This window comes from Mizuhopecten yessoensis, unplaced genomic scaffold, assembly GCF_002113885.1.
Source record: "Mizuhopecten yessoensis strain PY_sf001 unplaced genomic scaffold, ASM211388v2 scaffold716257, whole genome shotgun sequence".
In the NCBI taxonomy this organism is placed as follows: Eukaryota; Metazoa; Mollusca; class Bivalvia; order Pectinida; family Pectinidae; genus Mizuhopecten; species Mizuhopecten yessoensis.
Window position 1 is genome coordinate 102,281 of NW_018480026.1, and position 55,596 is coordinate 157,876.

The window sequence follows — 55,596 nt, forward strand, 5'->3', positions numbered from 1 at the left end:
ATAGTATGATTTTGTATCACAATATATTGCTATTGTTGTAATAAAGTATTCTGAAAACTGTGTTTATTACATTCGTTCAGACGACTTATGAAGTTGGATCCAATAATGGTTCATATTTCCCAATACCAAGGCAACTCGACACTATATGGACTTAGGGTATTGCGTTAATCGTGTCACTTATATTTTCATACAACACGTAAAAATACTCTGTGGAATTGACGCTGAACACATATTTTTCAATCGGTTCAGACGCAACTAGCTGCATGATATCTAAGCCTGTCTGCGAGCTGCCGATCCCAACCGTGATGACGTGAATACCTGTTGATTTGATGTAGTCGGCATCTTCTCTCAAATTTGCCTGGGTCATATCATTTGGATCAAGAAGAACAAGAATCACATCGATTGCTTCCTCTCTGTCGCCTCTTGATTGGTTATATATATCACTGTGAACGTCCAACAGAGCTTGTCCAAGGTAATTCCCCGTCTTATCTGGATAAACTACATTTCCGTTAAGTCCCGATATCATATCTGACTTGCTGAGGTACTGATCAAGATATACTGATATTGTTGTTTTCGCATTGAATGTAGCTACGGCCAGGCGCATATCTAACAGTGTATTAATCAGATATGTTATGCCGTCAAACAAAGCATAAAATTCAGATGATTCCAAAGACCTTGAACCATCGATGAGAACCGTAAGGTCGATCGGTCGAACTGGAAAAGGAACATAAAATGGGATGTTATAAAATAAATAAATTTTCTTCAGCATTTATGTCAGTCTTCATAGGGAATAAATGTATCAATTATAAATATGTAAATCATTATCAACTAGAGTCATATAATAGGGTTTCCAGTAGTTTTTGCCCCTGATGTTTAAGTATTACACAACCAAGTCTTACATATGATGTCTTTCAGTTCAACTAACGAGGAAACTTAATCACGATCATTATGATATGAAGGAAAACAAATAAGGCCAAGTTGTAAATATCCAATAAGAACTAATAAAACGAATAAGTATCTATGTATAATAATCGATTTATGACAAATGATCTGATCCACAAGCTTACAGGCCAAATTTTTACGCCTTTTTTTGTTCTATTTTGATGAATGTAAAAAGATGTCGTCGGAGATTCCCATCACTTTTCTACGGTATACTGATATTGGTATTTTAAATATTGCCTATGTTATACAACTCTGTGCTATTTCCGTTATAGGCATGCAATGACAATTATAAACTGAGTGTTTTATAGAAGTTGAAACAGTTCGAAATTATACCCAGAAATTTTGCCTAAAGAATTAACATAATACACACCATAACAACAGACGCAGTGGTAGACTGTCTGCTTTATAATAAAGAGGTTAAGGGCTTTGATCCCCTTATAGGAAATATTTTTCTTTGATAAACGGAAATAATAAGGAAGTGTTTTTTTTTTTATTAATATGTAGCTCTTAACTGTAGTAAATTGACAAAGAAAAAACCAAATAAGAAAATTGCCGACCAATTTGATCTTTTCTCCCTTGGAGATACACCATAGATCGCTTGGACTTTCTGCCTTCAAATATTGTATAACACTGGTAGTTTTAATATGAAGTTCGCACTTTCAGATAGAAAGCGAAAAAGATAAGCATTTACTATATTGGATGCAAGTAGAAGTCCCACTTGACAGCCTGACACATCGTTCATTCCAGGCACACGGGCGATCTCTGCAAAGGCCAATGTTTTCCTATAAGAAAATATAATGAGAAAAACCATTTTAAAACATCTGTTAAGTCAACATTACGTGTTGTGACACATTATGTGACGAACAAAGATTCAGATGATATAATCATATGCAGAAAACCATTGGTTTTTTTTATTATTTAAGTCATAGAAGAAGTCATCTGGTTTTAATAGATCTTAAACAGTAACATTATCAAGACGCAGAATTTAAAATCCAACATGCAGAACATTTTAAAATGACGAAAATTATAATTTCAAACTTTCTTATGGCTGAAACAAAATCTAAAAAGCAATGATTCATCCCATTTTCGTCAGTTATTTATTTAAATATTCTGTAAAACCAAAAAAAGTGTTTTTAGATTCTTTGGTTTATATATGTGAAAATTGTAAATGCGGTGTATTATTCCATTCAGCGAGAACTTGTAGAGGCAAAATATAAATCATATGAGAGATGCAATGTACATGCCAACACTTGTTTCTGAAACAGGTGTATTCCTATTGGCTTGAATTTGTGTTAATCGATATCATTGGAGGACTGTATTTATGCCAAAATAAGTCACGCTATTTGTCTCAATGCCCTATGCTTTGGTGCCAGACTGCTATGAAATTGATATTGTGTTTTATCACTGAAAGAGCAGATACAGTCTGTGATACCTGCTGTTAAGCTGACTTAGTCAAATATTATGATGTGCATCATCAACAAATATAACACATTTGTTCACAGAAAAGAAATGTGGTTAATTTAAACAACATCTCTTACAATTCTATTCTTAAATGCTATGCATCAAACTGATTTCCCCTTAAACAGAAAAGAGTTCCAAACAGTTCCAGACTAGTTCAGTCTTGAAGGTAACCCATGTAAACAGTAGTATCTACAGAAAACGTGCGTCACGTAAGCTAATACATTAAGTGCATATTTAAACAAAGACGATCCATGTTATCAATACTGAGCGTTTCCCATACAGTGAAATGTCAATGTAGGGCTGTGCGTCAGACACCTTTTAAACTGGCACATCAATAAGATTATACAAAAAACACTAAACACGTCGTTAAGTAGGTTATTTGATCACAAAACAATGACATGACGTCGACATTAAAAGGATTTGAATGACGGCCAAATATATGTTAACTGAAAGTGCATATTTTCCTATTTACATAGATAATTATCCAAGCTTTGTTTTTTTTTCGTTTGGGGTGTGACGTCCTCGCTAAAGCCAAGGACATATGAGAACGGATGCTTAAGGAGACACCTCCGGAACCAAAAAAATAGATAGAAAAAAAGACGACAGGGAAGATAACAAAGAAAAAAAGATCCCTTGTATTGCAATGCGGGCAGCAGATCAATTTTGGTCTCTTCTATATCCCCTTCATAGAAGACACGTAAGAAAATCAACTATTCTTCAAGGAGAGGGCGATACACATGCAGTGGGATGTTGCAGGTCCGTTGTTGATTCCCCCAGGGACCCCTAAATAGAAGACAAGGAAGAAACCACCGCCGGAGGTCACACATCAGTGGCCTCTTACGATTATCGGTTGGACTGTAGGAGGTCACACATCAGTCGCCTCTTACGATTATCGGGTGGACTGCACGAGGTCACACATCAGTGGCCTCTTACGATTATCGGTGGGACTGCAGGAGCTCACACAATGAGTGGCCTCTTACGATTATCGGTGGGACTGCAGGAGGTCACACATCAGTCGCCTCTTACGATTATCGGTCGGACTGCAGGAGGTCACACATCAGTGGCCTCTTACGATTATCGGTGGGACTGCAGGAGGTCATACATCAGTGGCCTCTTACGATTATCGGTGGGACTGCAGGAGGTCACACAACAGTGGCCTCTTACGATTATCGGTGGGACTGCAGGAGCTCACGCATCAGTCGCCTCTTACTATTATCGGTGGGACTGCAGGAGGTCACGCATCAGTCGCCTCTTACGATTATCGGTGGGATACAGCAGGCCTATTTTTTTTAATAAATTGTGTAAGGGTTTACCCAAAGTTGTCTGCAATCAATATGGTCTGAAATGGATAAACAGAGGTTACACAACGAGTAGTTGTTGTACATGGTATTTCTCTTACTCGAGTTAGTTATTTTTCAAAAGTTACAAAAAACACGAGCTTTAGCGAGTGTTTTTTGTAACTTTTGAAAAATAACTAACGAGAGTGAAAGAAATACCACATACAACAACCACGAGTTTGTGTGACCTGTTTCTACCACAATTAAAAAATATTCCGAGGAAATTGGCATGTTCTGTATGCATATGTGTTTTGTTTACGATATCAGATGGGGCGTAAGTATATGACCTGTAGTAAAATGTCGCTTAATAATATGCAAAAATGACAAGTTCAGGAATATGTGGAAATATTATGATATATTACAAATCTTAACAAGTACGTAACAAATTTATTGTCTTCAAAGCAATAAAGTTATAGAAATTTATTATCACAAAAACAATGACGAACTTCTGTGTATCATCATTTCTGCCACCGCATGAAGCGGCTTTCCCGCCAAATTGTCCATTCAAAGGAGTCCCGGTCAAAGTTCACCGTGTCAGCCAATCAAAACGCGTTTAGAGTTTATACCACGTGTGGTAAAAACAATATGTTATACAACAGTTGTAATGATTAATTGATGACTTGGGAGTTGAATAACACCGACCTATTGTGGTAGAATAAACAATAAACGTCTGTTTGACATGACCATTGTTATATTGTGAATACTGATGGATATATTTTTCTTGTTTACATGTACGTTATCACGATCGAAAGGATATAAAAGTCCATTTCTACACATTTGCAAACTCATTAATCGACCGTGGGAACATTCTATCACAACAATAGTTTGTGAATGGTATGTTTGGAACCGAAATGTTAGATCAATCCTAACGAAAGCAAATAGAAAAGCATACAACATTAATCATACGTGGTACCTGACCGTGATAAAATCAATAAATGATATTTTACTACTTGATGTTTTAGCACGTGCTGTTCAAATCAGTTAATCAGTTTACAGGAGACGCGGTAGTCTAGGGTTGCGGGTTTGAGTCAAGGCACGGTATTGTGTTGTATCTTTGGGCAATATACTTTACTCCACTTGTTCCAGTCTACTCGGCTGTAAATGAGTACGTGGCTGGGTAGTGCTAGAATTTTTGAATGCTAACTGTGAGCGCCAAAATGGCAGCACCAGCAGCTGATTGCTCCCCCAGGGAGTTGAGAAAGATATTGGCTGGTTGCAAAGGCCCTATAACCACGGATAAAAATTTGTAAACCACGTTGAGACGACCTACGAACTAAGTTGTGATAAAGCGGTATATAAGAACCTCGAATTATTATTATTATTTGATATATTCCTATATCTTTACTGATGGGGATTCATTTAAGAAATATTACATTACATTAAATGAAGCAAAAACTTTGAAACATTACTTATACGATCTCCAAAGAACATCTATGTAAATTCAGAAAAAGTTTGTCCATCTGCAGTCGACATTTATGACGGAAGTCAAAAAGTTTGAGCAATTTGTTGTTCGATAACGAATATAGGGGAATAGGGGATGTTATTACCGAAAAAGTGACAGTTTACAATTGGAAAGTCGAAATCTTCACGCTTACTTGTACAGCTATATAGGAAAACCGTCCAGTAAGTCACTTATATAAGATCGGAGAAATCAGTACATATTATTAAAGGTGACAGTGCAAATTAAAAAGCTTTCAATTGAGATTTAAAAAAAACACCTGGTTTTGAGATCTTTCCCATCTTTGCCGACTAACGTTTAAATAATCAAATATATATATATATATATCTATGCAATACATCTCCAGCACACACGCATGCATACACAAATAGGGAGATATTAGCTAGGTGGCATAGGATTAGTAGGTATCGACTGATAAGGCAGCTCCTGCGAATTCCTCAAAAAACGTATTGATTAATGTATATGCTTATTGTAGTTATTGTATATTTATGTACTGTAAAGTAGAGTGGCTTATGTTAGCTAGATAGGGCGCTATATCAAATGCAGTATATTGTATTATTATTATTATTATGGCAAATTTTAATTCAATTAAGTTAAGTGTTACATTGTGTGTGTGTGGGAGATAGAGAGAGAGTGGGGGTGGGGGTGTTGGGGCTACATACTTGAAGATATTTAATGCGAGATCGTGGTAGTGATCTTCTCCGACACAGACGAGACTAGTAACGCTGTCCACTATTCATCACACTCAGCTTTTCTAAAGTTCTTCACTTCCCGTGCCACGGTTGCATTCTTCTTAAAAATTCAATTCCTTCTGGGTTTTTCTTTCGTTTCATAAGTGCCGTTTGTATAGGGGAAGATCAGAAACAGGACTCTTCAACATTTAAGATAATGATCTCAGTCTTATTTATTTATCAAAGGAAGGACAAACTTGCTTCAAGGTTTCTCCCGCTTATTCTATACAAAGCTGAAAAGCTGAGAAAATTCCTTCCGGTCATTTCAAAAAAATAATTACAATACAATAAATATATATATATATATTTATCTAAAACTACTACTTTTTGACAAAAAAACACACAATATTGTTTAATACTTACAACATAAACATCATTTTGCGTCATCAATGAAACTACACTGAGTCGTTCTAATTGCATAGTAATTGATATATTTTTTATATAACAACGATCGTAAAAGCGAATTTAAAACTGTTTCCATTACAATAACTGTTTATTTTCTGCAATTTCGTTATGAAATAAATATAAAAAACAACAACTAACAATGAACATCATTGACTAAAAACGACCTGACCTGAATTTTTTTTTTTACATCATTCTGGTCAGGCCACTGTAGAAAACACCGAAGTACTTACCAATGCGTCGTCTGTCCCATTTGGCCGGATGAAGATGTCTGTTTTGACTCCCGTAAATGTTTTGTTATCGGCGTATTCTCCTAGGGAACACTCTAAAGTTTCTCTGTTATAACCAATACTCTGACACTTTGTTATCTTGAAACATTCCTTCTGACAGCCTACAAATCCGATAGAATTCAAATTCTTAAAGACACCATGGGTGATACGATATCCCACGGAATGGTCACTGCTATCTACCGTTCTGCAGTTTGAAGCAAATGTACACTGCATAATAAAACACAAAAGAAAAATATGTATAATCCCCATCTTGCAATATAATCAGAACGGAAATGTTGATAACGAGAATGTTTTCATTGTACCCATGATAAGTATTTTATAATAAAGTATACTGTCAGGGTAGATGAACGTGACAGCAGACACCAACTGATCCAGTGTAAATGTACGCTATTCTAAAGCGCGCAATCAGCCTATACCAAACTGTTCCAGGGCTAGAATCAATTGATAATCCAATACCTCATCAAACGTGTAGAACAATAACTATGAAATGACTGGAAACAATAGACGAGTTATCTATGTTGGTAACCAGACAACACTTAAACTGAGGTATCGCCAGTACAATGGCCTGATTTTTTTCTTCTTTTTATCATAGTCAATGATGTGTGACATGGTAAACAAAAGGAAATAGATACAGTTAGACATTGTATTAGCATTTATGTCAGTTTGGATAATTAATGTTCAGAGACTGAAGCTTGTTTTGTTGCACTATTTAACATCACAAAAAACAACTAAGATTAAAATGTTGTTAAAGGTCATTTTTTCAATGAAATAGAAATTGGAACATTTTAAGTTCACAATTTTTGAAGACGAGATGAATAATAAACCAATATGAAGTATAAGGACTTATATGAGTAATGTAGCAACACATAATGGAATACATAGGCGTGTAAACAATGATATAGCTGTAAAGGCTCTAAGCTAGACAGTGTAATTATAAGGAAGTTAGAAGAGAGGGATGGTGGGTTTTAATTGAGTTGAGAGGAGGCTGAAACAGTGAAATATACAAGCGATGAAAGGGCCTTGTCAGTGTCCAGACCCAAGTAGTGTGCGCCGAGCTGATTGTACCAATCAGCTCGGCGCATACTACTTGGGTCTGGAAGAAAGAAATGCTTGACGCTGATTGGTCAAGCAGATTACTTACCAAAGCTCACATGTAGACCACGCATCCACTAGTCCATAAGGGTCCAGGCATAGTATGAAAAGCACCCTTAGTTCACGTGATAGTTTTAAAATTAGCAATGACTCGATGGTCACTCATGATCTAACTGTTTGGCTACATACCAGGCGTAAAACCTTTAGCTACTAATTAGACCATTGAAAGCTAAGAGCATGTACATATCCATGAAGATACAAACATTGACACAATTATATAATATTTATGGTAATTGCCAACTTACATAAATACATTTATTGTTCCAATAAATTGCATTTGTATCAGCCTGCCATATAGATAACTTTTTTGTTTGTTTTAATAAAACTAGGTTTCACTATAAAATGTCTTCATAAAAGATAATATATATCATATAGGCGTAACAACATGCACATCCTGTAATTATTTGATTTGTATATATAATCCTTCCTATCGTTCTCAATCTTAATATTTATCATTATTAACATTGTATTTAATAATTGTGTGACAAATATCATATTTTAATTATTGTACAAGTGCATACTTTTAAATAGAAAGGTAAATGAGTTGTAAAACCTCGCCTTTTTTTGCTTAAAAATATGTATAAGCAAATAATTAAATTAATGAATTGTAGTTTTACATATGTTAGTCAATGCTGTTGTAGTTCCGGCCTTACATTTGGCATGTATTACCCTCTATAGTTCAAATAAATAAATAAGTTTACAATTTGTTTTCAAAATTCTAATTTTAAGCAGAAAAACCCATTACATAAATGGTCCTGTCAAATTTAATTAGGAACTTTTATTGGTAACTGTGCAAACAAACCTTATCCATTCCATGCAGTGGCTATCGATACGTGTGTCAATCGAGAAAGGGCAACACCTCTTTTCACAATACCTCAACGATTCAATAACGGATATAGTTGAATGACAAAAGCTTCACTTGAATAGCTTGTTATGTTATAAAAAACCACTGGCCAGTGTTTTCATTCCATTGTCAATTCCATTGAGAATTGTTATGCTTTGTTTTAAAATATCAATGACGTAAATAACACAATACACAAGACCTTTAGTCCGTATAAAATCGAATTGCCTCTGAAGGAACCATTGTTGAATTCAGTTCCATTAGTCATCTGTACGAAAGTAATATTATACTGCATCAATATAAACCATATGTTGAGATAAAGAATCAATTTGTTTTTTGTTTGTTTTGTTTTTTAGTTATTTAATTGAATGTATACATTTTCTTTCCTCGAATATAAGTTTCCTATTAAATTAAAAAAGACCCGATGATTTTTCGTTGTTGGTTCTATTTTTTTCAATAATAAACAACCTGCTAGATATATTTTAGGTGGAATTTTCTGTTTCTAACTAGATAAAAACGCCATGCTTAATATAATCTTTCCTTAGCTTTAAGATATGACAAAGAAATCCCCTACCCTAGGAGTGATGTTCTTTGGTTATCTAACCAGAGGCTCTGAGAAGTAGATAGTTTTCTAAGAATAGTATCGGCAGTTGATTGATTTAGAACTGCATTTGATCACATGGAATGGACAGATGAACAACTACAAGGTGCACTTATGCATTCTGGGAAGCAGGAAAACAATATTCTATCAAAATAAAGCAAATTATATAATACGTTTTATTTAGTTGGATGTTGTCTTCATTATTTTTTCATTGCTTCATCCGTTTTCCTCATTTATGAAAGCGGTCTATTGAACTTAAAGCAACAAGAATGTTTTAAAGAATTGATAAGCTTTTACCATCATGTTGATGACTTTTCAAAAGGGTCTCTTACTATTATTGACACACAAACAAATAACCAAGATATAAACGGTTTATATAAGCATTTGAATAGATACATTTCTGAAAAGCAGTCGTGGGCACAATAATATAATAATAATGCAATAAAAAATCTGACGTCTTTCCATGTATCAACATACAGAAAACTGTTTTACTTTTAAAATCTTTTATAAGTCCCGTTTAATGTTTCTTTAAGAAAACAAACTAGATTAGTGAAGCTCCTGTCATTCAACTATAATCTAGTTACATCGTTGATGAAAAGAGGCTTTGCCCTTTTTTGACTGACAAACTTCTCAACAACAACTGCNAAAAATAGATAAGTGAAGCTCCTGTCATTCAACTATAATCTAGTTACATCGTTGATGAAAAGAGGCTTTGCCCTTTTTTGACTGACAAACTTCTCAACAACAACTGCAGTGAATAGATAGTTTTTTTCCAGAGAAACCACTGATCTATTTTAAACAACAATAGAAAGCACCATTTCAATAACATTTTGTTTTCTGCTTAAAATTAGTATTTAAAACGGTTTGAACTTATTCAATTCCTATTACTGGAAATGGAAATGTCCAATAAAGGTCTGCTGCTACGACATTATTGACAGAAATGTTTGTCCAGAGGATCGTTTTGCATTTTTCCGATCGATGTACTGCAATTTAACAAAGTACACACACATTTACAACTTGTTAACTAGGGCTGACGCTGATAATATACCACAGTGCATCATTACTCACAAGTTTATCTACAGCATCAGTATGTCACTCGCAGGTGTTTTTTTCTATCGATTTCCAAGTTCAAGTTCCGTGTATCGATATCACTATTAGAATATGTTTCCATAAACCTTTTCATTCCTGTAACGCACTATTGAAGTTGCCGATATCTGTCTATATAATTGTTTAATTAATAACCGCTCCCCCTGAACATTTTAGAAACAAGTGTAATAAATGTGGGCTATAATCAATTTCGTATCTCGGTCGATATACTCTTTTACATTATGTTATCATTGATTGATGCCAGTAGTTTCTGGGTCGTATCGTATGACAATTACAAGCTGGTCTCCTATTGTGATAATGGCAACGTCCTTACTATGTGTCCCGTAGGATGTATATGATTTGTCTATAGTATAAAAAGCATTGTTATCTCACGCAAGCTTACTATCCTTTTTGTCGTATATGTCTGGTACAGGGTATTGTGATCTCATAATTCTGTCCATCTTCAAATTCATGAATGGATGGTTTATTCTATCATATTGATATCGAATGATGCAACACTATAATGCATGTTGTAATGACGTTGTACGCCAAAAGTGTTATCTTGATATCCAAGTTGTATTTCGAACAATCATGTCTATTCTAGTTTGAAGTACATAGTAGAGATAGAAGAGGAAAGCAAATTGAAGAATAAAACGTCTATCTGTGAAGTGACTTTGGGGCTGACTGACCGTTGTAGTCATTCTGTTACGGTAATAGTCGCTTTCTTTAATCAATATGTGATTACCGCGAATACCGACTGGTTAAAGCGTGTGACCATCTATGATCACTCACTAATCTGGTAAATCCTTTAAATAACTCTAGCTGCCCACACAAACCAAACTAACTTTTTGATAATATGCACAGGAGGGGACATGGATTTTGGAATACCAATTGTGTATGTAACCCTTTTATCCTGAAAACTTTAAACATGTACTTATACAATAATAATTATATAATACACGTTATCAAACAAATGTTAAAAAACAATGTTGATGATGAGTAATATGACAGTAAGAATGATAGGCATGTTGTAATACTTTCTTAATATATGTATGCATTTAAAATGTAATTGTAAAGTACACTTGGTTTTATTTAGCAAAATTAGCACTCTGTCTATATTGCACTTAAAAACAAATGTTTCTTAAATGTCTCAACTGTATCTGTTATACTGCGATGTTCTTATATATCGCTTCATCACAACCTAGTTCGTAGGTCTTTGCAACCAGCCAATACCTTTCTCAAGTCCCTGGGGAGCATACAGCCGGTGCTGCCATTTCGGCGCTCACAGCTAGCATTCTACAATTCTAGCACTGCCCAACCACATACTCATTTACAGTTGAGTAGACTGGAACAAGCGGAGTAAAGTATCGTGTTCAAAGTTACAACACATTGCCGATTCCATTTTCGAACCTGCAACCCTCCGGTCACGAGCCCGGCGTCTTACAACTAGACTACCGTACCTCATTCGATATGCCTTATCAGCAGATCATCTACTAAGGTACTATATCAAGTCGTTCCGTTCTTTTTATCGGCGATACCTCAGTTTAAATGTCGTCCATAAACCATGATAGATTTATCCTATTAGTGTTCCAGTTATTGTATGGTTTCTGTACTTTGCGTCCGATGAATTATTAAATTGAATTATAGATTTATTTTAGCTCTGGGAAGGTTCGTTCAGGTTAATTGCTTGCTTTAGAAAAGCATAACTGTTATTTGATGTATTTGTTTATAGTGTCACGTCCATCGCTCATACTGTACCAGTCTCTGGTCCTTGACAGTTGACTAATGCATTGTTTTGTAAATATTTGTAATGATTTTAATATATTTTAGTTATTAGCATTTCCGATGTGAAAATTGCAAAATGTCGATTACTTATATTTTTCTTTCGTGTTTTGTTTATCGAATATACGTTTGCTTCAAACTGCAAAACGGTAGATATCGGTGACCATTCTGTGGGTTATCGAATAGCTCACGTTGTCTTTAAGACTATAAATCCTATCGAAATTGTTGGCTGTCAGAAAGAATGCGTCAAGATAACAAAGTGTCGGAGTATTGCTTATAATAAAGTTACTTTATAATGTTCCCTAGGACATTACGCCGATAACATAACATTTACGGGAGTCACGACAGACATCTTTATCAAACAAAACGGGACACACGACGTACTTAAAAGTATTTCGGTGTTTTTTAATGATTCGCCGACCAGGATGACGTAAAAATATAAAATAAAGTTCGGAACGATTTACCTTGCTCTTATGGTGTTCAATGTTAGTTGTTACTTATGTAAAGATGTCCAAAAAAAAAATGCAAAGAGAAACACTTTTTCTTTCGATTTAACGATCGGTCTTATATTGAAATAAATAAATTGATTTGACTAAGAAAGACTCAGTAAGGTTCGTGTATCATGGTAATAATTTATGTATGTGGCTTTTATTGATATTTAAATATCTGTTTTCTACAAAAATGTATGGTTTTAAAATCAAATTCGAACTTATTTCATCTGCAAACATTTTTATATGTTTTAAACGTAATTTGTTCAACGTTTCAGTATTTCGGCAGAACAAATGGTTAGAAATAAGAAGAGAAACAGGGAAGCAGTGTAATACCCCTTTTAATAAATACATACTTTAATCATATGTCATGTAACCCACCGATAGGTTGTGAGGCAAACAAAAGGTTAAACTGTCCCTAAACGTTTAAATGTTATGATAGAAATAATATGATATCATAAATAGGACAGAACCATGTTCTTAATTTCTTTGAATCTGTGTGACATTCATGTACATACATTCCCTGTGAATATGAAATGTTAATATTTGGTAGATAAATGAACATTGCAACACATTGTAGATATGATTAACTCTAAATAATCTCCTCGGAGTGTCGGAGTATATATATAGTGAGTGAGGAGAAATTTCGACACATTCAATGGCTCAAGCACAAAATGATCAGTTCCAGAAAGTACCTCGAGGGAGTAGGAATACTTGATGATAGTATTTGTCGGTCCTCCTGTCAGTCCCCCTGTCAGTCCCCATGTCAGTCCCCCTATCGATCCCCCTGTTTTAAAAGATGTAAATCAATAGGAATACTTTATGAAAGTATTTGATAAGATGTAAATCAATAGGAATACTTTATGAGAGTATTTGGTTGAAAAGTACTTGAAACAATGATAGCTCGGAGATGTTGGAATAATATTGCCTTTAAGATGAAAGTTTTTGATAAGATGTAAATCAATAGGAATACTTTATGAACGTATTTGGATGAAAATTACTTGAAACAATGATAGCTCGGAGATGTAGGAATATTTGTACCATGAAGATGAAAGTACTTGATAAGATGCAAGTCAAAACTATCGTACCAGACAATACTCGATATTTGTTATTCATGAGATTACAACAAATTGATATGTGAAACATTCCGTATCTATACTTATATACTGTAGGACACATAGCTATAAAGTAACATACACAGCCACATTCTACTCACTTTTCACTCGCCAAGGGACGACAGTCAATGTGACTTGAAAAAATTCAGCGATCTCTAATACTCCTCCACAAGTTAGTACTACATCGTGATGCAACTCTACATATGGAGCTTAAACTATTTGTGGCGACACATAGAAAAGATATGTATGCTCCTGTTTATGAAAGGGAGCATCATTTGCTTATGAAGATGAGAGAGAAAAGGCAAATGCTTTCTGCTACTATGGTTTTCGAGACATAACATAAGGGACAAGCATTTACGAGGTTGACTGAATAAAAGAGCATATTAGATAAAATTTACAGTGTATGTCTACAATATATTTGAGTATAAATGTCCTAGAAGATAAAACTAATAACATATACTAGCGGAAAAAAGAAACTGTATGCCTAAAATGTGTTATAAAATTAAATGTTTATGACGTAGAACGACAAGGTTTTCAGGGACAATTTATTTGTTATTTATTAACAGTTGCATTCCATTTTCCACGTTATGGAATTAATAAGTTCCGCTCAGGAGTGACGTAAACACAGCAGGGGTCAATACTGAGTTCACAAAGTTAATACCTCGTATGTCCACCGTTTGCCTGAATGCAAGCATGACAACGTCGACGCACGGAGCCTATCAGACGGTTCAAGAATGCTTGTGGGATGGCATTCTATATCTGTACCAACGCTGCAGCCAAATCAGCTAACGTCACCGGTAATGCCCGTAATCTGCGCTTCATTTCATCCCAGACGTGTTCAATGGGCGACATATCAGGGGATACAGCAGGCGAGGGCAACACGTCAACGTTCTGATGGGCCAGAAAGTCCATAGCGACACGAGCTGTGTGTGGCCTGGCGTTGTCCTGCTTTAGCGTAATGTGACGTTGCTTCCCTTGCACTAATGAAACGACGTGGGTCTGGAGTATCTCGTCACGGTAACGTAGCGCGTTCAAATTCCCGTTAACAACCACCAAAGGCTATCTCTCGTTGGCTGTGATGCCACCCCAAATCATAACGCTGCCTCCGCCAAAAGAACGTCGTTGTACCACACACGCGTCACGGAAACGTTCTCCAACGCGACGATACAGTCTGGAACGGCCGTCACTACTATCCATGTGGACTCGCGACTCGTCCGTAAACAAAATGCCTGCCCAATCCCGTCGAGTAAATCGCAGATACCTTCTGCACCAGTCCAGACGTGCTTCACAATGACGTGGCAGAAAAACTGGGCGGATTGCAGGACGTCGCGGACGGATAGCTCGTTCACGCAATCGGTTACGTACAGTTCTCGGGCTTATTGGTAGCAACCCAGGGATTGTCCATGTAGTAAAACTTGCCGTTTGGAAGCGATTTCTCAAATTGATAAGCCGAATATGATTGTCCTGTTGACGTGACGTCACACGTGGACGTCCCGCACGAGGTCGATCGCCGACGTGGCAAAACTGCTGATGTCGTCTCCACAAATCCCGGATTGTGTTTCGATGGACATGAAAACGTGTAGAGACAACGGCTTGGCCCATACCAGCTTGAAGCATACCAATAATCCTGAGGCGGTCACTTTCATTGAGCCTCGGCATAGCATTATTCACAAATTAAAACGTTATAATGCTGTTTTTACTGTTCACTGGTCTCAACAGAGTGACCAAACTATTGAAAAATAAACTTTCATTGTCGAATTGGATGGCTGGACGAGAAAAACGTGCAAACTGGTCAACGCCTATAGAGAGCAAACTGCACGGGGAAAACTATCAATGACACACGGATAATGTGTATGTGTCATACTCGGTCATGTGTGTGAATTTTTATGGATAACAAATCTCCGCATGCACAGTTTCTTTTTTCCGCTAGTATACATAATTTCGGGTTAAGACACATATAATTTGTATTATATTACTAGGATATAAAACCGATGAACCATAGACAATGAGTCTGCCGCGCTGATTGTGTTGCTATTTACATTTTTATTCCTTGCTAGGTGCTAATAGATAACAACAAAAGGATGCATCCGTACCACCGGAACAAAACCCATCCCCAATCACCGGCTTCACTCCAAGATGAATTTGATCAATATATAGCAAGTCAAAATTTCCAGTGAATTAGACGCTCTTGTATACACCGTCATGGTTCAAGTCATTAATATAGGTCGGGTGTTTTTCGTTTTTTTTTATATAAGCTGTAAGTTTCAAACGTTAGAACATTTTCAATGATTGATGCAGCTTATATACAATGCATATTTGACAGATTTTTCCTTTCTTATAAATGTATACAGTTCCTTAGACGAGTTTGGTTAATATTTAGCCATTCATATTATTTGATAGAGTTGTCCCTCATTGACTTTTGTAATTCACATTCATTTCAGTACAAATATGTATTGTAAAGAGCATTGCGTCTCGTTATATCGATGTCCCGTTAGCCTTCTCATTTAAATAGTTATCAAAAACGTTTGATTAAATCTGTCATGAATTCATACGGTGATGTGATATAAAGAGATATATCGTACTTTGCTACTTATCTATGTTTCATCAATATTTTAATTGGTTGTCACGAGGTCGACATCTGTAGATCCGTCATATTTCATAAACTCGTTAGAGCCATATAGAAACGTTACACCGAGTTAAGAAACGAAACTCGTTTTTTTCATAGATAGTGTAGTTGAAGTAAAATACGGTAAAGTTCGTAATCAGATGAAAAGGTTGACGAGACATCGATACTATTGTAAAGTAGAAGTCATTTTTTCAACGTATGATAAGTCGGTGCTGGATCAAACGCAAACATCTGAATATATAGAGAATTGACTAGGAACAAGCGATTTTGTTTTCGCTAAATTTTTATTAATAGTCAATAACATTCATATTGAGAAATAAAACTCCAATTACAGCATTGTAACGTAAGTGAAATGAAAACCCAACAATGGCGTATATCAGTGTTATTTAAAAACATATAATCTAATAGATTTACCAAACTATAGTATATGGTACATGGGGCTGTCTCTCATACTTTTTGGACTTTAAATGATGTCTCTCATACTTCAAATTTAGTATTTTTTTCTTTTTCTTTTGACTTTTAAATTTCAAAATAGTTTTCTGTTTTATCTGAAAACAAAATAAATTATTATTTTTCATTAAGTTTTACAACTTAAATTTAGTTTTGATACGTTTTGAAACTTTGTTATATTTCGCTCTTTTTCAAAATATTTACATTTGCACTGCATAGTGCCTAGATAACTCTACTGGTCCCATTGTAACATATTTTCCAATAAACTACAACGGGGATTAGGTCAGTGTAGTGATACATAATTTGTTTGCCAGAACTACTTTTATGGGCGATATGACTCGCGTTTTAGTGAGAATTTTAAAAGTACACTATAAATTAAAAAGAAAAATACAAAAACAGTAGAAAATAGAAATAGAATGTTATGAAATGGTATGAAACATTGGGAATAAAACAAATAAAAAAATAAATATCGAAAACAAGTAAATCAACCACGTGACGTCAGCGACCGAGTTTGTCGTCTGCTTTTAGAAAAGATGGCATCATTGGAATACACTGACGAGGAAATGTTAAATGTACCTATCAATCATGGCACTTTTGGTATACATCTACCAGCAACACCTAATACTGACCAAGAAGAAGATAATTGGAGTGATTCGTCAATAACTGACCTGATAGCGGCCTCCGAAGTGACTCTGAGCGACATTCAACACATGGAAAGACAAATAACACAATCCGACATGGATATCCCCCCTCCGGGAACTCCGGTATTGGAAGTGATTACAACCATGACGGCAGACAATTTGGAAAAAATATTGCAATTAGCCGATAATATCGGGGCTACTACTTCTACTTTCCCTGAAGTCAAAGATGAGACAGTTCATGTGCAAGAGGAGCCCGATACAGATACTAAAAAGAGATTTAAAACAGTTGATGCTAACCAGCAAAAAATATACCAAGACGCCAACCAAAGCGAGTCAACCAAAAAACCCACATCATGGGCCCTGAAGCTGTTTCAAGGTAAACATTCCTCCATTTACACACATACAAACACTTGTACACACACTCATTACGTTGACATTTTTATGAATGGGTTTACAGCCACCAATCAAAGCCGTCGCTGACCAATTAGGCTACCGTCTGAACAAATCATAACAAATATCTCACGCTGCAAGTGACTCCGTGTAAACAGTGTAAACACACTTGATAAAATTAATTGATTATCGCATTTTAAAAACAGCAAATAAACAATTATTTCATCATTACACAAAGCTTTCATCTTCTTGTTGCTGGTTTAAAATCCGTTATCATATCATGATCGATCAGAGCAGCTCACAAAATCGTGGATTATAACAATTTTTTTTTCTCTTTTCAGACTGGCACCATGAAGTATACCAGGGGCCCTTGGATTTTACTGATGTGAATGTGGAAAACCTAGCAACAGTTTTAGCGAAATTTTACTGCGAAGCAAGACCAAAGCAAACTGAGGCGAGGGCAAGCATGTTAAAACCTGAACATGCCGGGGAATATCACAAGAACACTCTCANCAGATATCATCACGAAATAAGATCTAGGCAAAATTTGCACCTACCTGAAATCTATGTGTCACTCATCAGCTGTTGTTCTCCGTTAAGCTGTGTGGTACAATCTCGCGATTCATTTCGTCAGTTGCGGTTTGGAATTTCATAAACAGTTGCACCTAAATTCTTTCGAATTCTGCAGCGATTAAAATGGCACAGAATACGTGACTATTAATCACGAGACACGGCAAAAAAAACTTCCGGTGGGGTTTATCAAATTGTGAAGCCCCGTCTGACAAACGAATGTATGCGGTAGACTCCGAATTCTGTCCAGTAAAACTTCTCCGTCAACTCCGTAACAGAACAGATGAATCAGCACAAAAGCTATTTAACCACTTCATTCGTGACGTTTCGAATAGTCTGGATTTGGTTCGCATGAATCCATTTGCTCTACAAAAGTTTCAAAATTGGAATACATGATAAAAGGTACTTTCATTTGTTTCTGAAAGTCCTGAAACGATAAGAGGGCATCGTCTTCACTGGGAAATTTAACTATCTGCGTCTTTTGATTGGAACACAGTTCCATATGTCTGTTTAACAGTACGCTACTCGTGAAACCCTGCAAACAATGCTGACAAAAATATGTTAGATGTTTCGTTTTTTTGGTTCTACTCAGAAATGTGTTCCAATTCGGAATGAGGCAGTAATGGGTTTTTACACCTTCTTGTAAAGATAGCAGATTGACGTGATGACGGGGCTGTTTCGTCTTTGTCACGTACATGGGATAAATCGTTTTATCCTCGACCCCAAACACGTTCACTGCTACACCGTTCTGTCTTTCGAATTTGTCGATTTGAGAGATTGAGATAGGATACTTGATACCTGTCATATATAATTCGCATTCGTACTTCTCGTAATGAGAAACGCGTTCGGGTAGAGCATCGACCAGATGGAGAGACGCTTAAACTGACCATAGGAAGCACTTATCGTCAGAATTAAGGACATTGATTAAATGGTGCCTACTAAAAGTGAGTGGAGTCGGTATGTAAGAGGAACCATTCAAAGGTGAGTAATTTGCAATGTGTAGTTCTAGCTTAATGATTTCTTGAGTACCCTTGCCGAACGAATTCCTCAAACGAGGCAAACCTTTGCTGGTAAGCTTCATTGATGTCGTGTTCTATACCCGATTCATTTGGCATCAACATATAATTTCTACTCAAGAAATGTGATGTGGCCTGCACTACATTACCTTCTCGGTCCTCCTTTTCCAATGATATACGAATGTTTAAGTACCATTTTATCCCGTTCAAACTCTCACACAGATTTTTGACATGTTCCATCACTTCCGTTTTCGAATTAGCAAAAAAAGGTGAGTATGTCACTATTGCCCTCATAATTTGGAAATATGTTTCTGACATTAGCATTCCCTCCCAAACTCACATCGTCTGAAAAAGTATGTCCTTCTTGCACAGATGATCCCGGCAGCGGCGACTGAACATCGGAAGGCCTGACAGCGGTGACTGAACATTAGAAATCCCTGGCAGCGGTGACTAAACATCGGAAAGCCCCGGCAGTGGCGATTGAACACTGGAAGGTCCCAGCAGTGGCGATTGAACATCGGAAGGTCCCGGCCATTGAACATCGGAAGGTCCCGGCAGTGGCGATTGAACATCATAAGGTCCCGGATGATCGAATATCTCTTTCTCCTCCAGTCTGTGTTGATTCATGATATTTTGCTACGTGTGCTTTCATAGTATATTTCCTTCCGAACGTCTTATTACATATGTGGCACGTTCTTTTGTTCACCACTGTTTTCATTTCTGATTTTTTTAGTCGTCTAATGCCCTTTTCAACTTTCTCAGAGTTTCTATGGCATTTTCGTCTCCATTAGACATTGAATTAAGTAAATCATCGAAATATCGTAATGCCATGTTTCTCGTTCGAGTGTTTCATCCCTTTATGTGCCCACTTTCGTTCAAATGTGTAGGTTTTATATATTAAATGACAACCATTTCCGCTGGTTTGTTTCTCAAATTGAAGAGGGGTGGTCTTCACAAAAAGTCTTCCACCTCGTTGACTCTTTGTTTTTCCACACATGCTCCGTCTGAGTGATGTACTCTGCTCTCTGTCATTGCGCGGTTTTTCAATAGATTGATAATGTTCGTAACCGGTTGATTCTACACTCGACTTTCATTTCATTAGATGGGACGACGTTGTCTTCCAACTTATTAGAGTTAATATCAGTATCTGGTGGGATGCTCGATGAATCGTCGGGTTCTTCATGTCTTATGATTTCGTCATTTTTTCTAGCCAAGTAATTTCTGAAGAATACGGGTAATATTTGACTCACTACAAGTAGTCTCTGTCTTCTCTGACGTCTACTGATTCCTTCCGTTAATACCTTACGTATGACCACTTTGTGTTTAGCTATATTCTTTGTATCCTCGTTAGAAATGGTAATGTTATCTACTGCAATGTTATCAATTATTTCCATCAAAAACTTAAGTTGTCGATCCGTTAATGTTAACAAGATGCCTTTCTTCTGATCGCTCGATGCTATCAACCATCATTCCACTAACCTCTTTATTGTTTTTAGGAAAATACAACACCGTGTCCTCTCCCGGTAAGATCCTGGTGCGGAGTGGTGGTACTTCGGAGCGTAGATCGATGATATTTACATTCGGATTCGACGGTGAGACATCGATTAATAAATAACCGAATATGTTGCCAACAGGTATGCTTCTCTAAAATAAGCGCTCTGTCTGGGAAATATCTGTCGTCCCAATGCTTCCACTTGCGATTAATCTCTATAGTTTCTAAACAGAACGAAATATTGCGTATTTAGACTCAATGTGCGCATTACTTTTCCTTTCTGGAATACGTTGTGTACTAAAAACATGACGGTAAAGTTTTGATGATGAGATTTCACGCAAAACATTTTCATTAGATGTGGGCTGTACACTCCCTCTGCCAAACAGTCGCCTATCACCAGTAGTCTATGACCTTATATATCCCCCCATTCGTTAAACTGATCTCCGTTTGGTAAACCTTGATGAAACGTGATATTCCTCAAGTTAACTCGTCAAACGTAGGCTGCCACGTGTCGTAACATAGAATGATCTTTTTAGGGGTTCGCTAAACATACCATTAGCGTTCTCCAATATCTTTTTGGTTAGGAATGTTTTTCCAGAACCAGTAGCACCACACATAATGATTCTACATGGGGATTGGAACTTGATGAGACTCTCTCTGGTATATCACGCCATCGTTGATTATAAAATGAAGACACAAACACAAAACTTTACTATTTACAAGATTATTTTTTTCTGCAACCTTTTTTTTCTTTTTTTTTCTATACATTAATAATATTTCCTGTATACTTTAACAGACTTTTTACAGTTCGACACAACATGTTTGATGAGTACGTGTATAGTAAAAACAGTAAGAAAATGAATTCTGAATGAATTCGTATACATAATTGTCATTTGCTTCTAAGTTATTTCCAAAAGGTTTTAGGATGGATTCCATCGTTATCCCTCTGCAACGATTCAGCAGGTAGTACAAACAATATTGTCCACACACTTTCGGTGTGTTACTCTGCAGCCGTCTATCGTTGTAGGTATTAGCTTCAAGCGAAAATTACTTAAATGAATGTCCATAACTATCGAAAAATTCCTTCTTTTCCTTTGATGTACAATAGAAAGCTAGCCAGTGTCTTCCCGGACTATCACGATTGTCCGTATTAACGATGTAACCAATTGGAAATGTTTCCATTTCACTCGGTATCTCGTCACGAGCGTAAACCCCCATCACCGTTTTTCTCATTACAGGATCACAGTCTATGACGCAACGCAACTGTGAGGTGTTCATGGTAACACTATATCTCTCGCAGCGTTGATTTCAAAGTAACCCGGATATTCGCAGTAAATGATGCAGAACACCGCTGTCGTAAATGCCGTCCCAAAGATGAACTCTAGTCTGACGTTCCCTTGTTTGAGTAAGGTGAGATATTGATTGGTTTGAAAGGTAGGTTCCAATTCGAAGGTGTAGAGTGCATAACCTTTTGCAATGTCGTCCCTCTCTATGTCAGAACCGGTATCGTCAAGCCATTTCCCCGTCGATTGTAACATGGTCCTAAGGACTGGAATGGTGGTCTGACCGCCGGTTGCACTGTACTTGAGTTTTATGGGGTTTCCACCGACTGGTATTCCATCTACGTAGACTCCTAGGGATGTGACGTTATAGGGTTTGAAAACCCAGGGGTTCTGTTCGTAGTCACCGGTGGTACTGGTGGCGTTTACGAATCCAACTACGACGAGGTTTGGTCTCACACCTTGGAATATATTATCGTAAGTGAAGTTTGTTGTCCCAGTAGGGATGGTCATCTGCTTGATTATGGTCTGTAAATGGATATTTGGCATTGGTCACGTCGAAAGCTTGACTTTGTGCATAGATGACGGCCGGGTTGACCTTGACTTTGCTCACACGTAGTCGAATATCTTTAAATGATACCTTTTAATCGGCGGATGCGGTGCCGGATAGGAGACAAAAACTTGATTTAGAACGATAAAGTTTGTCGTTGACTTGATTCAATACATACCTATCCATTTTGAAAAAAATCGTGATAGAGCGGACCGACCACATCTACCACTTTCCCACCTTCGAACATTTGAGCTCTTTGCAAGAGAGCGTTGTTTGCTCCGGTCCTAGGACTATGTTCACCCATATTTCCCTCGTCGTCCCGCTTCCATATTTGGGAAGTCAACTGAGTTGTCTTTGCTTCATCACCGTATTTCTAAAGACTCTGTATGTAAGCCTTATAGGAATAATGACTCGTCGTTGAAACTATGTTCTTCCCCTGTAGAGAACTGTCTACTTGTGAAAATAACGAAGGTAGAAACAAATTGATGGGTCCCACATCATCGGTTAGGGACATGGTGGTTCCGTCCGCTTTAGTTATTTTTACCTTTGCATAGATCAGACTGTTCCGTAAATCTAGTAATTCCAATCCGTTTTGTCCGGAAACGACGAATTCTACTACAGAATCGCTCGTGATTTGAGATAACGGTAACACGTCATGATAGTAAATGTTTTCGACAGCTGTCTGTGGCGGTGGAAGGTCAAATATCGCTAATTCTGACGGTTGTGCTTCTCTGAAGAACTCTTTGTTTAACGCAGCCATTGTGATATCAGACCCTTATTTTTCCTCTTATTCTTTTTCACAGCTTTCCCTTTGGCTTTACTTTTCAGTTAACTCGCCTTCCGTTTTGTTGTACTTGTTTTTCTTTTCATCAGATGCGTTCGTGGAGTGTTGACACGTCGGCGTTTCCTGGCAGACTGACGGCGATTTGGAGTTCGTTTCCTTTTCATCTTGGATTTGGTTTGTTCTAGTACTGGTTGAGCTGGAGAGACCATGCTTACGTCTACCTCTCGCACAGGTAAGAATTTCCCTCACATCGTTTTTGCCTATGGGAATCATGAATTCGTTCGAATTTTGTGACAATCCGCCACCGAATTGCTTCACGTTTCGTTTCGTTTTGTCTACAAAAGCATTCTCTTTTCCACATCCATTTCCCCACGTTGGGAACGTACATCTTTGAAACTTTCATGCTAGAAAGGATATTGTTGAAAGTGAAGAGTGATCGTCGCTTCATATTTTAAGAATGAAGGTGAATCACGCTTTCCCGTCCTTATATAAAATTCTATGTCTTTAACTTCTGACTTTTTCACAGATACGGAGAATGGAACATTGAACGATTGGGACCAGTTTGCTTCTTTTATTGCTCTTACCGGACGGAGAAGAGTTTCCTTTTCACCATCGAAGAAGCTTTCGTCACATACGTCACTGTGTAGGTATAAGTGCTGTCTCGTCTTCGTACCACTCGTAGCAAACTCGATGTCGACTAAGGCCACTTTCCATGTAGATTTAACGGTGTTTGGAAGATCGCATCAAATTGGCAAGGGTTTTTTTGAGGAAAGTAATTCTTACTTCCATCGCTGTGAATGACTACGAAATGTGACATCTTTGCTTACATCTCTGATGTCTTTCTCTGCTATCCACTGGTTATATTTAGATGGCCAGCCCTCGAATTTGACCGGCTCTCTTACGCTTTTTCATTTTTTCTTCGATGTACCATAACGCGTTTTCGTCCTTGTCCACTCTCTTTAGTTCGGATTGATAAAAGCTCCCCGTGATTGAATCGTTCAAAAGGTCTATTAACTGGTACTTTGGTATACCTTGACGTAAGAAACGCTTGTTGATTTTGAATATTTCTAAAGACCATTGTTGTTGATAAGCTCGTTTAAAAGGTTGTTTTTAAATGTGAGATTCTCACCAGGCTTTCAATCTTAAACCTTAAGTAGAGGATTATCGCCCTTTGCATGTAGGTTGTTAGTGTTCCGGAATATCCGGGTATCGTTTTTCTTATTAGGAGTAAAGAATAGCATCCGGGTTGAGTTTCAAGCTGTAGTCGGCACGTGGGCTTGTTTTATATAATGTTTACATCATAATACCTGATAGGTATGTTATCATCATTTTATTATGTGTCTCACTGTAAGCTTTAAGCGAACGCTTCAATTGTTTGTATCTCAATCGTTCATATTAATAGTGTACAGTTTAATTGTCTGTCGATGTAAACACAATGTAATTGTACCCTTGTTTTATTTACAGATGACTGTGATCATTGTTGTGAAATAAAACGTGACAAATATAACTGGTTCTTATTTATGATCACAGTCATCTATTTTTGTTCTGTTTCTTTCTGTGATACATGAAGGCGAAAATATTGGCTTTGTTGTTTTTGTTAACATCTTTGGGAGCAGTACCATTTATAACGTTCTGTGAGGTGTAGCATTGTAACTCTTGACAAAATCTTGCAATTTGTCTGCATATACATAAGTTCTGTATTTCGTGAAATACCTATACATCGTAGTCTTCAGCGTTCGTATGACACGCTCGACTACGGAAGCTTTCTGTTCAGTGCGACTAGTAAAGTATTTAATGTCATTGTCTTCACAATATCGTCTCATCAATTTCCCGGTAAATTCTTTACCTGCGTCAGTATACAAACGTTTTTTTTTTTGCGTGTCTGACGTGTCTGACGTTCTTTCTAAGCGCATCTAACACGTCTTTTGTCGTTTTCGTTTTGTAGGTTCCACCCATAAGAAGCGGCTGAATACATCTATGACGACGACAACTACCGAATACTATCAATCTGTTTAGAAAGGTTCGACACGTCTGCGACATCGGCTTGAAACTCCTCGTAAGGACCGGATACTTCCACTCTTGCTCTCTTGAAAGAACGCTTGATTGTATTTTGTAAGCTTTAATCGTCCAAGCTCTGAATATATCTTCTAATCTTGTATGGCCTGGCGAAGTGAATCCTTGGGATTTCAAAACTTGATGAACTTTCGTTGGACTGTTTAAACTAACTCCATTCTCGGAATTGAAATACACCTCATTTATAAGTCGCTTCTCTTCCTCGGTCAACATATTCAATGATAATACAGACAATATAGTTATATGTAGTCTTTTATTGTGCTGTTTTATGAAACCAGTGTTCTACACGATTCATGGACATGACTATTTTAAAACGAACAGTCTCTCGAATACTGTCACGAACCACTCTGATGTCATCTAGATGAATAAAGGCGACCATCACATCAGATTGTCTTTCACTTATGATTTCTCTGACGTGGTTTGCATACATCAATTTCAATAAGTTGTCCATACTGACGACTTCCGGCGCATCTAAAGTAGCATTCATTCCCATGGGGATATCTTAATGTTATTACTAGGTGGGTTAGGTAAAAACACAATGCTGATCGATGCATTCTATAGAAAAGTTTTTTTGGTTCCAATATTTCAGTGTTTTCCCACACTAATAACAAGTCACGCAATCGCTGACACTCTCGTAAAAAACGTCACAGGATAACTGATAAGGACTCTGACGAAGTTTACCTGCCCACTGAGCAAATGTTAACAACCGATCGTCACAGATCGTCATGTGTAGGTGAACTGGGCGAGCAGTATCAGTGTCCATCTATAAGTAGAATGAATAGATACGCTGCTAATATTCTTTCCTATAGCGTTACTTTATTATTTGTCTACAGTAAGTTCACCATTACATCAACGTATCTTTCGGGTGCTCTTTCAATATGTGTTTCACTAGTCGTTTCTCACCTCTGTCAGAGTAGTTTTCACAATAACATACACAGATTAGACAAATGTATCTACGACGTCTCTCGTATTCGTCAACGATTACGGAAAGCTGATCACCATCAACGTCAATTTCCACTTACTGATCACCGCTCATACTGTATTTTACGTTTACTATCTGTTAGTCAGATGAATAGGTATGCTTGAACTTCACCGATTTTCTTCACGTATTTCTTTATCTTTTCGCTATACCTTTGATTCACATAGTTCTCGTCCCTCAAACGTTCGTCTTGCATCAGACGTTGCAATGTGTCTGTAGGTATACAAGATTGAATGACAAACTCGCGCAAAGTCTTTTCCACTTCCAAATGATTTGTAACGGTCAATGCTTCGTCAAAATGTAAGTCTATAGCAACAGCACTGGAATACATCAGACATTCATGTTCATGTTGACTCGCTCGACGATTCTCACAGCCTAAACATACGAATAGTTCTGTTATTTTTGATTTTATAACGTATGCATGAGAGAGATGCAGCAGCTTTTTCAGTAGTCTCCGAGTCTGTGTTTAATTCCATTATAACACATGTACGTATTGGTATGATCTTTTAATATGATAACGTAACTCAAAATATTTAAATGACGAACATCATCTGTTGAAACAGACAGTCTTTTGACCACCTCATGTGCTCCGTTTTGATGTCGTCAAAATAGTTCCAATTTTTTAAGGGTGATACCACACATGAAACACGAAACGCCATCTTCGATACCGGTGTAGAAAAATCCGTTACTGGCGAGATGATATGGAGATTGATGGTGATGTTTTGACCAATTAGCAAATGTGTCCACACGGTTACAACATTTGATCAATGATGGATGATGTGGACGTATTATAGCCGTATCATAACACGTTCTGATACAAACGCTGTCTGTGACCTTATCCATTAAAAAGTTAACGTTCTATAAATACACAGATACACCACAAACTCTCCGATAGAGTTAAAAGTTTCTTAAAAAATTCTCCCGATAGTCTTGTTTTCTTTCCTTCGTCCACCAGACAAATTCTAAGCCTACCTTACAATTTTCTGACAATGACTTCCTGTGTAAGACTGAGGCGTCAGACGACTCTGTTGGGTGAAATGTTTGTTACATTGATGTCTTTTTTCTTGATCTGATCTATTTGTGCTTGAGCCATTGAATGTGTCGAAAATTCTCCTCACTCACTATATATATACTCCTAACCGATTGGGACTGATAGGGACCGATAGGGGGACTGACAGGGGGGCCGACAGGGGGACCAACAGAAGAACTGACAGGGACCGACAGGGACTAACAGTGACAATGACTGACAGGGGGGACTAACAGCAACAAGGACTGACAGGGGGAACAGGCACCGACAGGGACCGATAGGGACTGATAGGGACGGACAGGGGGACTGGCAGGCACCGACAGGGACCGATAAGGACTGACAGGGACTGGTAGGGACTGGTAGTGACTGTTTAATACCTGTAAAATATATCTACTCGTAGTAACGGATCTGTCACACTCAGTAAGAGGCGCGTAGCGCTCTTGGACAGGCGTTGGAAAATGCCACAGAGGGAAAAAGAAAAGTACAGATGAGTGTACCTAAAGGACTTTCCGTTTGTCGATCTTGCTGAGAGGAAAAGAAAAAAGAAAAAAACAGTAAATATATATGTTTAAATCTAAGTCATGAATAACAAGAATTCCTGTCTTTCTTTGGAGGGGGGGGGGAGGGTCTTCAACTATAAAATTATGATTACGAAGTTCCATATGTACCATATATACTGTCACTGATTACTATGGTCCAGTACAATATATACTGTCACATGTATACTCTCACCTATAACTATGGTCCTGTACCATATATACAATCACTGATTACTATGGTCCTATAACATATATACCGTCAAATATAACTATGGTCATGTACCATATATACTGTCACCCTTTTTTGAAGTTCATATACCATGATACATAATATAGTGACTGATTATTATGGTTTTGTACTATAAATACATTGTACTACCACTGATTCTCGAATGTCACGTACCATATCTGCTGTCACTGATTTATGAAGGTCATGTACCATATATACTATCACTGATTTTTAAATGTATTGTACCATATATAATATCACTTATAACTATGGTCATATACAATATATACTGTCACATATAATATGGTCCAGTACCATGTATGCTCTCACTGATTTTAGAAGGTCATGTACTATATATATATATTGTCCCTTATTTTTGAAGGTCACGTATCATATCTACTATCACTTAGTTTTGAACGTCATATGCTATATATTCTGTCAGATAGTACTATGGTCACATACCATAGATGCTGTCACTGATGATTGAAGGTCATGTACTGTATACACTGTCACTGATTCTTGAAGGTCACCTACCAAACGTACTGTCACTGATTCTTGAAGGTCACCTACCAAACATACTGTCACTGATTCTTGAAGATCATTTACCATATATACTTCCACTTATTTCTGAATGTCGAGTACTATATAAACTGTCAATGATCATAATGGTATTGTACCATATTAACTGTCACTTATTTTCGAAACTCTTGGTTCATATATACATTCATTGCTTTCTATGGTCATATACCGTGTCACCGATTCTTGAAGATCACGTTCCAAACATACTGTCACTGTTTCTTGAAGTTCATTTACCATATACATACTGCCACTGATCGTTTAAGGTCATATATACTGTTACTGAGTTTTGGAGGTCATGTACCATATTTACTGTCACATATCACTATGGTACTATACCATATTGACTGTCGCTGAGTTCTGAAGGTCATATACCATACATACTGTCAATGATTTATGAAGGTCATATATAACATATACAGTCACTGATTTTGTAGGTCTAGTACCAAATATACTGTCACTGATTTTTGAAGGTCAAGTACAATATATATTGTTACTGATTACTGTCAGCAGGTTGGTAAGGGAGTACCTGATTTCAGTTCAGTTCAGTTTCTTTATTTCCGAGAGCCATCCGACTCATATGTTAAATGTCAAACATTTACATCATGGTGACGCTAGTACGTAGATTATGTGTCTTCAAATATTCTATTTCAAACCAATGTCTTCAGACATTGCCAGAGTGTGTTTCATTATATGCAAACCACAATCAGTGCAAGTGCATCACACAAGAGAAAAAAAAACAAGGAACATTCGATATCTTGACTAATAAGGTGGTACAATGATAAATTACTCTTATTTGTGAGATTTGAACACGCTGATCCGTCTGATGAGTGACACATCATTTGCCTCCTAGATAATAGCTCCTTATCATTTAAATTGTAAAAGTCGTCGTTCATGTTTATATAGCACTTTCTTATACATATAAGTCTTACATACAACTGTCAGTAGCGATGGAAAATATCAATTAAGAAGCTTTCCGGTAAAATACAAAAAGGCTGTTTTGATGTGGGTTACCAGTATCGAGGCGAGGCAAAGGTTTGCTTTTCAGAAACGGAAGCTATCACGGCGTTCGCACTTGTTTTTAGCCTGGAGTATTTTCACAGAATAATATAGCAGACTATTCAGTCCTCTGAACGGAACTATACATATTTTACTTTTTGAAACGACAAACGAAAAATGATATAATAAATTGCTGTTTCCGTACTTTTAGTTACAATTTCGTTCAGAGAAAACAGGATTAACAAGGAATCACGACTTTATGAGCATCTATATTGTCAACGGAATCTAGCGCGCTCATTTTTTGTCGAATATTGCGTATCCCAAAATATAGAGGTAAGAGGTTCGACGCACAGCAGGCAAGATAGATAGATATCTTTTTTTTTTTTTTTTTTTTTTTTTTTTTTTTTTTTTTTTNATAACAAGTAATGTACCTGAATTCAAATCGTGTTCAATAAAGCATTTTTTTTTAGTATTATCAATAGTGTTTCTATTGTGGTATGGATTGTTTGCATTTCATTTTTGACGAAATAAAATAATATCTTTGTCTAGAGTGGAACCAATTTGTTCTGTGGACAATTCAATGTGATAAGATAGTATCTAAAACTACATGTTTCTTTTGGGGTTTTTTCTACATCATAATATATACTGAAAGAGTGCAGAGTTATCGAGGCAAAAACAATTTAGTTGATCAATAAAACTATTGGTGTGTTCAGGTTTCTGGCCCGAGGGAAAAAAATCGAATAAGTGTATATGTCTTGTTTTTTTCTTCGAAAAACTACTCCGAACTGAACAGATTCTTGTGAAATTGTAGTTCTTGAAAAATAGTTAAATTTTGATTTGAGATAAAATGATCTTGACCTCCATATTTGAAAACATATCAAAGTGCATCTTTTGTTACGCAACATAATACAAATTAGATGATAAAACAGTACCTATTTACAACAAGATCACGATATTTTTTTATAGGAAATCGTTTGATTAAATGCGGCATAGTGTGACTGTCGTTTTGGTATGATTTCCGTTATTTTGGTAATGTTATATTTGAACATTTCATTTTGGTAAGAACTGGATCATTCCTTACTTACCGATAGGGGTACCTGGCAAGGGTGCGCGTAATGAGCAACTTAATAATTTCAATCGGCCTGACAAAAGAAAATACCGGTCCAAATGATTCCAAACAAGGAAAATCATATATTACAGTAACGCCTTTTTGTAGATTTGTCCACATTTAGGATAAGTGTTGCATTCAAATTCAAATATAAATGAAAAAAATACTGATACCAAAAGTGATGAGTTAACTAAATCCCTGATATATCTACCGTTACGTATATCCTAACGAAAGTCAATAATCCAACAGCTCCACAAACAGGCCTGACATGTTAAGCTGTTTGAAAGTGAAAAGGGATGGCACCATTGTGGAGAATGGGTGTCTAAAATGTACAATCCCTCCACGTTATGAATACCTGGTGTCGTTTTACGACTCTAGACCACCTCCACGTTACCTCCACGCGGTTCAATGGCGGAGTAGAGGTGTAGTGTGGAGTCACGTTCCACCGTGGAGTGATGGTGGGGGACTGAACGTGGAGTCACCGTGACGGGCAAAAAAAGCACCACCGCGAAACGTTGGGATCGTATGCCTCCACGCGGTGTGTAGTGATCGAAAACAGACATAATGTATTTCCAAAGGAAACATGTGGTTTTCTAGATACAATATGAGCTCCTGGGGGCTGGGGACCATATAATTCACAAATAAACAACAGTAAAGGTTACCCCTCCCCAGGGGGGAACGTGAGACCCCAGGGGCATGAAATTCACTATTTTGGTAAAGCATCTTAAGACTTTTCCATCTCTAAAGAATATTTGATTCTACCATTCCTGAATCTTGAGAAGAAGATTTTTGAAATTTTAGACAATTTGACCCTTTTTGGCCCGACCCATCAGCCACTGGGGGTCAGTCAGGGCTGAAATGTGCATACCATCAAACTGCTATCGAATACTGATAATGCTAACCAAGTTTGAAACAATTCCAATGGAAATGAAACAAATGCTGGTCCAAAATGGGATTTCCCTATATAAACTATAGTAACGTTTACCCCCTCCCCAGGGGGAAACGTGAGACCCCAGGGTCATGAAATTCACTATTTTGGTAAAGCATCTTAAGACTTTTCCATCTCTAAAGAATATTTGATTCTACCATATCTGAATCTTGAGAAGAAGATTTTTGAAATTTTAGACAATTTGACCCTTTTTGGCCCCGCGCCTCATGCCCCTGGGACTGGGGACCATATTATTCACAAATGTGGTTGACCTTTGGCCATGGAAGATTTCTGCAAAATTTTATTGAAATCGGTTTAGAGGTTTTGGAGAAGAAGTCGAAAATATAAATTGTTTACGGACGCAAAACGCACGACGGACGACGGACGACGCACGACGCCGGACAAAAGGCGATCGCAATAGGTCACTTGATACTTTGTCTCACGTGACCTAATTAAACATGATACAAGTAATATAGTTTTTGTGATAATTTAATTTTCATAATTTATCCCAGATGATGCTCAAAATAGAACAGAACATTTAGATCACATACCAGAGTATTTGAACATAATTTTTTCTCACAACCACCATAGATTTCCTCCCTTACGATTTATTGGATAAATCTGCTGTAAATTGTGAAACAGATTTGGTTACCCACTAGGCGTTAATACCCTGGACGTGATTTCATTGGTCAAATTCTTAATAATGACGTCAAGTTACAGTGCTTTGCGTCGTCATCTTCCATTGTGACGTCATAGTTTATGGGAATTGTTACCCCGATCGGAAATAGCAATAATGAAATCACAAGAGAAACACATTGTTTTCGAGAGATAAGCTTTACCAGTTTAATAGTAATTTGTCATAACTCTTTGATTTATTTATTTATATATATATCATATATAGACATTAAGAAAGTGCAACTGATAATAAATGTTTGATTACAATGATGTTCTGTCGAGAGCAATCCTTTATAAATATATTCGTTAATTTGCTCAATTTGTGTGTGAAATAAAGTTTACACATTAACAATATCTTTGTAATGTTCAATCTCACGAGCATCTCAATGTCTATAAGACCTCTTCCATATCAAGTGAATATGATATATTTTATAAAACGTTTGAACATCTCATCTCCATAATAGTTAATTAATTATTAAATTAATAAATAACTTGTTTAATATCTAAATAACCTTATTTAATCTAATTATAAATGCTGGATTGAATTTGCTCCTTGAAGAAATCTGAAGTTTGCTAGCCGTAAGAAATGCTTTGAAAAGATGATGTTCTATTTAAATAAAAAATAAATAAAACCAAAACACACATATGTAACATAATATATATATATAAAATGATAACACATTTGCATTCAGGTGTGACAGGTTTTATCGGTACATATGATCAGAGTCGACTTCTAGCTTCCCCGTTCGGCTGATTTCGCTACCCTTCCTAGGTGCGGAATATGCCGAGTTGTGACGAGTACTAGGAAACTCGAAAGCCTGGGTCATTTGTTCAATACCAAGTTTTGTGGCAAAAACAATGAAATTTCCCATTACTCACACGTGTTCATCGATGATGACCTGCCGACTAACATGGACATTAAATAAAAACGACATGGAGAGATAAGCTAGCCTAGTAACAGTGAAACTGGTATTATAGCACACGATATCAACCGTATTGGCCTGCACGTTTTCATATAATATAATGTAAAACATACAAAACTATCTATTGCGAAAAATTCTTCTAATGAACTTTACAGTGCGTGTATAGCAGGAACATAATTATATATTAACATAATATGTAGGGGGTTGGGGACATATTTTATTTAAAAGATTGCTGATCAATAGGCCGGTGAGTTTTATCGGTATTCGTTTGCTAGGGTGAATGGCCCTTTACTTTTATAAGTTTGAATATGTACAATAATCAAGTTCAATAATGTACTTAATTTAAAACATGTAGGATTCTCTCTTAAGGTTTAAATTAGATTTTACTTAATTTTAACCTTTTTTTTTTTTAAGGTTCAAATAAGATTCAATTTGTTTAAAACATACTTTTTCTATTTTTTCCTGCTTTAAGTCAAATAAGATTTAATTTAGTTTAACGAAAAAATTTCAGTTCGATTAGAAATGTACAAATTAAAAAAACAAAAACATTTTTAGGAGATGATTGAGAACCAATTACTAACGTACTATAGATATCATTCTATTCGTTCTTAACAAGCTTTGCTTTTAATTCATATATATCTTTACAGTAATAGCCTGAATAAGTACATAAGAAACTGTTGACAATGAAAAATAGAAGATGACTTGGTTATATTGGTAAAACATATTTTATTTCCCAAGCATCATCTTTTTGGAGGTTGGGGTGCCTCGGGTTCATTCCTCTAACTACATGTAGCCTCACATATAAGGCCTCTTTCCCTTCATTCATTTTCTCTTTCATTTCTTCTCTCACGCTTTTCATGTAATCATTCATTCTTCCATTTTCATTCATTTCAATTATATGTTTAGTAGTTGAAAAATGTATTAAATTCAATCGAAATAACATATTATAACGCCTAACCAATTCCGTATACAAATATTGAAACTACATACATGTTTATGAATAGATCAACATGTCAAAAATCCTTCACTATTGAAAAGGAATTGCTAAGTTTTCTTCAAATTTGGACAAAAATCAACCGAATATATATTATTGACAATGATAAAAATGAGTATCTTTTGATGTTTTCCTTTTTTATTTGGAATTCCTCAGATATATTGTCCAGGGGAATAAAACCGTACAATATAAATGTAGCTACTAATCTTAATATATATACATAGAAACATAAACAATGTGTTAGGATATCGGATTATTAAGGGTGTGTTATACAATCACATGAAAGTTGACAACATACTCATAGTTCATTTCATATTCAAACATTAACTTAACACACTATAGAAACATTAAAAATAATACAAAATTCATACATTTAACAAACCGAATTTGTACACACATACACTCACATACAAAAGTATATAGGGTAATCGCAACTTCTAGGAATGTTTAACTCGAAGCTTAAAAAAATACCCGGAACTAATATTTATAAGTGTACCACACACAGGGGTGATACATTTTACTAACCCCTAAACCTACATAATCACATAGTACCCAAACCTAGGAGCTGAAACGGATGTGGCACCAACTCTAACGATTTAACATTGACATTCATGATAAAGGTAGCTGATCATAATCGTTCTAACAGACAATACGTTGTCAAATTGTACTTAGTAATACGGAAAACAATTCATCGCGGGCAACCTGATATAAACAGAAAATACTTTAGATAAAATGTATACAGCACGATGTAAAAGTGCATTGTTAAGGCAAGTAAATTGATAAACATATGCTTAGTAAAATAACTACTGATTCGATTCCATTGGCCAAGATAGTATCACAAATTTAGTACATTTGTGCCCTTTAAACATCGGATTCTTTCAACTTGATGAAACTAATATTTTCACACTGTGACAAATATCAAAAGTGATATTTTCACCGTGTGAAAATATCACTTTTTGGTATTGACCAATCATAACGGTATCTTCTATTCGCTGCATTCAAAGGCAACGATTTGTTGTTCAGATTCAAATGAAGCGACGGTAGAATAAGTGGTTGCTATGGTAAATGTTTGATACACACACTTAAGTATTTACATAGATATACAATTAACAGGATTTTTATAAGCATCATACCAGCCAACAGCAGAAAACATCGGAATTACGTTGAGTATCTCATTCAAAATGGCGTGTGGCCGTGTGTTCAAGCGTGACGTCATTAGAATATGGCGCTAATTATTACGCTTTTAAATTCCAGCCCTTTTTTGATGCATTTCATTTTTCATGTTTTACGCTATAAAAATGTAATAAATAGAAACTGTAATGGTGTCTTCATTAATAAAGAAAAATATTTCACTAACGTGGCTAATATTTTGATATTTTTCACGAGTGCGCAAAATTATCACAATATTAACCACACGAGTAAAATATATTTGTTATTACTGAAGACACCATTAAATATCCTCTATATAGTATTACACGTACAAAAACTGTTACAAACGTTTCATCAGAAATAAAGAATATTTTGAAGTAAACAATGACAAAGGGGTTAACTATTTCCTCATTTGTCTTGTGGAAATAAAAGCTACAAAATATTCTTGATCATCATTACATTAAAAAATAAATATTGAGATCACTTGTGAAAATGACCCAGAATTAGTTAATTTTGAATAATTCTAAACAAAAGCACAGCAATGTATAGCTTTATCACACATTCCGAGATTTCATATGTTGGGGTGATACGACTTGTCCTACATGTATAAGTTGCGAGTACATTGGTGAAAACAGGAAAAGCATCGTTCCAAATATCAATGTATATTAAGAGGATGCAATGAATGAGAATGAAAAAAATAGTGACTATTGTTTAAATTATTTTAATGCCCGCTTCTTGTTTTCAAAGATTATGTTGCACCTCTTAGACATAATCGTTTGAACCTAACTTTTGAAAAAACAAACAAAAAAACGTTTCCTGTTATTATCATTTTTCGGTTTGAAATGCATCTTTTTAACATTTATGGGGGTATGCAACACATATTCGAAGATGCTCGAAGATGCGCGTCTTGGAGAATATGGCGAACGGAACTTCGTTGCATACTCTCATAAATGTTAAATAGATTCATTTTAAACCTTATATTTACTTGCTATAACATCCACTTTTATTATTTGAAATTATGAAAAAAAAATAAAAAATCACGTAAAAAATTGAACAGCCTTTTTCGCGGGAAAGATAATGCGTTATCAACGGTGACAAAATACACAGTTGAGCAATAAACAAGTTGTTTCAATATACATATTTCTTATCATTTTATTTATATTTCCATGGTGTTTCACAAGCATTGATTATCTTAAAAGTTGACAGTGGATCTTAATTTGAATAAAGATACTCTGTAAAATATTTTAGTTGCAAAAAGGCAGAACTTTATTCCGTGTTCGCTGAGATAGCTGACCGTTAGAATGTAATCAACGGTTGTGCAGCGGCTACGCTCATCAGGCCACGAAGCATTTGTGAAATGTTGAGTTTCCTAAGAAACCACATGACAATTTAATAGATGCTGTTGGCTGAATTCTTGTGTCGATCGACTTTGTCAACAGGACTAGCTCATCGTTTGAGCTTTCGGCATGTGTTACTGTCGCTGAGGGAACTGGCCCACGAGCCGGGACGATTTCATCTGCTTCGTCACTTGCAAAGGACGCTAGTGTAGAGGACAGCTTATTAGTTCGTTCTGTTGAAAATGACCTTTTATAGGATATAATAGCAGACACACTTCGGTAGCCCGACATAACCATGATGTGCCTTATTTTTTTTTATTTTTTTTTATTTAATCATGATATATAACTGAACAAAAATAATTTTAAAAAGTGATAAACAACAAAGAGTTTTAAATACATGAAAAATGGTATTTATGAATAATTGTATATTCCTGGGAGGCCCTTTTTATCAACGAACGTTCTGAAGATAAATTGACTTGATTTAACCTTAATAAATGTGACTCAAACTATTCATTGAGACTCAACTATTCTTTTCAAAACATTGAAAATAATATTTTATTTACGCTTAATTAGATTAAATTATCCGTATACCAATGCAATCAATTAATAATAGATATTTCCAAACAATAGTATGGTTCTGTATTAACTACTTCTTAAAACAATAACTATAATATGATTCAATATTGCTTTGTATTTTAGCCATTTGGAGGCAATTCCATAATGTAAAACAGTTAATTACGGTATTGTGTTGATCGTATTACAGATACTTTCATACACGATGTACAAATTATCAGTGAAATTGACGTTAAATATATGTTTTTCAACCGGTTCTGACGCGACTTGCCGCATGATCTCTAAGCCCTCCTCCGAACTGCCAATACCTGCCGTGATGACGTGAATACCTGCTGATTTGATGTAGTCGGCATCATCACTCAAATTTGCCTTGGTCATATCATTTGGACTAAGAAGAACAAGAAGAACATCGATTGCTTCTTCTCGATCGCCTCTTGCTTGGTTGTATATATCACTGTGAACGTCCAACAGAGCCTGTCCAAGTTGGTTCCCCGCCTTATTTGGATATACTACAGATTCATTAAGCCCCGATATCATATCTGACTTGCTGAGGTACTGATCAAGATATATTGGTATTTTTGTTTTCGTATTGAATGTAGCTACGGCCAGTCGCACATCCAACAGTCTATTAACCAGGTATTGTATGCAGTCAAGAAAAGAGTAAAATTCTGATGATTCAAAGGACCTTGAACCATCAAGGAGAAATGTGAGATCGATCGGTCGAGCTGGAAAAGGAACATTAAGTGGGATGTTATGAAATAAATCATTTTCACGCAGCACAATAGCAACCGTGTTCATGTGGAATTCATGTAAAATCATACATATATATATATTATCATAAACTGGAGTTATATCATAGGTTTTCCAATAGTTTTGCACCTAATGCATAATTTCGTGGTTTGAGTTTTCCAATCTTACTCATACTCATATGGGTGAGAGTTTATTTCTAATACGTTTCTATTGAATTATTTTAAAATCGTCACATTAAGTGAAAATTTGATCAACATGGTGGCTGTTAGGCTTTATGTTGACGGCATCAAATTAAACAGGATGACGTCATGCTATTGTTTTTTTCGTGATGACATAGCTACCTCTCTGCTCTTGAAATGCAATCTAAGATAGACATAACTTACAAGCCCCAGGGAATAAACTCTTAAGAAAAGATTGTTAAGTTGTCAAATACTCGGAAAGTGTTTTCTTTGGCAAGTAAGGGGTCTTCCCTCAAGGTAAGCAAAATATTATGCAAGTATCATCCTAGGTTTGAGACGTGTAAGTACTCATCAGAAGCCTCGTTATTTGTAACTTAAGGATCATCCCCATTTGATTGATGTCCCATCACATTCCAAAGGGTGTAATATGTAAGATTTTATTTTGTTGACATATTACACAATTAAATTGTCATTGTTTACAAATTATGTTTTTCAGTTCATTTTACGAGGAAACTAAATCAGGTCCATAACGTGATAGGTTGTGTCGATATGAAGATAAACAAAATAAGACATGGTTGTAATTTTCTAATAAGAATGTATCAAAATCAAATAAGTATTTATATATTATAACCAATTGATTACAAATTAACCAATCTACAAGCTTATGAATGTTAAGTAATTTTTACGCCATTTGGTCTTTTCGATGAATGTAAACATATTCCATTATTTAAATGTTAGTATGTCTACATGTGAGTTTGATCATCATAATGTATGTTTTAACTGTTTAGAATATCATCCCGGATATATTATAAATATTCGTTAATGGTTAGGCAGGTAGGACTATAGTTTAGTGTTCATTTAATTGAAATAAGGTTTTTTTCCAGGAATTTGGAATCATCTCCTTCCAAATATGCCAAGAATTGATTATCAAATTCAGAATGTTTATGACAAATACATTTTTTACATTATGTTTTTAAAAGAACTTTGCATTCATCATTAAAATATTTGCAAAGTTATTATTCTCGGTTGTGTTTATAACCAATGCTAGGATCTTAATTTCAATACAAGTTTAAAAAAGTTTCGTGCTTTATAATGTAGAAATTCGAAGGTTAAATCCCTTTAGCGGAGATATTTATATAAAAGAGATATGTATTTATTTAGTATGCAACTCTCAACTATAGTAAATAGACCAAGACAAATCACATCAGAAAACTGCCGACCAATTTGACCTTTTCTTCGTTGGAAAAATAGCACAGATCACTAGGACTCTCTGCATTGAAAGTGTTGTATAACACTGGCAATTCTTACTTTTAGATAGAAAATGAAAAATAAGTATTTACGATTTTGGATGCAAGTCGAATTCCCATTTGACAGCTTGACACATCGTTCATTCGAGGCACACGGGCGATCCTTACAAAGGCCAATGTTTTCCTAGGAGAAAATAAAACAAAAACATTGCTGACAGAAAACCTTTTGAACACATCTATTAGGTATACATTGTAACCAACTTGCGATATTTGACAGACATTTTTTTTCAAATTATATAAACATATGCACAAACTCATTGATTGTTTTAGCATTTACTCAAAAAAGAATTCATCCGGGTTTGGAAGGTCTCAACCATTTACATTTTCAAAACGAGGAATTCAAAATCCAACATGAACAATATTTAAAGATATCGAAAACAATAACTTGAAATAAGTCATCGTAAAGAAGTTGGAAAATGCTGAATACTTCGGAAAAATCTACATCGGATAGTGACAAAAAAAAACTGTGTTTATTCGATTTTTACATGGTTGAATACAGCTCACCCGCAGGGTTTCTTACCTGTTACCTGTATCTACACGGGAATATAAGTTCTTATCAGAGACATAGCACATATTCGTAATGAGTAACCGGCAAAGGATGACGAGTTACAGTAGTAAACCAGCTGGATTACTATCCCGATTGTCTGACGCCGGAGAAGACATTTCTTGGAAAGTGCTACAGCAGGAATTGAGAATTATGAGGGAAGATATGCAGTTTATACATAAACTGGCCAGGCGGGATGAAATTCAAGAAATCATGGATAGTGCAGTGATAAAGCTGAAAACTGAGATACTAACAGAAACCAGGAACATGGTTGAGGAGAGAGTGAGAGTTATTGAGGAGAATTCGACGGTTACCTCATGGAAACAGACATTTTAAAAGAACAGTTAAAACAGAAAAACTGTGAAATTGAAAGTCTTAGAGCAGCGATGAAGATCACACAGTGTGAAACGAACTACAATCAGCAGTATAGCTGCACATGTCATATTCGAGTGATGGGAAGAAGGAGGAAAAAGATGAGACTGCGGACATTTTGAGAGACAGATTCCTGAAAATGTGTAAAGAGACAACAAAAGATAGTGAGGAGACGAGAGATAAAAACCTGAATTAAAGGGACATTGTTGCTATCCAAAAACTTTCATCGAAGGCGACTCAACGCCCACTCATTGTAAAAATTTATAACATTGAGATGAAGAGTTTGGTCATGAGGAGAAGACGTACAATCAAAGAGAGGAGCAGTGTAAAGATGCAGGATGACATCACGAAAGACAACCTGGAACTCATTCGTAAACTCAACGAACATAGTGGTGTTGAATACGGGTGGTATTATAACTGTGCCATATATGGCAAATGCAAAGCCACCGAAATGAGAGTGCGTTTTGATTTGTATGATGGCATTAGCGAAGTGATCCGCAAGCACATCAAAGATGTTAACAACAAAAACAAGAATTCGAGATGAACATTACGTAAGTAAATCCAAAAACACGTGAACTATTTTTTGCAAGCATTTTTATTCATATAAATATATACATACATATTGACAATAGAAGCCCTATGTAGATGCATAGAAGTAAAATAGTGTTTATTGTGTACTTGAAAGGTAAAATTAGAATATGATATTCAGTCAAAACGAGAGAGAAAATAAGAAAATCAGCCTTCTCTGTTGTATGACATGTTTAACATTAATATGTAAGGGGAGATAATCTACGTTAACTGAATGATAAGAGTTACGGTATAAAAAAAATGATAAACCTGATATATGTGGACAAGAAAATATGTATATGTGACATAAAGAACTGAATGTGACTATACACTTTTGGAATATTGCACATTTTCTGAATTATATAAATACCTTGATAATGTAACTGTTTTCACTAGTTATTATATAGTGCTATGTTGACTGAGAATTATGTTTTTGCTGCAAACCGGTGCCGGTAAATCGCATCCTTTTCTCTTCTCGCTTTTATGTTACTTGCTCCATGTTTCTCTGTAGTTGTATGTGCGGGAACTAGTATATCGCAAACCAACTTCAACTTAGTCAATCGGTGCACTATTGGAAACTAGAAAGCTTACACATTTGTAAGTTACACATTAATAAATCAGTTGTTATAGTTACTTAGATAAGCTGTTCAAATTTTCTTTTGATATACAACAGATTGTCTTCTCATTCATTTATGGTTACTTTTTTTTCCTTCTCTCGCCAGTCACAGGGGTTTGGTGTGAGTGTCTGGAGTGCACACATGCTGTGATGATATGTGTCACAACATGCATAAACAATCAGTATAGCATGTGTGTAATTCATGCACTTTCAGCGAAACCCTGTGATCCAGCTGCAGCTAACTAATGTTTAACTATTGTTCACACATCCCAAGGTTTATGTTGTTGGTGGAATAAGGTGATGATATGCATATTGAAGGCTGATTTTCGTGACTTACACTACATTTTGAGTAATATTTTTTTTTTTTTTTTAAATGTTTAAGCGAAATTTACGGATGTTTTTTTTATTATTCTAGACTAATTCTGACTTTATAGAGATACACATTATTGTGACAGTGTCTCTAGTTCTTATTCAGTAATCCGAAATGCAAGGGTATTATGCTTCTATATGTTTTGTGTTGTTATTGTTGAGTTGTATGTGTCATTTGTCTGTGTGGGAGGTTATTTACTTAATTACCATAACTGACAAGAAGTGGGATCAAGTACAGGATCACCTAAAGGTGTGCTTTGGTAGTTTCTGGATAAATGATCATGGGTAATTTTGAGATAATATCTTTGAATGTCAGGGGGTTGTATTCCTGTAAAAGAAAACGACTTGATCTGTTTAATTGGATAAAGACAAAGAAAAAATCAGTTGTATTTTTGCAGGAAACGCATAGTTGTGAAAAAAATCGAAACCCAGTGGGATGATGAATGGGGTGATACAGGTATTTTTTAGTCATGGAAGTACATCAAGTGCAGGAGTAGCAATTGCTGTTTTGGATATGAAGCAGATATTGAGATACATAGTAAAATTATAGACTCAGAAGGAAGATACATTATATTAGATGTTAGATGTTTCACTTAATGGAACCAGGGTAACATTAATGTATTTATATGGGCCGAATGATGATAAGCCAAATTTCTTAAATTATATATAGAAGAATCAGATTGATTTCAAATACTAAAATAATAATCTGAGAGGACTGGAATTTGGTACAGGATATGAAAAAAGATACACATGATATTATGCATGAGGGTCATAGACTAGCCAGAGAATTTATTGATAAGTGTATGGAAGAATTTAAATTCTTTGATGTTTGGAGAATCCAAAATAATGAGAGAAAAAATGTACATATGGCGAAGGAATCACTCAAAAATATTAAATGATAAGAATTGGGTAGATTTATCAAACCAATGCATTAGTGACACAATAGAAGAGTACCTGATAGAGGGGGATTTAGATGCATTAGAGAACATATATTTAAGGGTAAATTACCAAATGATGTTTGAAATAATTAAAATGAAGATTAGAAGTCTAACAATAGAATACTCAATCCAAATTTCAAAAGAAAAGAAAAAAGAAGAAAGGATGATCTATGAAAAAAAAAACATTGAGAAATTAATGAGCAGTCAACCTACTAACCAGTTATACGAAGCATTAGAAAAAGAAAACATGGCTTTATCAGATATAAGGAAGGACAAGACTGAATGAATAATTATTAGATCAAAGGTTACATGGCATGAGCAAGGGGGAAAAGGTTCAGATTTTTTTTGTAATCTTGAAAAACGAAACTACAGAACTACTTGAAAAAGAAAAACAGTTTTTGAGAAATCTTTATACAAGTAAAATGGCATGCAATAATGATTCACCTCTATTTAATCATGGGAAACATTTACAACAGGTAGAAAAGGAAAGTTCTGAAGGTCTGATTACAATTGATGAATGTAGTAAAGCATGAGCTAATATGGAAAATTTAAAAACTCCGGGATCGGATGGGTTTACCAGTGAGTTTAACATTTTTTTTGGAAATATTTGAAATATTTTGTATATAAATCTATAAATTATGCATATACTCATGGCTCATTATCAGAATTTCAAAACCAAGGAATTATAACATGTATTCCAAAAGAATCCGAAGACAGAAGATTTATAAAAAAAACTGGAAACCTTTAACTTTACTTAATACTGACTATAAAATTGCTTCTTCTGCTATAGCAAACCGGTTTAAAACAGTACTGCCTTCAATTATAAATGATACACAGAAAGGCTTTATGAGGAATAGATTTATTGGAGAAAATACAAAATTATTTTATGATATAATGCATGAATTAGAAGAAAAAAATATGTCTGGTTTATTGCTACTTGTTGATTTTGAAAAAGCCTTTGACTCGATAGAATGGAGTTTTATTCATAGGTCTTCAAAATCTTTCAATTTTGCTGAATCTTTGATTAATATTTTATATCATAATGCAAAAAGCAAAACAATTAATAATGGGTATTTTTCATAATTTTTCGATGTACAACCTGGATGTAGACAAGGGGTTCTCATCTCCCCATATATATTCCTGATAGATGTTGAAATTTTGGCTTTACAATTGAAAAAAAAAGTATCAAAGGTGTACAAATAAACAATAGAGAATATTTGCTTGGTCAATATGCAGATGATGCCTTTTTATTCCTAGATGATTCTTCAAAGTCATTGTCAAGTACTATAACTGACTTCAATATATTTTCTACAGTTTCTGGACTTAAACTTAACATAGATAAGGGTCGATTGATATGGATCGGAAACAAGAAATACTCAGAAGAGATTGTATGCCCTGAACATAAATTTGATTGGTCTTAAAAAACCTTTAAACCTTTGGTATACATTTTTCTTTGGAGTTATCTGAAATCATTGAATCAAATTTTAAAGAAAAGTTATCAAAAATATGACAATTGTTTGTAATGTGGTCTAAAAGAAATCTTACTCTTTTAGGAAGAACAGTTGTTAAAACACTGGCACTACCACTTATAACACATCTACTGTATTCACTGCCAAATCCAGGTAAAAAATGGATAAGCGAAATTAACACATTTTTTATAGGTTTATACGGGATACACTGATTCTTGAATATGTAGAAGAAGGTTTAAAGATGATACACATTGAAAGTTTTGTGAAATACCTGAAAATTAAGTGGGTGAAAAGGCTATATGATGGAAATGGGGACTGGCAAAGTGTGTTGTTCTAACCAGGGTAATGCCTTGTTGTATCATGTGTTGTTCTACCCAGCATAATGCCTTGTTGTGTCACGTGTTGTTCTAACCAGGATAATGCCTTGTTGTATCACGTGTTGTTCTAACCAGTGTAATGCCTTGTTGTATCATGTGTTGTTCTAACCAGCATAATGCCTTGTTGTGTCACGTGTTGTTCTAACCAGGATAATGCCTTGTTGTATCACGTGTTGTTCTAACCAGTGTAAAGCCTTGTTGTATCACGTGTTGTCCTAACCAGTGTAATGCCTTGTTGTATCACGTGTTGTTCTAGCCAGCATAATGCCTCGTTTTATAACATGTTGTTATCACGTGATGTTCTGACCAGTGTTTGTGCCTGGTTGCATCATATTTTGTTCAAACAACAAGTGCCTCTTGCTATTCTATCACGTGTAAGTGACCTATGTTGTCACGTGTTTCCATAACAAGTATTAGTGCCCTGCTATATGACGCGTTGTTCTAACCAGTGTAAGTGCATCGTTTAAGCAGATGGTGTTCAACATGTATGTATGCCGTGTTTCCACTTCCATCATTCATATCTTTTTAATTAATTATCTGATTTATTGTCATTTGCTTTATCTTTACTAATGAGGAATCATTAAATACAATTTTATTGCACGAATTCAACAAAAGCTATGCCAAGATAACTGAGACCTCCTCCTTTACATTATATTTATGTAAGATTTACATTGAGACTCTTAAAAAAGTCATTATAAAAAAGTTTGAAATGGAAATGTGTTCGAACTAACTTTTATACTTTTGATGAAATACATACAATTTTGTCCAATTCGTACTACATAAGCAAAGTAGAAGTACATAAATATCGGGCATCATTCATGAAACTTCACGAAGTCTTTTTATTTGATATCAACAACTATATTTTAAATTAGAACGATCGTAAAATCGAACGTTAAACTATTTCCGTTATAAATTTTATCCTGTTAAGTTTTGAAAAACAGTAATTACCTTAAGAGCGTCTGAAGATGTTCTGACATTAGTTGTAAGTCTAACATCATTCTGGTCAGTCCACTGTAGAAAACACCGAAGTACTTACCAATGCGTCGTTTGTCCCATTTGGCCGGATGAAGATGTCTGTTTTGACTCCCGTAAATGTTTTGTTATCGGCGTATTCTCCTAGGGAACACTTTAAAATTTCTCTGTTATAACCAATACTCTGACACTTTGTTATCTTGACGCATTCCTTCTGACAGCCTACAATTCCGATATGATTCATAGTCTTAAAGACGCCGTGAATGATCCTATAACCCACAAAATGGTCACTGTTATCTACCGTTTTGCATTTTGAAGCAAATGTACACTTGATAATGAAACACATCAGAAAAAGATATTTAACCGACATTTTGCAATATCAAAAAATTATCAGAAAGGCTAAAAATGAAAATATGTAAAATACTGATGCAATTATGAATCTGTTAAAAGAGATTGCTTTCTTGGTAAGTACTTTACAAAGTAATCCATTAATCTACAGTCAGGGAAGAGATATAACGTTTTATATAAACGGTGACACACAAAAGCTACTCATCCAATAAAAGGTGTGGTATTCATCTCGCCAATGACAAACTGTCTTAGAGCTGAAACCAATCCATACTTCCATAGGTCATTAAAGGTGTGGAATTGCAACCATTGAATGACCATCTAGGACAATGTATCTGTAATGGTAAATAGAGAACACTTAAACTGACGTATCACCAATACAAAGGCTTGAACGACCTGGGTTAATGCCATAGTCAATGGGATGTTGTCAAGTCACACAGAGGAAAAAACAGATACCGTTTGACTAAGTTTGTGTTAGACTGTAATGTAGAGTGAAATTTTGTTTTGTTCCAAATAAAACGGGTCTTCTATCAAATATCTTCATAAATGCATCATTTCTTTCATTCTTATTCTGCATATTTTCACCTAAATAATCACCATCAAGCAATGTTACAATTGTGGATAATATGTTTTATATTACTTTTATTGAGTATTTTGTTTTAAAGGAAACAACTCGATAAGTTGGAAAACAATTATCAAAAATGTTTACTTATTTTGCTATAAAATATTAAATGCATAAATCAAATGATTTAATCAATAAATTAGCATTCAATATATATTTGAAGCGCACAGGGGGAAGATATAAGTAATGGGCTACAGGGTCGGCGTCACACATTCAATAGTTTTCCAAAGACTATACATCCCCCAAAATGCATATTAATTACAATGAAGCACGAGTCCCAATATTAACAGAGCGACAAGTCACAGGTCTCACTCTCAGCTGCATAGATGTATTACCAATATGAATCTCTATCAGCATTACTTAAATTTTGTATAGGATATTATTTGTCAAGTTGGAAAATAACATCATGTGCTGCCTGATACAGGCTTCTCATATGTGACACCTTCAATCCACGAATAAATGTCTAGAAAGCGATGTCTCATTGGAAAACGATTATCAAACATGTTTACTTATTTTGCTATGAAATAATTTGTATATGCATAAATCAAAAAAGAATAATTGATATTGTAAAATGTCGGTTAAACATCTTTCTCTTTTGTGTTTCATTATCAAGTGTACATTTGCTTCAAACTGCAGAACGGTTGATAACAGTGACCATTTCGTGGGTTATAGGATCATTCAAGGTGTCTTTAAGACTTTGAATCCTATCGGAATTCTAGGCTGTCAGAAGGAATGTGTCAAGATAACAAAGTGTCAGAGTATTGGTTATAACAGAGAAACTCTAGAGTGTTCCCTAGGACAATACGCCGATAACAAAACATTTACGGGAGTGAAAACAGACATCTTCATCCGGCCAAATGGGACAGACGACGTATTGGTAAGTATTTCGTACTTTTAACGGTGGATGGACCAGGACGATGTTAGAATAACAATCATGTTAGAACGTCTTCAGTTGCTTTGAAGGTAATTATTGTTTTTCAAAACTAAACAGGATAAAATTGAAATAGTTTAACGTTCGATTTCACGATCGTTCTTTTATTAAAATAAAGATATTGATATCATAAAAAAAGGTTCATGAATGATGCCCGATATTTATGTACTTCTACTTTGCTTATGTAATATGTATTGGAAAAAAATACATGTATTTCCTCAAAAGTATGAAAGTTAGTTCGAAGAAATTTCCATTTCAAACTTTTTTATAATGACTTTTTTAAGAGTCTCAATGTAAATCTTACATAAATGTAATATAAAGGAGGAGGTTTCAGTATCTTGGCATAGCTTTTGCTGAATTCGTGCAATACAATTGTATTTAATAATTCCTCATTAGTAAAGATAAAGCAAATGACAATAAATCAATTAATTAATAAAAAAAAAATGAATGATGAAAGTGGAAACACGGCAAATACATACATTTTTAGAACAACACCTGCTAAATCGAGGCACTTACACTGGCGAGAAAAACGCGTCATATAGTAGGGCACTAACACTTGTTATGGAAACACGTGACAACATAAGTCACTTACACGTGAAAATATATAGCACGTGACAGCACGAGGCACTTGCACTTGTTTGAACAAAACATGATAAAACCAGGCACAAACACTGGTAAGAACATCACGTGATAAAACAAGGCAGCATGCTGGTTAAAACATCACGTGTTAAAACGACACATTATGCTGATTTGAACAACACGTGTTGAAACGAAGCATTTTCACCGGTTATAGCAACACGCTATAATACCAGTCATTTACACTGGTTAAAACAGCGCGTTATATTACGGGGTACTTACAATACTTACAACACGTGATAAATGGAACTGGTTAGAGCGACAGATCATAAAACGAGGCACTAAAACTGGTAAGAACATCAAGGTGTAAATATCGAGCATTGATTTTATACCGATATATGTCGTCTTTGTTTTCGTTGTGTACATTGAGCTTCCCTTAGACTTTGTTTCAGAACAGGTCTAAAATATGCCAAATACAACCGTTGGAGGGATCGACTGATCCTACGATCGATTCATGAGGTAACGAGAGTGTAGAAATGGTATGTTATTTCTCCTCTTTCATGATATCGGGAAGACTGATACCGTATACATCAATACTCCCAAGATAACAATGATAATGTCAAACAGGCTTTTGTTATTTATTATCCAATCATATCATATTAATTAAAGACAACCTTCGGTAAATATTTATCTAAATTAGAACAAATTTACATTCACTTTACATTTGACTGTCTTTCAAATCTGTGATTAAAACGCCGACCTCATGTCAATTCGTGTGATCAACCTACTTAACGAAACATTTCGTGTTCATTGAATAACGTTATTGATGTGCCAGTTTAAACATTGTGTGACGCGCAGCTACATTAACATTTCAATGTAAAGGAAACGCGCAATAGTGATAGTCCAAAATCTAAAAATTTAAAATAATGCATTTACTCTATTAGCTAAAGTGACAAACGCTGACTGTATATAGCACTGTTAACATGGGGTAGGTTTAAAACGAAATAAAAATGGAACATTTTGGGCGGCTATCCCGTTTGCCAATATATCGGTTATACATAGCATCTAAGAAAATTGGTTAAATAAATTTTGTATAAATTAGGTGTTATCCCCAATCATCACCGATGAGTCATGGAAGGACGAAACAGCTGTATGATGAAGCGCAATTCAATTTTGGCCTATTGTGTCTATACCCTATCATCTGCATGTGTGTGCCCGTTGCATTCACCTTTAACAGTTTCTTTCCCATGAACAAATCTGAAATATCTATTTACGATGAACAAGAACGCCTGTATCCAGCCAATTTAATAACAATTAACAGAGCTTGTATCTGGACTTTCATTGACAAATGCAATCTTAATGTCATGATAGTCAGGTTCCCAAGCAAGAGACATTGAGAGAAATAACGTGATTTATGTTGGCATAAGTGCAGGACGAGTCCACCCGGGATCACTTTTCACAAAGATTCTAGCCAATAAAAAAAAACGCTTTTTCAGAAACAATTGTTTGGTAGTGTCTCTCATATGATATATTATTTGTCACTACAAGTTCTCTCTGAATGAGAATAATGCACCGCCCATACAATTGTCATAGTAGTGAACGCCGTCTTTAAGGTCTGTCTTTATTATTATTTTTAAACTTCAGAATAATGCATGTCAAAGTTTTTAATTCTATTTTTGATAATCGAACCAAAATATTTTTGTATATTTTGTATTGATGTTGAATATTGTATACATAATGACTTAGGTCGATAATATTACTTTCTGATGATACATAATTTATTTTGGTAAAATAAAAGTAGTAAACGAGAAAAAGTCTCTATGTGTTTAAACAGACTAATGTCTTCCATACATATTTTCCAAAGAATTCAGAAAAACTTTTTTTTGCATTTAAATAATATACTCATACAATTGAGAATAAACGTCACTAACGGAAATTGAACTTATAACTGTCTTACAATGACTTATTTCAAGTTATTGTTTTTCGATATCTTTAAATATTGTTCATGTTGGATTTTTGAAGATGTAAATTGTTAAGACCTTTCAAAACCGGATGAATTCTTTTATGAGTTAATGCAAAAACAATCAATAATTTTGTGTGTATGTTTATGTAATTTGCAAAACATGTCTGTCAAATATCGCAAGTTAGTTACAATGTATATCTAATAGATGTATTCAAAAGGTTTTTCTGTCAGCAATGTTTTTGTTTTATTTTCTCCTAGGAAAACATTGGCCTTTGTAAGGATCGCCCGTGTGCCTCGAATGAACGATGTGTCAAGCTGTCAAGTGGGAATTCGACTTGCATCCAAATTCGTAAATACTTATTTTTTGTTTTCTATCTAAAAGTAAGAATTGCCAGTGTTATACAACACTTTCAATGCAGAGAGTCCTAGTGATCTGTGATATTTCTCCAAAGAAGAAAAGGTCAAATTGATCGGCATTTTTCTGATGTGATTTGTTTTTGTCTATTTACTATAGTTAAGAGTTGCATATAAAATTTCTACATATCTCTTTTATATAAACATCTCCGCTAAAGGGATTCAGGCTCTACATTTCTATATTATAAAGCAGGAAACTTTTTTAAACTTGAAACTAGCATTGGTTTTAAACACAACCGAGATGATTGCAAAATCCTGGAATAAACTTATTTCAATTAAATGAACACTAAACAAAGTCATAAGTGTCCGCCTGCCAAACCATTAACGAATATTTATAAAATATCCTGGATGACATTTTAAATAGTTCAAACATGCATTATGATGATCAAACTCATATGTGTTCTTACTAATATTTAAAAAAAAACTATACGAAATATGTTTACATTCATCGAAAAGACCAAATAATGGCGTAAAAGATACTTAACATCATAAGCTTGTAGATTGGTTCATTTGTTATCAATTTGTTATAATATATAAATACTTATTCGATTTTGATACATTCTTATTAGAAATTTACAACAATGTCTTATTTTGTTTCTCTTCATATCGACACAACCTATAACGTTATGGTCCTGATTTAGTTTCCTCGTAAGACAATGACAATTTAACTGTGTAATATGTTAACAGAGATTTAGTTATTTGATAAAGATCAATAAAATCTTTGGAATGTGTTTGGACATCAATCAAATGGGGGTGATCCTGAAGTTTCAAATAACGAGGCTTCTGATGAGTTCTCACTCGTCACAAACCTAGGATGAGACTTCCATAATATTTCGCTTACCTTAAGGCAAGATCCCTTAGTTGCCAAGGAAAAGACTTTTCGATTGACAACTTAACATTCTATTCGTAAGAGTTTATTCCATGGGGCTTGTAAGTTATTTCTATCTTAGAATGCATTTCAAGAGCAGAGGGGTACTTATGTCATCACTAAAAAAATAATAGCATGACGTCATCCTGTTTAATTTGATGCCGTCAACATATAGCCTAACAGCCACCATGTTGTTCAAATTTTCACTTAATGTGATGATTTTAAAATCATTCAATAGAAACGTATTAGAAATAAACTCTCACCCATATGAGTATGAGTAAGATTGGAAAACTCAAACCACGAAATTATCCATTTGGTGCAAAACTATTGGAAAACCTATGATATAACTCCAGTTTATGATAAATTATATATATGCATGATTTTACATTAATTCCACATGAACACTGTTGCTATTGTGCTGCGTGAAAATGATATATTTTATAACATCTCATTTTATGTTCCTTTTCCAGCTCGAGCGATCGATCTCACATTTCTCCTTGATGGTTCAAAGACTTTCGGATCATCTGAATTTTACTCTTTTCTTGACTGCATAAAATACCTGGTTAATAGACTGGTGGATGTGCGATTGGCTGTAGCTACTTTCGATATGGACACAACAATATCAGTATATCTTGATCAGTACCTCAGCAAGTCAGCTATGATATCGGGGCTTAATGAATATGTAGTATATCCAAATAAGGCGGGGAACAAACTTGGAAAGGCTCTGTTGGACGTTCAAAGTGACATATACAACCAATCAAGAGGCGACCGAGAAAAGCAATCGATGTTCTTCTTGTTCTCCTTAGTCCAAATGATATGACCAAGGCAAATTTGAGAGATGATGCCGACTACATCAAATCAGCAGGTATTCACGTCATCACGGCAGGTATTGGCAGTTCGGAGGAGGGCTTAGAGATCATGCGGAAAGTCGCGTCAGAACCGGTTGGAAAACATATATTTAACGTCAATTCCACTGATAATTTGTACATCTTGTATGAAAGTATCTGTAATACGATCAACACAATACCGTAATTAACTGTTTTACATTACGGAATTGCCTCCAAATGGCTAAAATACAAAGCAATATTGAATCAATTTATAGTTATTGCTTTTACATGAAGTAGTTAATACAGAACCAAACTATTGTATGGAAAGATCTATTATTAATTTATTGTATTCGTATACGGATAATTTTAATCTAATTAAGCGTAAATAAAAGATTATTTTCAATGTTATGAAAAGAATAGTTCAGTCTCAATAAATAGTTTGAGTCACATTTATTAAGGTAAAATCATGTCAATTTATCTTCCGAACGTTCGTTGATAAAAAGGGCCTCCCAGGAATATACAATTATTCATAAATACCATTTTTCATGTATTTAAAACTCCTTGTTGTTTATCACTTTTTAAAATTATTTTTGTTCAGTTATATATCATGATCAACTTAAAAAAAAATAAAAAAAAAATAAGGCACATCATAGTTATGTCGGGCCACTGAAGCGTGTCTTCTATTATTTCCTATAAAAAGTCATTTTCAACAGAACGAACTAATAAGCTGTCCTCTACACAAGCGTCCTTTGCAAGTGGCGAAGCAGATTAAATCGTCCCGGCTCGTTAGCCAGTCCCCTCAGCGACAGTAACACATGCCGAAAGCTCAAACGATGAGCTAGTCCTGTTGACAAAGTCGATCGACACAAGAATTCAGCCAACAGCATCTTTTAAATTGGCATTTGGTTTCTTAGGAAACTCAACATTTCACAGATGCTTCGTGGCCATTTTTATTCAAATTAAGATCTACTGTCAACTTTAAAGATCATCAATGCTTGTGAAACACGATGGAAATATAAATAAAATGATTTAAAATATGTATATTGAAACTATTTGTTTATTGCTCAACTGTGTATTTCGTCACCGTTGACAACGCATTATCTTTCTCTCGTAAAAGGCTGTTCAATTTTTTACGTGAATTTTGTGTTTTTCCTAATTTCAAATAATAAAAGTGGATGTAATAGCACGTAAATGTAAGGTTTGAAATGCATCTTTTTAACATTTATGAGGGTATTCAACAAAATTCCGTTCAACATATTCTCCAAGACGCGCATCTTCGAGCATCTTCGAGCATCTTCGAATATGTGTTGCATACCCCCATAAATGTACGATTATTTCTATGAGGTGCAACATAATCTGTTAAAACAAGAAGCGGGCATCAAAATAATTTTAACAATAGTCACTATTTTTTTCATTCTCATTCATTGCATCCGCTTAATATAAATTGATATTTGGAACGATGCTTTTCCTGTTTTCACCAATATGCTCGCAACCTTTAGGATAAGTCGTATCAACCCAATATATGAAAACACAGCTATACATTGCTGTGCCTTCCTTAGGAATTATTCAAAATTAACTAATTCTGGGTCATTTTCACAAATAATCTCAATATTTAATTTTAAATGTAATGATGATCAAGAATGTTTTGTAGCTTTTATTTCCCCAAGACAAAGGAGGAAATAGTTCATCCCTTTGTCATTGTTTACTTCAAAATATTCTTTATTTCTGATGATACGCTTGTAACAGTTTTTGTACGTGTAATAATATATAGAGGATATTTAATGGTGTCTTCAGTAAAACAAATATATTTTACACGTGTGGCTAATATTTTGATACTTGTCACACTCGTGAAAAATATCAAAATATTAGCCACACGAGTGAAATCTATTTTTTTATTAATGAAGACACCATTAAATTTTCTATTTTTATAGCATAAAACATGAAAAATGTGATGCATTACAAAAGGGCTGGAATTTAAAAGCGTAATAATTAGCGCTATAACCTAATGACGTCACGCTTGAACACACGGCTACGCGCCATTTTGAATGGGATACTCAACGTAACTCCGATGTTTTCTGCTATTTTCTGGTATGATGCTTATAAAAATCCTATTAATTGTATATTTACTTGAGTGTGTGTACCAAACATTTACCATAGCAACCACTTATTCTACCGTCGCTTCATTTGAATCTGAACATCAAATCGTTGCCTTTGAATGCAGCGAATAGAAGATACCGTTATGATTGGTCAATACCAAAAAGTGATATTTTCACTGAAAATATCACCTGCGATATTTGTCAAAGTATGAAAATATCAGTTTCATCAAGTTGAAAGAATCCGATGTTTAAAGGGCAAAAATGTACTAAATTTGATACTATCTTGGCCAATGGAATCGAATCAGTAGTTATTTTACGAAGCATATGTTTTATATTGTTGCTTAAACGATGCACTTTTACGTCGTGCTGTATACAGTTTATCTAAAGTATTTTCTGTTTATATCAGATTGACCGCGATTAATTGATTTCCGTATTTCTAAGTACAATTTGACAACGTATTGTCTGTTAGAACGATTATGATCAGCTATCTTTATCATGAATGTCAATGTTAAATCATTAGAGTTGGTGCTATTTCCGTTTCAGCTCCTAGGTTTGGGTAATAGGTGATTGTATCATCCCTGTGTGTGGTAGACTGATAAATATTAGTTCCGGGTATTCTTTGAAGCTTCGAGTTAAACATTTCTAGGAGTTGCGATTACCCTATATACTTTTGTATGTGAGTGTATGTGTGTACAGATTCGGTTTGTTAAATGTATGAATTTTGTATTATTTATAATGTTTCTATAGTGTGTTAAGGTAATGTTTGAATATGAAATGAACTATGAGTATGTTGTCAACGTTCATGTGATTATATTTACATTTGCATGGCATTGTCACTATATAGCCTCTTTGAGAGCTGTGTCGTTGATGGGACTTTAATTACCATGTCGCACGAGACA

General features: G+C 35.2%; 1 protein-coding gene across 1 annotated transcript; it reads right to left on the reverse strand.

Moving 5' to 3' along the window:
• Positions 1 to 22,146: 22,146 nt before the first annotated feature.
• Positions 22,147 to 23,462, reverse strand: LOC110442384 (uncharacterized protein F54H12.2-like). Its single transcript, XM_021485967.1, has 2 exons — positions 23,247 to 23,462; positions 22,147 to 22,680 (listed from the first exon to the last, which is right to left on the reverse strand). The coding sequence occupies exons 1-2, from the start codon at positions 23,460 to 23,462 to the stop codon at positions 22,147 to 22,149; spliced, it is 750 nt and encodes a 249-aa protein (XP_021341642.1).
• Between the last annotated feature and the right edge of the window lie 32,134 nt (positions 23,463 to 55,596).

Excerpts from the sequence above, each read along its gene's own strand:
- LOC110442384 (XM_021485967.1), bottom strand. The coding sequence starts at position 23,462 with ATGGCTGCGTTAAACAAAGAGTTCTTCAGAGAAGCACAACCGTCAGAA. Across the intron at positions 22,681-23,246 it reads ACAGTCTGATCTATGCAAAG|ACCATAATCAAGCAGATGAC; the intron begins GTAAAAATAACT and ends ATCCATTTACAG.